Below are 72089 nucleotides of genomic sequence, written 5' to 3'. Positions count from 1 at the left end.
GGAGGAAAGGCATGTGGAGATGGATTGTGATATGATCCAGGGCAGATGGAGGAGGTTCAAGGGTGACAAAGGGAAGAGAAATGGTGATGTTGGATGGGTCTATGGTGATGGAGAGAAGTTGGTGGGTGATGGGGGGAGGGTAGAAGGTGGTGGAGTGAGTTTGAAAGGTGACGTGCACCATTTTTCCAAACTGACCTTGACCATTAGTCAGTCAGTGAGATCCCTCAAAGTGGGAGGAGGGTCTTTTTGGGTGGGTGGAGTTCAAGTTCAGCACGTGGCCAACTAAAGGGACACCCTAATAATTATGAGGTAACTGGGTGTCAAATATCCTCACCTGTGTTCTCCTGTGTGGGTGAAGCCCACACGGCTGCAGGTTTGTTCCTGACTCATGGGTCTCAGAACATCGAGATCCCAGCCAGGTGTGGATCTGCTGTTCATTCTGTGCCATTAGCCATTGGCTGCAGCCAGAGGTGGGGATGAAGGGAGGGAGGGAGGCGGATGCCTCAACGGGGTGGCTGGTGCTGAACTCGTGTCTCCAAACCTCCATCCTCCTGGGTAATGGTCATGGCTGACAAGCGATCGTGTGGTTAGTCTTTCTATGCTGCCAAGGCAATGGTCTCTTTATAGAGTTTCGAGGGTAGTGGAGTCAAGTGAGGCTCCTTGCACATGGCTCTCATCACCCTGCTCAAAGAACAATTGTCGGCGCAATTGTCTCCAATTTTTCGTGGCCCGTTCAACCTTACGGTTGGCAGATGGTCAAATCGGCCAGACGGCCTTTACATTTTTCATCAAACCTCATCCAAGGATGGGATGACATCTCTGTTATGAAATAAAATAAAAATAAATATCGGTGGACAGCATTTTTATGAGATATATTTTCAGGTGCTTAATTGTGATGCATGGACATTTTTTTATCGTTTTTTAAACCTTCATTTGAAGGTCTCCAGCTCCCTGAGGCAGCTGTCTGCCTTCAGGGAGCTCGCTCGCAGCGCTCACCCGCTCCCACGGTGACGCCATCGCCCGCCCTCTTCCCGCCCCCACCCCTGCAGTGCTGAGCTTTTTGGCGCATGTTAATTGACCAGCCGGTGTGAAATCGTGGCTGGGGGCGATCGTGGCTGCTCCTGGGCTCACCGATCGCCTGCGTCCGCCAAAGGTAAAATTCAGACCAATGTCTCCAAATGCATTCATGTATGAATGGGAGGAACACCCGTGTCCGGTCCTCCAGGATGTCCTTTACTTGGAAGGGGCGGAGTGGCGATGCCATGTCTAGACGAATGCCAAGTGAAAGGCTTAGCCCTTGCCTGCATGCTTTGAGATGGACAGAAACCTGTAAAGGATGTGCTCACTTAATATATCATTTCATTAATTTATCCACTGAGGCATCGATGATGCAAGCTGCCTTGGTAATGGCTCTCATCCAGATGAGGAGAAGGAAGGCCCAGTGGTGGTTGGCACAGGAGCATGAGAAGAAAGGCCCTGGGCAACAAGAGGCAATGGGGCCTCTAGAATGCCAAGAGGCTGGTGAACATGGACTACTGCAACTGCGAGCATTGGCCTGCCCATTGGTATATCGCCGGCAGTGCTCTTATCTAGAGATGTGTGAAAGACAATGCCAGAGGCGCCCTCGTATATCTCAGGATATGGTTGCTCACATCTGCCAGCTTCTCCAGTATGAGCTGTGGCTGCAAGGACTCTGGAGGAGTAATGCGGAGCTCCTGGCCTGCAATGAGTGAATGTCTGGGTTCCCTTTAGAAATGGCACCAGGACCTTTGACCCCATGAAGTAACAGCAGGGTGGGTGCCTTCCTGCCCACTCTGCCACCAGATTTACTGAGCTCCTCACTATGTATAATTAATGAGCTCAAAAGTGTAAGATTGCGTGTGTCCACTGCCCAGTGGGAATCACGCCAAATTTGCTGCCTGCAACAGGGCATCGTCTCTAGAATGGAAAATTTTGCCCATTACTTCCATCTTCAAACATGAATAATGGAACAATAATCACCCAGTACCTTTTTTTTAATGCCTCGTTGCCCTAATTCCAGCATTTCCACAAGGTGCTGCTCTCAGTGGCTTCAGAACAGGGAATAGAAGGCTGCCAATGCACAGCAGAAGGCTCTCGAGATGGTGGCAACTGTACACTGCAGGAACTCAGCTGCTGCCATGGAGGTGACACCCAGACACTTCCTCGCGTCATGGTGGGAATTGGCTGAGGTGATGGTGGGGGATCAGTCATGTTGTCACTATAAGAGAAAGGACTCCCACTGCGCCACTGCCACTCCAATGAGGCTGCGGCTTATTACTCCCACAGAGCTTCAGGAGTGCAGAATGTGGGAGATATGTGATGTGATTGAAGCTCCCATCAATGCATTTCCACAGCCTTTTTGGTGGAGGCAGAGGAGCCTAGAGCCTGAATGGCACTAGTTTCAGGTTTGATCACAGATGATAGGCAGGTGCAACAGACCCTTGGACAAAGGACCCAGCTGCAGCATCTATAGAGTGAACACGTACTGGATGATAGGCTGCAGAGTTTAGGTGCATCGCACCAGCACCCCACACAAGCTGGAAGTGGACTCCTCCATCCTCTACATACAACATTTTGTGGCAGCTTTTATATAGACAGAACATTGCCTCAGGCAAATGATATACATGGTAGACATTTAAAGGCCGAACCACTGAAGTTTGTATCTGTGCTGTGCAAGGTTTCAGGCAGAGAGAAAGAGATAACAGGTCGCCATTTCTGTCTTTGACATCCAGATAAAATTGTTGAACTTCTTGCAGCATCACTGAAAAAGCCAATACCTTGGAAGTGTTGTCTCAGCAGCAATCCCCAAGTGTCTGTAGTTATTCCTTTTCTGATTTTTAATTTATTTAACAGGCTTTCAGTTAGCTTTTGTCTGATGCTAACAAGCAGATAAACTCTTGTAATTCCTGCAAGGATTCAGTGTGTCATTGAAATGATTATTTGGTTTTGCTTCCATTCCCCTGCCGCAGTCACTTTATAACACACTGACACTTTACCGTTACGTGGATAAAGCATTTATCGTTCATTTGGTAAATGTATTCCACTGTGCGGAACTGAGCCATTCAGAACTATGCTGTGCTCACTGATCTTGCTTAAGGTAGCGATGGGGGCACAAGAACTGGCTGCAGAGTCTGCAGGTTAGGGGAAATTCAATCAATGTTCTTGCTCCTGGACTACATCCCGTGATGCTAATTGGACGTGTGCATGTGGATGATGAGAGGCAACAGCATTAGACTCAGCTGTGATGCCTAACATAGCTGAATAACCTGCTGCCTCTAATTATCAGGACTTGCACCTAAATACCAGCTAATGAAATGAGGTACAGTCCCCAATGGTGTGCGTGCGTGCATGCGAACACAATATGCTTGCTGAACGTAGTGGATGGTCAAAGCATAATAGGTTGTAGCAGTTAAATAATTAAAAGGTGGGGTACTTTATATTGAATGAATGTCCGCGCTTATATTGAACATACTTTTAAAATCAGGATTGTCTTAACGCTTTTTCTTTCCTGTATAGCCCCATCCAGCTGTTTTATAGGCCTTTCTCTGCTGGAAGGATGATTGCTCCTGCTTCCTGATCTCACTCAGATCTCTGCCAAGGTTGCTGCTTTTCTTTATTCATTCATGGGATGTGGGCGTCACTGTCGAGGCCAGCATTTATTGCCCATCCCTCATTGCCCTTGAGAAGGTGGTGGTGAGCCACCTTCTTGAACCGCTCCTGTCCCTGTGGTGTAGGTACACCCACAGTGCTGTTAGGGAACAAGTGCCATGATTTTGGCCCTGTGACAGTGAAGGAACGGCGATATATTTCCAAGTCAGGATGGTGAGTGGCTTGGAGGGGAACTTGCTGGTGGTGGTGTTCCCATCTATCTGCTGCCCTTGCTCCTCTAGGTGGTAGAGGTCACAGGTTTGGAAGGTGCTGTCAAAGGAGCCTTGGTGAATTGCTGCAGTGCATCTTGTAAATGGTACACACTGCTGCTACTGTGTGTTGGTGGTGGAGGGAGTGAATATTTATTGTGATGGATGGAGTGCTAATTAAGCTGGCTGCTTTGTCCTGGATAGTGTCAAGCTTCTTGGGTGATTGTGCCGCTGCACTCAACTAGGCAAGTGGAGAGTATTCCATCACACTCCTGACTTGGGCCTTGTAGATGGTGAACAGGTTTTGGGGAGACAGGAGGTGAGTTACTTGCTGCAGAATTCTCAGTCTCTGGCCTGCTGTTGTAGTTAGAGTATTTATATAGCTGGTCCAGTTCAGTTTCTGGTCAATGGTAACCTCCAGGATGTTGATAGGGGGGGATTCAGTGATGGTAATGCCAATGAAAGTCAAGGGGCGATGGTTGAATTCTCTCTTGTTGGAGATGGGCATTGCCTGCCACTTGTGTGGCGCGAATGTTACTTGCCACTTGTCAGCCACCTCAGAAGGAAAAACCAGTTCAAAATTTTCAAATCCCAGTAAAAATCAGTAATACAGTCACCAGTAATACTGGACTTCTACTTTAAAGTATACAAGACTAGTTCAGACAAGTTTTCTTGGTATCCTTCATTTCCAAGTTTTACTGTTTTTTCCTTTGCTCCATGGACAGGGACTGCTTCAGTATCTGAATAGTTTGAATGATGTTGATTGTGCAATCATCAGCAAACATCCCCACTTCAACCCTACGATGGAGGGAAGGTCATTGATGAAGCAGCTGAAGATAGTTGGGATGAGGACACTGCCCTGAGGAACTCCTGCAGCGATGTCCCGGGACTGAGATGATTGACTTGCATTAATCACAACCTTCTTCCTTTGTGCTAGGTATGAGTGAAGAACTCCCCCACTGATTCCCATTGACTCCAGTTTTGCCAGGGCTCCTTGATGCCACATTCGGCCAAATGCTGCCTTGATGTCAAGGGCAGTCACTCTCACCTCATTTCTTGAGTTCAGCTCTTTTGTTCATCTTTGGACAAAGGCTGTAATGAGGTCAGGGGCTGAGTGGCCCTGCCAGTGAGGAGGTTATTACTGAGTAAGTGATAGCACTGTCAACCACTCCCTCCATCACTCTTCTGATGACTGAGAGTTGACTGACGGGGCTGTAATTGGTTTGGTTGGATTTATCCTGCTTCTTGTGTACAGGGCATATCTGGACAATTTTCCAAATAGCCGGGTAGATGCCAGTGTTGTAGCTGTACTGGAACAGCTTGGCTGAGGGCTCAGTTAGTTCTGGAGCACACGTCGTCAATACTATTGCCGGAGTGTTGTCAGGGCCCATAGCGTTTGCACTATTCAGATCTTTCAGTCATTTCTTGATATCACCTGGAGTGAATCGAATTGGCTGAAGACTGGCATCTGTGATGCTGGGGACCTCCAGAAGAGACCGAGATGGATCATCGACCGGACACTTCTGCCTGAAGATGGTTGACTGACTAGCAGTGTGACTGCTTTAGATCGAACTGAGCTGAAGTCTCTCATTCATAACCCTCAAGGTAGAAGACTGTACTCCCTCAAGGCACTCCACTGCTGGGCTGTGAGCTGGCACATCTCAGACAAATGCAAGTGTCAGACAAACTCTGCAGCTGTACTGACAGTATATTACCACTTGACCATCAGACTGTTTGATACCCTTTAAAAATAATTGGTCACTAACTTCAGAAACAACAGTGGACTGCACTATGGGTGTACCTACGCCACACAGATTGCAGTGGTTTAAGGAGGTGGCTCACCGTCGCCACAACCTTCTAAAGGATAGTTAGGAATGGGGAATAAATGCTGTCCTTACCAGTGATGTCCATAGCCCATCAACGAATATAAAGGAATCTGATGTGGCTGACACTTATCTCTAGAGCTGACAACTCTCGGTCAATGTGTTTCATGAGGTTTCATCACCTTGATGGGGGTTTTGGCAAAAGATCCAATGGCAACATGAGGAAGGATGTATTTACGTAGTGAGTGGTTAGGGTCTGGGATGTACTTTCTGAGCGTGTTGAGGCAGATTCAAAAGAGAATTAGATTAGCACCTGCAGAGAAATTGCAGAGCTTTTCTTATTTTTTAAGATGCCCACATGATTTCCCTCCTGGGTAGCTGGCGGTAGAGTCCTGGAGGCTCTGGAGCCTCCCAGGATAATCCATGGGTTTGAGGACCTGTGACCTATCTCTGTGACGCTAGGCTGGCCTATAGTGTGTCAGGAAGCTGGGTACACAAAGTCAGGCTTCAGAGTTAGAAAATTTCTGGGAAAGAAATAAGTCTTAGGATACAAGCATTTCAAACTAATATTCACAAACATTTCTGTTTACAGAAAATCCCTTTGTCATTTGTTGCAATTTGTATTTTTGTGTGATGTACTATTTCCAGTTTCTGACCTAGTACACAAATATTAATCGTGTGATTCTGCTAACGTGCCTATAGTTTAGCTGGACACTCAATCAAATTCCATACTGTTAGTGACCTTCATAGGGTCAGATTCGCATTGGGCCAATTAGTCCCTTCATTGCTTCAGGCTTGTAAACGATTCCAGGTTTTGCACCTCCACTGTTTTAGCTGAAAGTGCTTTCCTTACGCTGGAAAGAGGAAGAGTTTTATGGTATCAGTCCTAAATGTGTATTTTACAATTTTGAACTTGCATTACCTTGTCCTAGTCTCATGGCTTAGACTAAAAAGTAAAGCCCAATCCCAGATTCTAAGTGGGAAACACGGCTGCTCATAGCCAGCACATCATCAGAAATTGAGGAAATGCAGCCAGTGATTATTTTGTCCACACGTGCAGCATTTCCTGCCTTGAGCTCCCACAAGTGCTGCTTTTCCCTGCAAGAACAAGGTCATGGAATTAGTCAGGGCGCTCTGTATTTACCTTTACACTCCACAAAACTCTAGGCAGCCATAAATTGTCATGAGGCTCTTCTTAACACAAAGGAAAACAGCATATTGTAAGAATAATAGAGTTAAATGCATCACATAGAATGTAAGAGAGCCTTTTGTAAAGTACAAAAAGCATTGAGGTGAAAATTGCTCACATTTTTATTTCCTTAAAAATGTTTGTAATTTTCTGCCTGTATCATAAACAGAGTACAGGGGGTGATGGTGAGGTCATGTCCCCAAAGCTATTTTTTAAAGCATGTTTTATGCACCCCCCCCAACCCCAGCCCCATTCCCTCACTCCAAATGTTGGAGTTTCCCGGAGATCTCTCATCTAATTTGCTATATTTGGTTGCAGCATTTGTTTGAATGTTTGCATATCCCATGCATATAGCAAGATGGGATAGTCATCAAAACAGTATTATAATCTCCGGGTAGGGTTTGCAAGTTGGCACTTTGAGTGCTGAGCTTCATGGAACGGGAATACACATTTGGAATTTTGATAAGGAGATCAGCATCCCCTATTCATGTGATGCTGATGCTTATCAGAAATTCAGGGAGGAAAGCCAGCACAGCCAACGGAATTCAGGAATGCAGAACAGCTCAGCTGATTCACAGCCTGGCTGCTTTTAGTCAGTTCTCTGCAGGACTGACATGTGGACCACCACGCAGATGCAGGATGACTCACAGTCAAATAAGCGCTCCTATGTCTCACAGAAGCGTACCTTTTGCCAGTTGTTAAAGGACTGTGAGGCTTTTTAAACAAAGCTTAAAACTTCAAATGCTGACCTGTGTGCTTCAGGGCTAACTCACCATATGGCTCGGGCAAGGGTTCACTTGCGTGCTTTGCTCAGCCTGAGACATGAACGCCACAGGGTGAGGTTGGGTGAAGGTTATGTGGTGCTGTTCTGCAGGTTGAATGGAAAACTGAAGCAGGTGGTTTTGCAGAGCATTTTCTTTATAACCATGTGTTTCAATTGCTGGCCAAAGGCTGTTTCAGCTGAGATCTGGAAGCAAGCACTGCCTTATCCCCTCAGCAGCAGAGACGCAGACAAAATGGGAGAAATCTGAATTCGCATCACAGAAGGGAAAATATATTCAATAAAGCATTAAAGTCTATGTGGTTAAAACTGTCTAATTGAAAAAAGTTGGTTTGGCAAACTGCTAATTTTTCTCTCTCCCTCTGCCCTTTTCAAGTGTAGCAGAAGATCAGGGCCCAGGTGGAGCAGAAGAAAAGGAAGAAATCCCTCCAGAGCCTCCACCATCTCACTTCTGGCAGCTGGCTTAGTTTGGTGGGCCAGCTAGAGGGGTCTGCACTAGGAGTAGGAGGAAAGTCAGGGAAATAGAGAAGCATAGGAAGGAGCTCCTGAAAGGGAAAGCTCACATCCTAATTCTGTGCAGAGGGCACAGTAGCTGACTTCAAAGAGCGCAGTCTATAGAAGACTGATTGCTGTGCATCAGCAGCTTCTGAGTATGCTGGGCTACCTGAGCCCATACATCATGTCAGAGAGCATGCTGTCAGCTCCAACTTGGGTGGGACATTCAATGAAATCAGCTGTGCAGTGTACAGTCACCTTTATGAGCAATGCAGCTTAACCACAGTGGAGGTCCCTACCATTCTGACAGCTTCGATGGAAGATCAGGCTGCTGCCATGTCTCTGGGATCCAGCCTCCCCTCTGGCTTCCAGCACATGAAAAGAAGTACGAATGGAGGCTTCAGAAGGCTCATGTCACTTATGCAATTTGTCCTCACACACAGCACTGGGAGAAGGGAGAGACAAAACCCCATGAGAATGACATTGGCTTTCTCAGGATGGCCGCATGCCTGCTGCCCTGCCAGCTTCTCAAGTACTGCCCACATTGGTGGTGGTCAGCCATTTGGACCAGACTCCCAATCCACTGGCAAAATGCTGCAGTCTACAGCTAAGGACAGAGTACTTTGAAATTTGCCACCCCACCCTCTCAATGGAAGTTCAGCAGCCTTCACCTTGAAGCTGTAGTTACTGGGGAAGTGCCTCATAGGAACACCCAAATTGGCAAACAAGCGCAAAAGATAGGCGGCCAGATTTTGCCACCCTGACTCATGGAAAACCCGTATCAGGTGATGCAAATGGAGGCAGGGACCAGAAATTGTGAGCTCATTTTCACCAGCTGTCATTTTAACCGGCACAGGAAACTTGGCAGGTCACAACCGGATGTACATGCAAACTGATATCGAGACTGCCATATTGCTGCCTATCTCAATTTTGTGTTTCATTAAATTTGAAATTTTCAGTGAGGCAGGTGGGTTTCTGAAGCTTGTGTAAACCACGTCAGGTCAGTGAGGGCATGAACCCATGGGGAAAGTCTGTTCTGGCGTCAGGAACCTTTTGACAGATAGGTTTAATAGTTGTTGCTAACTTCACATGTCATACTTATCATCATAAAGCATCTATATTATCATACAGTATCTAAATGACATACAGTATCTAAATATGTTTTAAAAGCAGTGGTTGATGATAGGGCTTTGTTCCTAAAAGATAAATGACCATTAAACTGGCCAGCATTGTGAAAATGTTCAGATGCATTAGTATACTTTCTCAAATGGACAAGGTGCACTTTTGTATTCAATAGTATTGAGATTCATATTTTAATGTGTCAATTGGACCCTATATCTTCACCTTTACATTGATTGACACCCCAGCCATTTTTGAGCCTTTGAAATAGCTGAATAGATGGCTGACTTCTTTGACAGCTTAGCCATCGGTTTAGCCTTTGAAGCAGTGCAACAGATGGGTGACTTACTTGATTGACAGTCCAGCCATCAGTTCAACCTTTTAAACAGTGCAACAGATGGTCATCTGCTCCACTACATCAAAGATTTTAATGAATTGAACTCTGGAGGCTTTGTTGGCACAGTTTTGAAATGGAATTTCATTATGAATCCTTGACTGAGCTTCAAACCCCACTAATGGATTCAAATCATCAGGGGTTATTAGTTTAGCTGTCAAAGGAACTGTGAGCTTTGTTTATACTGACAGTTTTATGAGCTGCGACGAGGATTATGTTCTTCTGAAGAGGTTTTTGAATGGCTGTTTGTTTATTTTGACAGTTTCATGAGCACCTCAGATACTTCCAAATGTTATTGTAGGGCTCATGAATTCTGTCCATAATGGATACTAGGCAAGTCAGCTATGGGGGCTATGGAGAAGGCATGGCCATATGGAGGGCACATGGAAGTACGGGGAAGGCAGGGAGTTATTGGGGGGGGATGTATGAGGTTACAGGGGTGAGTGGGAGATGAGAGGGTGAGGGATGAGGGCTAGGGTGCCTAACATTCACGTACAGAACTGGGTTGATGTCCCAGCAAATGAAAGTGGGCCTTCTATCCTGCCTACCTCAACATCCACCCGCCTCTGTTCTTTTTTTATTATTCTTTCATGGGATGAAAATGTCATTGGCTAGGCCAGCATTTTTACTGGCCATCCCTAGTTTCCCTCGAGAAGGTGGTGGTGAGCTTCCCTCTTGAACCGCTGCAGCCCATGTGGTGTAGGTACACCCACAGTCAGAGACCCTACGATGCATGTTTTGATGTGTCTTCATTTTATATCGACCCCTGTTTTTAAGATGTGTACTTGCATGCTTTGTTTTTTTTTATAAATTGCGTAGGAGGGAGTTCCAGGATTTTGACCCAGTAACTGTGAAAGAATGGCAGCAGTACATTTCCACATCAAGATTGTGTGTGTCTAGGAGGGGAACTTGCAGGTGGTGCTAATCCCATGCATCTGCTGCCCATGTCCATTCAGATGGTAAATGTCGTAGGTTTGGAAGGTGCTGTCTAAGGAGCCTTGGTGAGTTGCTGCAGTGTATCTTGTAGATGGTAAACTCAGATGTTGCTGTGCATCAGTGGCAGAGGGAATGTTTGTTTATTGTGGTGGACGGGGTACCAATCAAGTGAGCTGTTTTGTCCTGGATGGTGTTGAATTTCTTGAGTGTTGTTGGAGCTGCACTCATCCAGGCAAGTAGAGAGTATTCCATCACACTCCTGACTTGTGCCTTGTAGTTGGAGGACAGGCTTTGGGGAGTCAGGAGGTGAGTTAATCTCCACAGAATTCCCTCTGACCTGCTCTTGCAGCCACAGTATTTATATAACTAGCTCAGTTCAGTTCCTGGTCAATGGAAATCCCCAGGATGTTGATAGTGAGAGATTCAGTGATGGTAATGTCATTGAATGTTAAATGGAAATGGTTAGATTCTCTCTTGTTGGAGACGGTAGGATAGACTGACCACTAAGATAAAAGCAAAATATGATGGAATGATGGAAATCTGAAATAAAAGCAAAAAAATGCTGAAAAAACTCAGCAGGTCTGGCAGAATCCGTGGAGAGAGAAACAGAGTTAACATTTCGAGTCCATATGACTCTTCTCCAGAGCAGGCTCTGGCAGGCCCTGAAGGAGAGTCATACGCACTCGAAACGTTAACACTGTTTCTTTCTCCACAGATGCTGCCAGACCTGCTGAATTTTTCCAGCATTATCTGTTTTGTACTGGATAGTCCAAATTTCAGGGTATCTGGCTTTGTTCTGGTACCAGACGCCCTTAAGTCTGGTATTTTGAATTTCACACACTGTTCGCAATGCTAAGCCTAGTTCGAGGGTAAGGGCTTCATCAGTCAATGAGGGGAAAGGCACTCACCGACCAATGTAGAGATGTTTTAAAATAATTGATATCAAAATCAACCAATGATTGAGGATTAGAAGCTGGGGTTTTCAAATGGCCATCTTTCAAGTTTCATCAGTTAAATATTGGTCATGAAATGATTTCCAGGAGGGGAGTCCCCACAAATAAAGCTCCTCGTGTTGGCCTTAAACTAATTCAGTTCACAAATGCAATTGGAGTGCTTGTTTTGATTAAATATGTAGGCAGGCCTTAAGCACGTAGCCATTTTTGCATGTGCACATGCATGAGGGTTGGTGGCCTGGGGGAGGGGCCGGGTCTGTGTCTAGTATTCCCAGCCTCCGTCAGTGGGTACCCTAGGGTAGGGGGGTACTGAAATTGGCTTTTCTCTGCCTGGTATAGATTTGCATTGCTGCTGCAACATGCTACTTTGCAACTTCATGTTTAAATCTCTTGGACCAGGAGTGATATGCTGGACAGATGTATCAAACACTCCTATGGTCTTCAAGACTTTAAAGAGTTAATAATGGTTGTAGGCTTGTCCGTAGTCTCCAGTGAAATTAGTTCTGTCTCATGCAGCCTGAAGTTTCTCCAACACAAATATGTGTTGCAGGGCAATTTAAGATGAAGTTCTGTGGAATTTTTTCCTTAAGGTTGACTGATGGCGTCTGTCATAATGATTCGTGACCTTTCTTGATCAGAGTCTTCTGGAAACCTTCATTAGCAGCTGTCAGTCTCAGCAGCATATTGTTGTGGCCGACTTGCAGGGCCTGGCTTTAGATAAAGTGGTCATGGTAACATAAAGTCTGGCACTCGCAGGAGTGGGGGTGGCTGGTAGGGAGGTTAAATGCTATGCAGGGCCCTATAGTAAAGAATGAAGATGAAGGGTGAGTAGCTACATGCCATTCATTTATAAGGAGACTTAGAAAATCAATATAGATGTTTAATATTGTTTGTGTCTCACAGTTCCAGTAAGTTCTGAAAGTCTGCCGTCTGGTCTGCGTTGTCATAACTGAAACTGCATTTATCTGAATGAGCAGATGTGATAAGGTTACAGAACATGAGGGGTTCTTGTTTGAACATGTAATGTTTCAGATATAACAAATTGGCAGAACAACCCAGGTTTATTTGGAAATACAAAATTCCTTTTCAGAACTGCACTTTGGACAAGAACAGACCAGAAGGAAGGCGAGGCCTCTGTTGCTTTAAAGGAGAACAATGTTTATTTATTGCAATTAGTATTTTATGATTCCTATCCCTCTACGGTCTTGCTTAGCACACACCTGTCACAGAAATCTGGGTCAGCGAGGGGTCACTGGGATGTGTGGAGCCCTTATTCTGCAGAGGCGATGCCAGGGTTCCAACAGAGTGCAAAATCTCAGCCTTTACTTCTGACTCATCAGCGGGTTTAATATTTTAACTGTGACTGGTATCTATCTGATAACGTCAGGTAGACAATGCTCAGTTATGTTCTGTCCACAAAAAGCAGGCCAAATCCAATCCAGCCAATTACCACCCCAGCATTCTACTCTCAATTGTCCACAAAGTGATGAAAGTGTTCATGGACAGTGCTATCAAGCAACACTTACTCAACAATAACCAGCTCACTGATGCTCAATTTGACTAGTGCCAGGGCCGCTTGGCTCCTGATTACATTACAGCCTTGATCCAAACATGGACCAAGGAACTGAACTCCAGAGGTGAGATGAGAGTGACTGCTGTTGACATCAAGGCAGCATTTGACCGATTGTGGCATCAAGAAGCCCCAGCAAAACTGAAGTCAATGAGAGTCAGAGGGAAAAGTCTCCAGTGGTTGGATTCATATCTAGCTCAAAGGAAGATGGATGTGGTTGTTGGAGGTCAATTATCTCAGCCCCATGACATTGCAGCAGGAAATCCTTGGGGTAGTGTCTTAGGCCCAAACATCTTCAACTGCTTCATTAATGACCTTTCCTCCATCATAAGGTCAGAAGGGGGGATGTTTGCTGATGATTGTACATTGTTCAGAACCATTCGCAACTCCTCACTGAAGCAGTCCATAGTCCATGTGCAGCAAGAACCAGACAATATTCAGGCTTGGGCTAATATGTGGCAAGTAACATTTGTGCTACACAAGTGCCAGTCAATGATCATCTCCAACAAGAGAGAATCTAACCATCTCCCCCTGACATTGAACAGCATTACCATCGCTGAATCCCCAACCATCAATATCTAGGGGGCTACCATTGACCAGAAATTTATCTGGACCAGTCACATAGGGCTGAATTTTATTTTTGCAGTGAGGGCCCCACTGACAATCTTGAAAGAGGAGGGAGCGGGTGGGGGGAGTGGGGTGTGAATCCCACTTTGGTGGTCTACATGATTCTAAACCAGGGATGTCCTTTTGGACTGCTTAAATAGACCCCATGAAGATTCAGGGATCAAAATGCAAATGTGCGCACCCATTAATTTGCATCTGTTTTCAGTTGCTGGTAATAAAGGACTCAGTGTGCTGAGTTGGCATTTAAGTAATGAGGCAAATAGTGCTAAGATCAGCCTTGCAAACCACAAAGTCCTAAAATATCAAAACAGTATAAGGCAGCGTATGAGAAATCTAAGTAGAAAAATGATTGAGTTACATTGGCTTTGCGTGCTAGATTGCCAGGGGTCACAGGCTCATAGTTTGAACTCCCTTGGTTTACGAATCATTGCCCTCTGGAGCCCAAATCCCAATACTTTTGAAACTCCTGTGCTCTATTAAATTTAGTTTTGCAAAACCCCTTTGCCTTCTTACATCTTTGAATTGTGAGAAAAATTGTTCATTTGTAAGAGGGGCAAGAAATATTTTTTACGCAATGAATTGTGATCTGCTGAATGGTTGTGGGAGCAGATCCAATTGATAAGTACTGGAAGGGAAAAAAAAATTGCAGGGCCTTAGGGAAAGGACAAGGAGTGAGTCAGACTAATTGGATAGCTCTTTCAAATAACCAGCACAGGCATTATGGGCTGTATGGTCTCTGTACAGATATATGATTCTGTGAGATGCAGTAAATTGGATATAGTGAATGACTTTTCCCCACTTCTATGGCCTTACCTTGTGCTATAAAACGACTATGCAAAAAAAAAAATCTTCCAGATGGATCTTCCTACACCACAATCTTACATTGCAATGATGCCAGCTTCCGATCAGGCCAAGCTATGAGGCCATGAGGTTACTTGCTGACTACATGATATAAGCAGGATTCTCCAATTTGTATATTTGATATCTGTGCACTCATGTTATGGATAATATAATTAAAAGCTCTTGCCATTTGCTCTAGCATTTCCAGAATGTTCCAGAGGAGGCGACTAAATGACACTAGCGTTTTAGGAACATCTTGACATTTATTTTATTTCCGCATTACTTTGGAAATCAAAACCGACATCTGTGCACTGACACTAGACCTGAACTGGGAAAGTCAATGGATGGATCAAAGGCAACAAGCCATCAATATTTTTCAAAGGAAAATCATCAAAATGCATGATGGACTTGTTTTTTGGTTCCTGGCAAAAATATTCCTTTGGCTTTAAAATAAAGGTCGAAGAGTGGCTTAGATGTGCTTGTTACTGAGCACTGGAAGTCAATTTAAAAAAAAAAATCAACATGGTAATGAGGTTGAGTTTTTCTTTCAAAGATCAGCTTTTAGCAATCAGCCTCTTCTGCATGACATGGCCTTATAATCTAGTAGAACCCTGAAGTGCAATTGTAGAGAGCTAAAACCTGTTGTTTTTTAAAAAAAAATTGTTCTTGGATGTGAGCATCACTGGCAAAGTTTATTCGGTATAGCAACATTGTTGGAGATTAGGTTGGTTTGAGCAAAGGTGGCCATTGTTGCCATGACAATTTTAAAAATGTGTCACCATCTTATTTTGAAAATTTTAACTGGTGTCTTCCCCAAACAAATAAAATCAAATATCAAAGTGAGTTCAGGTTTAAGAGTTTAGATGCTCTACGGATAAATGCTTACCAAGTGAGGTCTGGTGTTAGTGACCTCATCTGGAGATGTTGACTATTTTACTTTTGCCTCATTGGATTGGTAAACTATGAAGAGCTCAAATCAATAACTTCCTTTTAGCAGTCTAAGGGACTGTTCATAGAGCATTATTGATCTTTGAGCATATTTATAATTACGAGTATAGAGGAATAAGTTAGTTTTGTATTTAGTACATTTTCTTTCCATACAAAACCTGGAAAATAATATACTTTGTCCCATGTTTGTACATGCGGTCCTGACATACTGTTTTGTCTAATTTTTGGATGCATAGTGATGCTACTCGTATAAATACTGGACTCAAAGTAACACTAAGTGGCGCCTGTTCCAGCTAAAATCAGCCAAAAAGGAAAAGGGTAATGTCCCCTCATCAGTAATTACTGTATCAGATATGTCTAACTCCCATAGACCTCTAACCCTCAAATGATTTTAACAAGGAAAGGCAGTCAGTAACAAGCATCTGAAAATGTTTGCAACACTGAAGTACTTAGGGTTTAAGTCAGCACTGGAGAGGTCTTCAATAAGTAATGGAGGTTATTCACAGTCACTTTTAATTACTCTGTTTTTGAAATGGTTCTGAAGGTTTGATGTTGCAGGGCACCAATGTTAAAGGTCTCGTTGTTTCTCAGGCTACTGTCAGATTTGTGTTCTTCTGCAGTGTGCATTTTCAGACATGAAAAGTGCTCATACATGCTGAAACCGATACTGGTAGCCCCTGATAGCACTCCAGTTTTCTGGTTTTCCTGCTGAAGCCTCCCAATCTCAGCTGTAATCGCATCAACATTCTTTACCAGGAATGTCTAGGTGACCGTTGACTAGTTTTGCGGAGCTAATGGTATCTTTCTCTTCAAATGAAGAAATGCTCCTTAGATCTTATTGAAGTCCTATTTTTAGGTAAAGGAGACAAAAGCAAAATGAATCTGGGTTACCTTCATCATAGTTCACTCAACCCTTGTGTTATTCTGATTCATCACATCAGTTTGTTGTGCTGTTGTTTCTAGTTCTTGCACGGTTCAAGTTTCTCAATTTAACACTGGTACTTTTTTCAGTGAATTGTGAATATTGTTCTTCCAAAATCAGCAGCTTGCATTTAGGCAGTGCTATTAGTACCAAAAAAAACCTCTCTAGACACTTCAGGGAGGTGTCATCAAAGAAAAATAGTTGCTGAGGGAAAGAAGCTGATATAAGGAGGTAACTCAAAGATTGGTCAAAGAGGTTGGTTTTTAAGGAGGATCTTAAGGGAGGTCATGAGGTGGAGGGTTTTGGGAGGGTATTCCATAGATTGGGGCATAGGTGGGCAAAAGCATAGTCACCAATGGTGGGGTGAAGGGAGGGGACATGCAAAAAAGGCCTAAGTTGGAGGAACTGAAAGGTGTGGTTGGACAACTGGAGGGGGTTACAAAGATAGGGAAGGGTGAGGCCATGAACTGCTTTAAATACAAGGGGTGATGGATGGGAGAGGCATGGTGTGGGATAGGATCTGGACAACAGAGTTTCGGGTGAGGTGATGTTTATGGAGGATAGAAGGTTGAGAAGGAGAACAAAGGAATAGCTGATTCTAGAGATGACAGAGGCATGGATGAGCTCTTCAGCAGCTGATAACCTCAGCTATGTGTGGAGGCAAGAGCTGTAGAGGTGAAAATAGTCAGGTTTTATTGATGGAGTGGATATGGGCTCTGAATCTCAGCTCGGAGTTGATTAGAATTTCTGAATTGCAAAGAGTCTAATTTAGCCTCAGACCCATCAATCCAAAGGTATGGGGCTGGATTTAATGCAGCCTGTCGTGGCGGGAAACATGGTGGCTGGGCCTAGTTAATGGTATGAGAGACCCCCATCAGTCTCCCAATAGTGGCAAAACCTCCCCTGATTAAGTTGAGGGGTGGAAGGGGCAGACGTGGGATTCCTAGCCTCCAGCTTTTAACTGTCAATTAGGCCCATTATGAGCCAATTGTCACCCATTTTCCCTGAGCCCACCACAATTTACTGGAGGCTCAGAGATTAAGTGAGGGCTGCATGGCTTTCCCACAACTTCCAAAGGTCATCCAGAAAACCCTGTTGGATTTTCCGGCAGTACCCTGGAGGGGGTGAGGGGAAGCCCCTCGTTATCTGACACTCTGCCCTCAATGAGGGATCTGGCATTGGGCCATTGAAAGCCACCCCCTGCGCTTGCCTCCAACCTCCCTGACCCCCATTTCTCATAACCCCCACCCTGCAATCCCCATCCTGCCTTCACTTGCCTTTAGTCCGTGCTCCCACAATGATCCTGGACCTCTGGTGGGTGCATTGCCGCCAGTTTCCACTGCTCCCACTGGCAATGGTGGCATGAGGAACTACCAACCCCCAATTGGCCAGCAGCTTTTGGCAGGTGGGACTTCTGCCATCAGGGACCTGAGCCGCAGGGATGGCCCGACGGTGGCTGCTAAAGTGCCTGAAGATTCTCTGATGGAAGGTGATTGCTTCAGTCTTCTTTAATGGGAGAAAATTGTGGCTTATTCATAACTAGGGGCTGGATTTTCATGGTTCCAATTGGGAATTGATTGACAGCTGGAGGTCTTGCCTCTGTTCCCATCTCGGCTATTTTCTTGTGCTATTCAATGGCTTTCAGCTGTTATAACAAGCCTTGTGAGTTCGGTTCAGGAAGTGGATAATGGGTGAGGAGGTGTATAAAATGATCAGAAAGTTCAACTGTTTAGGTGACCACTGATTGGCCTTACTAGGCCCAGGCACTTTGGGAATGTGGGGCCTTTTAAGCTTTCCACTCTGGACTCGGCCCCCCCTCCATTCCTGCCTAGGCTTCCTCCAGGCCACCTAAAGCTTAGACTCCCGGCAGATCCCACCTGCTAGCAGTCTCAAGGCAGAGGTCAGATCACATTGGTGGGATTAGTCTTGTCTCCTGATTCCCGCTTCCAGTCAGCCAAGCAGTGTGGCAGCAGAGAGAATGGAGGATTCAAGTGGGAACTTAGCTGCTCTTCTTTGAAAGAACGCCATGGGAACTTTTATATCCACCTGGGAGCAAATTTTAAAGAAGAGTCATACAGACTTGAAACGTTCACTCTGCTTCTCTCTCCACAGATGCTGCCAGACCAGTGCTCTCTGTTTTTATTCCAGATCCCCAGAATCCACAGTATTTCGCTTTTATTTTAGTTTGAATTCATTGCCAGGCACTTGTGTTACACAAATGTTACTTTCCACTTTTCAGCCCAAGCCTGAATGTCATCCAGGTCTTGTTGCTTGCTGGCACAGACTACCTCAGTATCCGAGGAGTTGTGAATGGTACTGAACATTGTGCAGTCATCAGCGAACATCCTTATTTCTGGCCTTATGATGGAGGGAATGCCATTGATGAAGCAGCTGAAGATGGTTAGGCCTAAGACGCTACGCTGGGGAGCTCCTGCAGAGATGTCCTGTGGCAAAGATGATTGACCTCCAACAACCACAAGAATCTACCCTTGTGCTAGGTATGACTCCAACCAGTAGTGAGTTCTCTCCCTGGCTTGCATTGACTTCAAGGGCTCCTTGATACCACATTTAGTTAAATGTTGCCTTGATGTCAAAGGAATCACTCTCACTTCAACTCTTGTGTTCAGCTCTTTTGCACATAGTTGGGGTGGTAATTGACCTGATTGATTTTTCCTGCCTTTTATTGGAAAGCACACACTTGGGCAATTTTCCACATTGTTGGATAGATGTTGCTGTACTTGACTAGGGGCATGGCTAGTTCTGGAGCCCAAGCATTCAGTACTTTTGCTGGAATGTTGTCAGGGCCCATCCAATGGCTTCAGTCATTTCTTGCTGCCACATGGAGTGAACTGAATTGGCTGAAGACTGGTATGGGTGTTGCTGGGGACCTGAAGAGAGGGTCAAGATGGATGTGATCTGATCCATTGGTTGTGGGGTCGCTTAGCTCTATCTATAGCATGTTGCTTCTGTTGTCTAGGATTCACATAGTCCTGTGTTGTAGCTTCACCAGGTTGGCACCTCACCATTAGATATGCCTGGTGCTGCTCCTGGCTTGCTCTCCTGCACTCGTGATTGAACCAGGGTTTCCCCCTGGCTTGATGGTAATGGTAGAGTGCAGGATATGCTGGACCATGAGGTTACAGATTGTGTTTGAGTACAATTCTGCTGCTGCTGATGGCCCACAGCACCTCAGGGTCCCCAGTTTTGAACTGCTAGATCTGTTCTGAAACTATTCCATTTAGCACAGTGGTAGCGCCACCGCAATGGAGCATGTCCTCAGTGTGAAGACAGCATTTTGTCTCCACAAGGACTGTGTGGTGCTCACTCCTACAAACACAGTCATGGACAGATGCATCTGTAACAGGTAGATTGGTGAGTAAATGGTCAAATAGGGTTTTCCATCTTGTTGGTTTTCGCACCACCTACTGCAGTCTTAGAGTGGCAGATATATCCTTTAGGACTTGTACACTTATGGTGCTGCTGAGCCACTCTTGGTGATGGGCATTGAAGTTCCCCTATCCCGAGTACATTCTGTACCCTTGCTGCCCTCTGTGAATCATTCAAGTGGTGTTCGACATGGCGGAGTACTGATTCATCAGCTGCTGGAGGAGTACTGACTCATAGGCTGCTTGAAATGTTTGACCTGAAGCCATGAAACTTCATGGGGTCCAAAGTCGATGTTGAGGACTCCCAGGGCCCTTCCCTCCTGACTGTATAGTGCTGTGTCACTGCCTCTACTGGGTCTGTCCTGCTGGTGGGACAGATCATACCCAGGGATGGTGATGCAGGTGTCTGGAACATGGTTGTATGGTATGATTTGGTGAGTGTAACTACGTTAGGCTGTTTCTTGACTATCTGTGGGACAGCTCCCCCAATTTCGGCAGAAGACTTGAGGTTCGTGGCAAGCACTTCGAATAGTCAACTGGACAGGCTGTGCCTTTGTCATTTCTGGTGCCTAGGTCAGTGCCAGATGGTCCTTCTGGTTTTCTCTTTCTTTGACCTTTTGGCAGTGATTTGATACAACTGAGTGGCTTGCTAGGCCTTTGGCCTGGAATCATTCGTCGAGATTTCTTCCCCTGAAGAGCACTAGATGGGTTTTCACAACAATTTGGTCATTTCATGATCAACATTTCTGAGGCTAGCTTTTCATTCCAAATGTATTCTTTAATTCTTAAGTATTCTTATGTATTCTTTATTCTTAAACAAGTTTAAATTCGCCCACCTGCCCTGGTGGGATTTGGACTCATGTTTGTTGAGCATTAGCCTAGGCCTCTGGATTACTAGCCCAGTAACATTACTACATTTCCATTTCTGCAGGCTCTGATGGGATGTTGCAGCTAAGCCTGAGCCTGACCTTATCTTTGCGTTTTCAGCAGGCAGGAAAGAGTAGCAATTAGAAGGGCCGCTATCGCTGCTCTGGCTGAACTCAGTTAATTTAGTATAGACCAGAGTGGAACTTGGACCTTGGAGTGGATACCTCAGTACCACAGCAGGTGAAGCATTTAACCACTGAGCAATATAGGGTAGTGCTGTTCCGATCTCCTTAAAGCTTTTCTTCATGTGATGGACATTCCTTGTATCCATTTATACACAATCCCAGCAGCATTGAGAAAAGCCAACATTACAAGGATCAGATAATCTTACAATGTGAAATAAAAGAAGAGAATTACAATATGTATATGGGTACCGTACCTGCATCTTTTCCTATATCTTTTCTCCAGCATTGTGGTAAGTGCTGATATAGAATGTAATATCTCTTTTAACACCGTAATGCTAGATTTTCATTTTCCTTTCCTTTATTCCCAGTGAGCTAGACTGCAAATGACCCTCGAGTGTTGGGATTAAATGAAAAGTTCCCCGTCCAACATTGTTGTGTATTAATCATCCAGAAGGTGTCATTCCTTGGTGACTCTTTGAACTGAAAGGCTAAGGGTGGGATTTTCCGGCCGCGCCTGCGGCCGGGATTGTCCAGTCGCTGAAAGCCAATGGACTTTTGGCTGGGCTGTCACATTCCCTGCGACGGGTCCTGCCCTGACGGGCTGGAAAATCCCGGCCTAAGGAATGCTTCTCCAATTGATCAAGGTGTTATACAAAATGATTTAGGTCAGAATTTTACAGCCCCGGAGCCATAAAATGTGGCGAGCCTTTCAAAACTCCATTGACTTCGGTGGGAACGTAAAATTCCGCTGCCATAAAATTCCGCCCTTAAAATAATAGCAGCTACTAGCTCAGGACAAAACATGGACCAATGATCTGAATTCCTGAGGTGAGGTGAGAGTGACAGCCCTTGGCATCAAGGCCGCATTTGACCAAATGTGGCATCAAGGAGCCCTAGTAAAACTGGAGTCAATGGGAATCAGGGGGAAAACTCTCCGCTGGTTGGAGTCATACCTAGCACAAAGGAAGATGGTTATGGTTATTGGAGGTCAATCATCTCAGCTCCAGGACATCACTGCAGGAGTTTCTCAGGGTAGTGTCCTAGGCCCAACCATCTTCAGCTGCTTCATCAATGACCTTCCTTCCATTATAAGATCAGAAGTGGGAATGTTCGCTGATAATTGCACAATGTTCAGCATCATTACTCAGATCCTGAAGCAGTCCATGTCCAAATGCAGCAAGACCTGAACAATATCGAGGCTTTGGGTGACAAGTGGCAAGTTACATTCGTGCCACACAAGTGCCAGGCAATGACCATCTCCAACAAGAGAGAATCTAACCGTCTCCCCTTTACATTCAATGGCATTACCATCGCTAAATCCCCCACTATCAACATCCTGCGGGGGTTATTATTGACCAGAAATTGAACTGGACTATCCATATAAATACTGTGGCTAGTACTGTGTGTACCATCCACAAGGCACAAGTCAGGCGTGTGATGGAATACTCTCCACTTGCCTGGATGAGTGCAGCTCCAACAACACTCAAGAAGCTTGACACAATCCAGGACAAAGCAGCTTGCTTGAATGGTACCCTTTCCATAAACATTCACTCCCTCCACCACCAACACAGAGTGACAGCAGTGTGTACCACCTACAAGATGCACTGGAGAAACTCACCAAGGCTCCTTAGGCAGCACCTTCTAAACCCATGACCGATACCATCTAAATTGGACAAGGGCAGCAGACACATGTGAATACCCTGATCTGAAAGTTACCCTCCAAGCCACTCACCATCCTGACTTGGAAATATATCACCGTTCCTTCACTGTCACTGGGTCAAAATCCTGGAACTCCCTTCCTAACAGCACTGTGGGTGTACCTACACCACATGGACTGCAGTGGTTCAAGAAGGCAGCTCACCACCACCTTCTCAAGGGCAATTAGGGATGTACAATAAATGCTGACCTAGCCAGTGACGCCCACATCCCATGAATGAATAAAAGAAAGTACTGTTTAATTTTGCCCAACCAGGTACTGGTTAACGCATCGATGGAGGAATGTAAACCTTTGAGAGATGTGACTGTCACAGAAGGAATGGTTCATGGCATTTCCCAGGATATTTTGCACTGGCATGCACGATAACATTTCAGGGGTCACAAACTGGCTGAACATTGAAGGAATGAAATATTGAAGGGCACCTTTGTTGGCACATGGGTGCACTCAATGACTCCCTATACCTGGGAAACCATTACTGCAGCAACTGGAAAGCCCTCAGGATCTAACTGGCTTCATCGGTATCAAGGTGGATGAGTGGTGACTGGGAAACAAGGCATTGGTCACCTTGAAGATATACTTGTGGGCAGCAGGGTGTGAGATCCTGGAAATGTTGCCAGTTGGATCTGATGGTGAAGAAAGTCAGGGCTGTGGTGACCTTGATGGACACAGGTAATGAGTGTCCACCTTGCCTACTGGGAAGAAGGTCTTGTGCCAGGAGGCTGCAAATATCTGCAATGACCTGCTTTGGAAGGCTTATTCTCCTGAGGCACTGTTGCTCTGTCATGTTGAGGAAGCTGATCCTTTATCTATTTATGTTGTGCTAGGGGGTTGTCTGCTTCTAGCTGGAGCTTTGCACTGTGGATCAGCATGTGGTTGTGGAGACTGCAGCTGTTGCTGTTGCTCATCAAGAGGTCCATACTATAGCTGCATAGGCTGCTCCCTTGCTGTAGTGAAGGCTGACAGCAGGGAAAATCAGGTCAAGTAAAGTCCAAGGTCGGTGAAATGGCTTCCAAAAAGATGGAAATCACCTGTGAAGCAGTGAAAGCACATTCCCAGAAAAATCCTGTGAGCACAAGCCTTTCCCATAGGCTGGCCAGCAGTTCTGCACTTTCACTGATAAAGGGATTTCCAGCCTGTCAGTCTCCATTGGTCAAGAACCCCATTGTGCTCTCACCTTGTTCACTCTAGAGAGTTCCATAAAGCTCGGGATTCCCACTTGCTGACTATTAAAGCCAGAATCCTGGGTTCAAACCACCATCAATTGGATATTCAACTACTTCAATGTCTGACTTGACAGCTCCTGCTCACCACAGAATGCATCCCGGTAAATGTTGGAAATAGGTGGGATCATGTCAGGTTGCCAACATGCTGACACTTTTCTGGGATTTAAACCCATGGCTCCACTTGTCCTCCTTCATTGGCAGGTAAAATTCTGCTCTAAGACTGCTTAAAATTGCTCTCTAACCAAGCATTTAGTCACCCGTTCTAATAACTCCTTCTTTGGCTCAGTGTCTATTTTTGTTTGATTACATGCCTGTGAATCACATTTTGAGTACATTAAAGGTGCTAACTAAATGCAGGCTGTTTGTCATTTTAAAGCAGCTGTTAACTCACGGTTAAGGTCGTTTACAAAAGAAATTTCATGTGCACAGTCTTTGACTAATGTCTCATGTATTGCACAGTGAGGGAAGTAGACTAGGAAAACTGTAAACATAGGAAGTACAGAAGTAATCTGACTCTAGCACATACCACTTACCAATCTAAACAAAAACAGAAAATGCTGGAAACATTCAGCAGGTCAGGCAGCATCTGCAGAGAAAGTAAACGAATTAACATTACAAGTTTGTAACTATCAGAACCAGAAGAAATTACAGAACAATGGTATTTACATATAACAAGGAAAAGGGAAAAGGGAAAAGGGAGGGGGATACACAAATATAGGAAAACAAATAGAATTGCCTGTAAAGTGCTTAATTGTCATAAATGAGACAAGCATGAGACTATTTTCTTCTTGTGTTGGAATACTGTGTGCTTAGGACTTTGGAAAAACATTAAAGGTTCCACAATATAGGAATATTCTGGATGAAATGGGTCTTTTAAATTTGGGAGGTTTGGACAGCTAATTAATCTTCTTCAGTGCAGGTCTCAGCTAAGTAGTATTTGCGCAGCTGAATCGTGTTTCAGGCAAAGGCAGACTAGTGGGGCTAAAAAAATTTTTTTAAAAATAAAAGCGAACAACATTTTGTGGTTAGATTATAAATCACAGTTCCAATGAATGTAGTGCAGGGTTTGGTGCAATGCGATTAGGCTTCAGCTGATGTATTGGCCATCTGTGGGATGAGCAGGTTCATGGGCAGATAGTATTTATTCAAGAGGAACAGCACCTCATCTTCCGACTAGGCACTTTACAGCCTTCCGGACTGAATAATTTTAGATCATGAACTCTCTCCTCCATCCCCACCCCCTTTCCGATCCCCCTTTTTTCCAATAATTCATATAGATATTTCTTTTCCCACCTATTTCCATTATTTTTAAATGTATTTCCATCCATTGTTTTATCTCTACCTTTTAGCCTATTTTGATCCCTTCACCCCCACCCCACCCCAACTAGAGATATCTGTACCTTGCTCGTCCTGCTTTCTACCCTTTATGTCACCTATTAGCACATTCCTTAGATAATATCACCTTCTTCAACACCTCCTTGTCCTTTTGTCTATGACATCTTTTGGCTATCTCCACCTATCACTGGCCCTCTATCCAGCTCTCCTTGTCCCACCCCCCTCCCCCTTAAACCAGCTTATATTTCACCTCTCTTCTATTTTTCCTTAATTCTGTTGAAGAGTCATACGGACTTGAAATGTTAACTGTGTTCCTCTCCGCAGATGCTGCTGAGTTTTTCCAGGTATTTTTATTTTTGTTTTAGTATTTATTCAACATGTGCTTTCTTAAATGTTTATTGTGAGCTTGTCTAGTTCTGGAGTTTTAAAGACGAGGTAAAGTGGTGGAAGACTTTAGGCAGCTGAAGACAGAAATGCCAGTGGTGGGTCACATGGAAGTGACAATGCACAGGAGTCAAAGGAACTGAGAATTTGGGGTAGGGGATTTGTTAGGCTGGAGGAGTTTATAGAGGGTGTTATGAACAGGGGAGAGAGGAAAACTGAACTTCATTAGTCTTCTCAACATCTGTCCATAAGCAGAGGTGTTTTAATTTTTGAAATAGGCTGTGGCATGTTTCCCTAATCCCTCCGTTTGTGAAGTCAATTTTAAAGTGACTCGTAGCAAACTCTCCTTAGGGTGAAATCAGGAGTATAGTTTATTCATATACTCAAACCCGGGGGATGGTTGCAACTTCTCACACAGACACAGACACACACACACACACACACAGATAGGAAAGAGAGTTTGTACAACCATGAATAACTTGAAAGAAAAAGAACCACAGATATGGATACAGTTCATGTGATTGTCAAAGTCCAATGAGGGTTCCTTCATGTAAGAGTTACAATTCAGGTAGGTTCAGTTAGCAGGAAGCAGGAGTTGCAGAATTCCGTTAAAGTTGATGGTGACCCAGCAAGGTGTGGTTGGCTATAGAGGCTTGGTCCACTCAGCAGGTGATGGCAGGAATCTGGTTTTGAGGAGGCTGAGACTTGCTGCAGGCTGTTGATCAGCCTGGGTCCTACTTTGGTGTTTGCAGGCTAGAGGTTAAACAGCAGACTGAGTTATAAGTCTAGAAATGTAACAACAACTTTCCAAAATGGCCAGAAGCTTAGGTCGTGTGATGTTGCCCACTAATGAGCTAGTGGCAGATTGACAAGCAGTTTCTGTGCCTCTGGTCAAAACCCATTATTCACCTTAAGAGATAGATAGTGGATGTTAGTGCCTCTGCAGGTATAACGTGTTTGGATGGCTCTCTCTTTGTTATAGTCCAGACTGGGGAGACAGGTCGTCTGCTGGTCCCTGATTTCGTTGATTGTAATGTATCCTGACAATGAGAGGTGTGAGATTCCACAAGGATGAGGTTTGAGCTTTTGTCCTGTAACTGCTGTTGGAAGTTTCCAGAAACTGTAACCAACTTGTTAATCTGTAGCAGCCATTGTTTGGTTCAGCAAAGTCCATTTTTTTAAATGGGTCAAAAGTAAGATTTGTTTTAATCATTTTAGGATCTCTTTCATGTGTTATGGACATGACAAGGGACAAGCCAGTGGAGGAATTTAAAGGATGAAAATTTTAAATTTCAGCAAACTCTACTGTAGCTGAGTTCAGTGGATGTGGGCATCGATGGTTAGGCCAGCATTTATTATCCATTTTTAACTGCTATTGAGAAGGCGGTGGGGAGCCGCTTTCTTGAACTGTTGCAGTTCGTATAGTGTAGCTACAACCACAGTACTGTTTGGAAAGGAGCTCCAGGATTTTGACCCAGTGACAGTGAAGAAATGGCGATATAGTTCCAAAATCAGGATGGTGAGTGGCTTGGAGGGGAGCTTGCAAGTGGCCGTGTTCCCATGTATCTGTTGCCCTTGTCCTAGTTGGTAGAGGTTGTGGGTTTGGAAGGTGCTGTCGAAGGAGCCTTGGTGAGTTGTTGCAGTGCGTCTTGTAGATGGTACACACTGCTGCCACTGTGCGTTACTGGTGGAGGGAATGAATGTTTAAGGTGGTGAATAGGGCACTAATCAAGGGAGCTGCTTTGTCCTGGATGGCGTCGAGCTTCTTGAGTGATGTTGGAGCTGAACTCAACCAGGCAAGTGTTCCATCACATCCCTGGCTTGTGCCTTGTAGATAATGGACAGGCTTTGGGGAGTCAGGAGGTGAGTTACTTGCTACAGAATTCCCAGCCACTGACCTGCTCTTGTAGCCACAGTATCTATATGGTTGGTCCAGGTAAGTTTCTCCATAATGATAACACCCCTGATGTTGATAGTCGGGGATTCAGTAATGGTGTTGAATATCGAGGGGAGATTGTTAGATTCTCCCTTGTTGGAGATGGTCATAGCCTGGCACTTATGTGGTGTGAATGCAACTTGCCACTTATCAGCGCAAAGCTGATTGTTGTCCAGGTCTTGCTGCATATGGGCACAAACTGCTTCAGGATCGGAGGAGTCACAAATGATGCTGAACATTTTGCAATCATCAGCGAAAATCCGCACCTCTGACCTCTGATGGGGAGAAGGTCAATGATGAAGTGGCTGAAGTTGGTTGGGGCTAGGACACTACCTTGAGGAATTCCTGCAGCAATGTCCTGAGACTGAGATGATTGGCCTCCAATAATCACAGCCATCTTCCTTTGTCCTTGGTATGACTCCAACCAGCGGAGAGTTTTCCCCTAATTGACATTGACTCAGTTTTGCAAGGGCTCCTTGATACCATACTTGGTCAAATGTTGCATTGATGTCAAGGGCAATCATTGTCACCTCACCTCTGATATTCAGCTCTTTTGTCTATGTTTGGACCAAGGCAGGAATAAGGCCAGGAGCTAAGTGTCCTGGCGGAAACAAAACTGAATGTCTGTGAGCATGTTACTGCAGTGTAAGTGCTGCTTGATAGCACTGCTGATGACCTCTTCCATCACTTTACTGATGATTGAGAGTAGACTGATGAGGCGGTAATTAGCCGGGTTGGAGTGCCAATGTTGTAGCTATATTGGAACAGTTTGGCTAGGGGAGCAGCTAGTTCTGGAGCACAAGTCTTCAGTACTTTTGCCGGAATCCTGTCAGGCCCCATAGCCTTTGCAGTATCCAGTGCCTTCAGCGATTTCTTGAACTCACGTAGAGCAAATTGAATTGGCTGAAGACTGGTATCTGTGATGCTGGGGACCTCCGGAGGAGGACGAGATAGATCATCCACTTGGCATTTCTGGCTCAAGATGGCTGCAAAAGCTTCAGTATTGTTTTTTACCCCGTTGTGCTGGGCTCCCCCATCAATGAGGATGGTGGTATTTGTGGAGCCTCCTCCTCCAGTGAGTTGTTTAATTGTCCACTACGACTGTATGTGGCAGAACTGCAGAGCTTAGATCTGATCCATTGGTTGTGGAATCACTTAGCTCTGTCTATCACTTGCTGCTTAGGACTACTTGCATGCCAAACAGCAGGTGTTGTAGCTTCACCAGGTTGACACCTCATTTTTAGGTATGCCTGGTGCTGCTCCTGGCATCCCTCCTGCACTTTTCATTGAACCAGGGTTGATCCCTGGCTTGATGGTAATGGTAGAGTGAGGCTATGCCAGGCCATGAGGTTACAGATTGTGTTAGAATACAATTCTGCTGTTGCTGATGGCCCACGGCACCACATAGATGCACAGTTTTGAATTGCTAGACCTGTTTGAAATTATCCCATTTAGTACGGTTGGTAATGCTACACAACAAGATGGAGGGTACCCTCAATTGAAGACAGAACTTGGTCTCCACAAGGACTGTGCGATGGCCATTCCTACCAATACTGTCATGGACAGATGCATCTGCGACATGTAGATTGGTGAGGATGCAGTCAAGTAGCTTTTTCTCTCATGTTGGTTCCATCACTATCTGCAGCAGACCCAGTCTAACAGTTATATCCTTTGGGACTTGGCCACATTGGTCTGTACTGGTGCTACCGAGCCACTTCTTGGTGATGGAAGTCCCCTACCCAGAGCACATTTTGTGCCCTTGCCACCCTCAATGCTTCTTCCAATTCATGTTCAACATGGAGGAGTACTGATTCATCATCTGTGGTGGGGGGTGGGGCGGTAGGTGTTTATCAGCAGGAGGTTTCCTTGCCCATGCTTGACTTGATGCCATGAGACTTCATGGGGTCTGAAATCAATCCTGAGGACTCCCAGGCCATCTCCCTCCTCTGATTGGTCTGTCCTGTCGGTGGGACAGGACATATCCAGGGATGGTGATGCTGGTGTCCGGGGCATTGTCTGTAAGGTATGATTCAGTGAGTATGTTGCTTGACTACTCTGTGGGGTGGCTCTTCCAATTTTGCACAAACCCCCAGCTGTTAGTAAGGAGAACTTTGCAGGGTCAACACGGCTTAGTGTGCCATTGTCGTTTCCAATACCTAGGGTGGTGCTGGGTGGTCCATCCGGTTGCATTCCTTTTTGACTTTGTAGCAATTTGATAAAACTGAGTGGCTTGCTAGGCCATTTAAGACTCAGTCATATTGCTGTTGCTCTGGAGTCACATGTAGGCCACACCAGGTAATGACAGCAGGTTTCCTTCCCTAAAGGACACTGGTGAACCAGGTGGGTTTTTACAACACTCAACAATGGTTTCATGATTACCACGACTGAGATTGGTTTTTCAAGCTTAGATATTTTTTAATTAATTGAATTTAAATTCCACCAGTTGCCATGGTGGAATTTGAACCTGTATTCCCAGAGTATTAGCCCGGGTCCCTGGATTACTAATCCAGTGACATTATTACTGTGTCACTGCCTCCCCCAGAGAGAAAAAACCTAAGAATACATCAACAGTCAAGACTAGGTGTTACAAAGGCAACAAAAAGACAAAATTGAAGGCTCTATCTGAATGCACATAGCATTCATAACAAAGTAAATGAATTGATGGCCCACACTGAAGTAAATAAATATGATCTGATAGCAATTACAGAGATGTGGCTGCAGGACAACAATGATTGGGTCCTTAATATTGAAGGGTACATGACATTCAAGAAGAATAGGAAGCGAGGTAAAGGTGGCGAGGTAGCATTGTTAATCAAAGAGGGCATTGGTGCAATAGTTAGAGATGACCTTGATTCAGGAGATCAGGATGTAGAATCAATTTGGATGGAGATGAGGAATAGTAGGGGAAAAAGTCATTAGTGGGAGTGGTCTACAGGCCCCCTAACAGTAGCTACAGTGTAGGACAAAGTATTCAAGAGAAAATATTGTGTGCTTCTGCTAAAGAGACGGCAATGATCCTGGGTGATTTTAATCTACAAAAACTGGAAAAATCAGATTGGCAGTAATAGCCTGGATGAGGAGTTCTTAGAATGATTTCAAGGCAGTTTCTTAGAGCAGCATGTTCTGGAACCAACCAGACAGCAGGTTATATTAGACTTGGTATTGTGTAAAATGACAGGATTAATTAATGACCTCAGAGTAAAGGCACCCCAAGGTATCAGTGACCACAATGTGATTGTAAAATTCAATCCGTTTGAAAGGGGGAAGAGTGGGTCTAAGATTAGTATCTTAAACTTAAATAAGGGCAGCTATGTGGGGATGAAAGCTGAGCTAGCTGAAGTGAACTGGGAAACTAGGCTAGAGGATAGGTTAATAGAGAAGCAGTGGCAGACATTTAAGGGGATATTTGAGAATATTCAGAAAAAGTACATTCCTACTATAATGAAAACTTCTAAGGGGAAGACCCACCATCTGTGGTTAGCTAAAGATGTTAAGGAAAGCATCAAACTTAAGGAAAAAGCATACAACCCCACAAAGATGAGTGGCAGGACAGATGATTGGACAGAATATAAAGAACGGCAGAGAATGACCAAATGGTTAATCAGGAGAAAGAAATTAGAGTACGAGAGGAAGCTCGCTAGGAATGTAAAAATGGATAGCAAGAGTTCCTACAGATATTTAAAAAGGAAAAGAGTAAGTAAAGTGAGTGTTGGCCCTCTAGAGTGACAGTGGGGAGTTAATAGTAGATAATAAGGAAATTATGGAAGAAATTAACAAATACTTTGCTTCTGTGTTCTCTACAGTGGATACAAAAGACTTTCCAGGAGTAGCTGCAAATCAGGAAGTGAACGGGAGAAAGGAACTTGGTGAAATTGAAATCACTAGGGAAATGGTACCAAGCAAATTGATGGAGCTGTGGGCTGGCAAGTCTCCGGGTCCCCATGGACTACATCCTAGGGTCTTAAAAGAGGTAGCTGATGAGGCAGCTGATGTGCTGGTGTTAATTTTCCAAAATTCACGAGATTCCAGAAAGGTTCCATTAGATTGGAAAGTAGCAAATATAACTCTTTATTCAAGAAGGGCGGGAGGCAGAAAATACGAAACTATAGGCCAGTTAGCTTGACGTCTATTGTGGGGAAGTTATTAGAATCAATCATTAAGGAGGTTATAGCTGGGCACTTAGAAGAGCTCAAGGCAATAGGGAAGAGTCAGCATGGTTTTGTGGAAGGAAAATCATGTTTAACCAATTTATTGGAGTTTTCTGAAGGAGTAACATGCGCAGTGGATAAAAGGGAACTTGTAGATGTACTGTACTTGGATTTCCAGAAGGCATTTTATAAGGTGACACATCAAAGATAATTACGGAAAATAAAAGCATATGGTGTAATGGGTAACATGTTAGCATGGATAGAAGATTGGCTGGCTAGCAGAAAGCAGAGTGTAAGCATAAATGGGTCTTTTTTGGATTGGCAGGATGTGATGAGTGGAGTCCCATAGGGGTCTGTACTGGGGCCTCAACTTTTTACAATTTACATCAATGACTTAGATGAGGGGAGTGAAGACATGGTAGGTAAATTTGCAGATGATACAAAGATAGGTAGGAAAGTATGTTGTGAAGAGGACATGAGGAGGTTGCAGATGGGTATAGATAGGTGAGTGAGTGGGCAAAGATCTGGCAAATGGAGTTTAATGTGGGAAAATGTGAAGTTGTTCACTTTGGCAAGAAGAACAAAAAAGCAGAGTATTATTTAAATGGAGAACGTCTGCACAATTCTAAGGTGCAGAGGGATCTAAGCGTTCAAGGACATGAGTCAAAAAAAGTTAGTATGCAGGTACAGCAAGTAATTAAGAAGGCTAATGGAATGCTATCCTGTATTATGAGAGGGATTGAACATAAAAGTAAGGATGTTATGCTTCAGTTATACAGGGCATTGTTGAGGCCTCACCTTGAATACTGTGTGCAGTTTTGGTCTCCTTATTTAAGGAAGGATATAAATGCATTGGAGGCGGTTCAAAGGAGGTTTACTAGATTGATACCTGGAATAAGTGGGTTGTCTTATGAGGAAAGGTTGGACAGACCGGGCTTGTTTCCACTGGAGTTTAGAAGGGTGAGGAGTGATTTGATTGAAGTATATAAGATCCTGAACAGCCTTGATAAGGTGGATTCTGAAAGGATGTTTCCTCTTGTGGGTGAGTCCAGAACTAGGGGGCACTGTTTTAAAATTAGGGGTCGCCCTTTTAGGACAGAGATGAGGAGAAATTTTTTCACTTAAAGGGTTGTGCGACTTTGGAATTCTCTGCCTCAGAAGGTGGTGGAGGCGGGGTCATTGAATATTTTTAAGGCAGAGGTAGATACAATTCATGTTAGACAAGGGAATCAGAGGTTATCGGGGGTAGATTGGAATGTGGAAATCAAAACACAAGAAGATCAGCCATGATCTTGTTGAATGGCAGAGCAGGTTCGAGGGACCGAATCGTCTACTCCTGTTTCCGTTTCTTATGTTCTTATTCTCCTGTAGAAGTTTAGAATATGGATTAAGTATGAACACTAAAAAGACAGAAACAATGGTCGTTGGAAGGAATACATTAGAAGAAACTAGAGTGAAGATTGAAGTGGATGATGTCACACTGGAACAAATAGATAAGTTTATCTATTTAGGACAAATGATAACAGAAGATGGTAGATGTGATGCTGAATTTAGAAGGATAGAAATAGCCAGAAGAAATTTTGTGAAGATGAAGTATGTATTAACAAGAAAACTCAAGCTTGTATCAAGGGAAAAACTCATAGGGGAGAATTTTCCCCCCACCAGGGGGGTTTTGTGAGGGGATGGGCATGGACCTGTTGGTGCCCCGGAACGGGTCTGCACCGCCATTTTACGTGGGCGGGCCACTTAAGGCCTGCCCAGCATGACATGTGCCTGGAAGTGCTGAGCGCTCCCTATGCGGGGGTGGGGGGGCACGCGCACATGCGGGGGGGGGGGGTTCACTGGATCAGGGCCTGCGCTCTTTCACAGAGGTGCCTCAGGGAGATTAGTTTATGTTTTAAAAATCTAAATAAAGAAAAGAAAAACTTTTAAGACATGTCCCCTCATGTGACAGTGTCACATGAGCTGGGATATCACAGAGTCACACAGTACAGAAGAGGCCCTTCAGCTCATCGAGTCTGCACCGACACGTGAGAAACACCTGGCCTACCTACATAATCCCATTTACCAGCACTTGGCCCATAGCCTTGAATGTTATGACGTGCCAAGTGCTCATCCAGGTACTTTTTAAAGGATGTGAGGCAACCCGCCTCCACCACCCTCCCAGGCAGTGCATTCCAGACTGTCACCACCCTCTGGGTAAAAAAGATTTTCCTCACATCCCCCCTAAACCTCCTGCTCCTCACCTTGAACTTATGTCCCCTTGTGACTGACCCTTCAACTAAGGTGAACAGCTGCTCCTTATCCACCCTGTCCATGCCCCTCATAATCTTGTACACCTCAATCAGGTCGCCCCTCAGTCTTTTCTGCTCCAACGAAAACAACCCAAGCCTATCCAACCTCTCTTCATAATTTAAATGTTTCATCCCAGGCAACATCCTGGTGAATCTCCTCTGCACCCCCTCCAGTGCAATCACATCCTTCCTATAATGTGGCGACCAGAACTGCACACAGTACTCCAGCTCACCAACGTACTATACAACTCCAACGTGACCTCCCTACTTTTGTAATCTATGCCTCAATTGATAAAGGCAAGTGTCCCATATGCCTTTTTCACCACCCCACTAACATGCCCCTCCGCCTTCAGAGATCTATGGACACACATGCCAAGGTCCCTTTGTTCCTTAGAACTTCCTAGTGTCATGCCATTCATTGAATACTTCCTTGTCAAATTACTCCTTCCAAAGTGTATCACCTCACATTTTTCAGGGTTAAATTCCATCTGCCACTTATCTGCCCATTTGACCATCCCGTCTATATCTTCCTGTAGCCCAAGACATTCAACCTCACTGTTAACCACCCGGCCAATCTTTGTGTCATCTGCACACTTACTAATCATACCCCCCACATAGTCATCTATGTCGTTTATATAAATGACGAATAATAGGGGACCCAGCACAGATCCCTGTGGTACACCACTGGACACTGGCTTCCAGTCACTAAAGCATCCTTCTGTCATCACCCTCTGTTTCCTACAACTAAGCCAATTTTGAATCCACCTTATAACATTACTCTGTATCCCATGTGCATTTGCCTTCTTTATAAGTCTCCCATGTGGGACCTTGTCAAAGGCTTTGCTGAAATTCATTTAACTACATCGACTGCACTATCCTCATCTACACACCTGGTCACCTGCTCAAAAAATTCAATCAAATTTGTTAGGCATGACCTCCCTCTGACAAAGCCATGCTGACTATCCCTGATCAAACCTTGCCTCTCCAAGTGGAGCTAGATTCTCTCCTTCAGAATTTTCTCCAATAGTTTCCCTACCACTGACGTGAGACTCACTGGCCTGTAGTTCCCTGGCTTCTCTCTATAACCCTTCTTAAATAGTGGAACCACATTAGCTGTTCTCCAGTCCTCTGGCACCTCCCCCGTGGCCAGAGAGGAATTAAAAATTTGGGTCAGAGCCCCTGCGATCTCCTCCCTTGCCTCCCTCAGCAGTCTGGGACACAAATCACCTGGACCTGGAGATTCATCCACTTTTAAGCCTGACAATGCCTCTAATACCTTGTCACTCCCTAATATCAATTTGCTTAAGAACCTCGCAGTCTCTCTCCCCGATTTCGATACCTTCATCCTCATTCTCTTGGGTGAAGATGGATGTGAAGTATTCATTGAACACTCTAGCGATGTACTCTGGCTCCACCCATAGATTTCCCCCTTGGTCCCTAATGGGCCCTACTCTTTCCCTGGTTATACTCTTCCCATTGATATACTTATAGAATATCTTGGAATTTCCCTTACTTTTACCAGCCAGAGCTTTCTCATATTCCCTCTTTGCTCTCCTAATTACTTTCTTAAGCTTCACCCTGCACTATCTGTACTCCACGAATGCCTCCACTGATTTGCTTCCCATGTCCCTGCTGAAAGCCTCTCTTTTCCTTTTCATCGTAACCTAAATATCTCTGGTCATCCATGGTTCTCTGGGCTTGTTACTCCTTCTTATCACCCTAGAGGGAATATGTTGAGCCTGTACCCTCCCCATTTCCTTTTTGAACGCCATGTCAGTGAACTTTAAAAAATTTTTAAATTCAATTTATAAACACCATGAAACCTCATCCGGCCTGTGGATGAAGTTCCATGAAAAATGCAAAGGCTGCTTGGGCTCTTCGTCTGCCCACCAACCTTAAGGTTGGACAGGCAGCTCAGTTTATTAGTTTAACTAGTTTTTAAATGGCCTTAATAGGCCTTTGACAGTTTGGCAGGTGCACAGCCGACTCAGCTGCACGCCCGCCGAACCGAAAATCTAAATGGCGCGCGGTGATGTCGGGATGCACCCCCGACATCTCCCTGTGTCATTTTACGCCTCGGTGAGCAGGCCCTGTTCCTGCTCACCGAGCCGAAAATTCTGGCCATAAGCTGCTACATTCTACCCACTTTCCTGTATGCCTCAGAAACCTGGATAATAACTCAAGATCTGTGGAAGAAAATAGGGGCCTTTGAAATGTGGATGCTAAGGTGTCTGTTAAAAATTCCATATACAGACCATAAGACCAATGAAGAGGTGCTTGAAATTGTAAAGAACAAAAAGACTCTAAACAGTGACATCCAGAAAAGATGACGTCAGTATTTCAGCCATTTGAACAGAGCTGAATAGCCCCAGAGATCTCTTCCACAGGAGAAAGTGGATGGCAGCAGAAAGAGAGGTTGACCTAGGCGTAGTTAGATGGTGAACATCACAGAGTGATTGAAGACGAGCTACAGTGGATGATTTCGATGAGCATGGTATACCACGATAGCAGATCTCCTGGTAGGAATATCTACAAGCAACAACAGCAGAATCGAAAGATTTGCCATATAATCACAACTTCCAAAGGCTTCGGATGTCAAATCGCTGTAATACCAGCACTGGCGCTTAATGACACCCTGGATGAGCTTCAGTTTGGGCATATGGCATTCTCAGTGAGCCTTTGTATATTTGAAAATAGAGCAGTGTTATGATGTTGGGCAGCAATGTCCTGCTTTCTGGTGGGAAAAGTGATTAAAGTATTGGCCTAACCCATTAGTTACCTATTTATCACAGGTATTAATAGCACATTAGCTGATTGTTCAGTGATGGTTAAGAATGACGCACAGGCATAGTAGTTGAAGTCACTTATCTTGCCAGCCACTGGCAGTGCCAGCCTACTTTGCAAATGTTCTGCAGATGGTAAGGCTTTGCAATTGGTTCTCTGCTGACTGAAGAAATAGTCCTGCATCACAGACAAGTAGGTATATTAAGGTTTGCTGAGGTCCCTCACATGTAATTGCTCATTTGTTGCTACTTCAGCCAGAACATACTGTATTAATATTTCATTGAAAAACTTACTGTAAAGAGGAAACAGAATTTGCTGCCAAAATAATACAATAATTTTAAAAACACTGGCAACATTAGAAGAACTTGAAGCTAGTTCCCACTGTTAGGTTTTCAGAGTTTCACAACAGGGAAGACCCCTCCTGTGAGAAAGTCATTATTTCCTATGAACTGGAATGTGACTTTAACATAATCTTCCCTCCCCTCCCATTATTTGAAGGGGCTGCTCCTCAGTTTTCTGGCTGCACTTCAGTCACATGTTCCTGATCTTCGGCCACCTGGTGCGGAGTGGGGGGTGGGTGGGGCGGGTAGGCAGATGGTGGCAGGGAGACAGATCTGGTGACTTCTTCCTCATGGAACTGCTCCTGTGCCTGGTCAAGGTGGCCATCAACAGGTCCAGGCAGTGGGCAATTGAAGGTGTCATTCGGCCTGGCTGTCTGTCCCTCTTCTGTGCCTATGTCCACAGCTGGGGGTCGCTGTTGTGGGAGTACCTGATGTCTACTGGTACGTTTGAGGCTTTCTGTGATCATTAGGCATCAGAGTGGGTACTGGAATGCATCATCAACTCCAGAAATGATATTTATATTTGAAATATGTTTTCTTTAATGTTTTTAGTTTGTTTTGTTACAGTACATTATTAGTGCCCCTTTCAAATTGGTTACAGGCTCCTCAAAACAGGTATGAGCATTAGTTGTGGTAAAGTAAAGAAGAGGGAAAGGTTGGTGAACCATTAGCCCAGGAATCCTCCAGCTTTGTATTGCCCTGGTACTTCCAAGGTTGTTCTAAGGCTGGGTGCTGGGACCTTGCAGAGGTCCGAGTGGCTAAGGTCCCAAAATGTTTTACAATCCTATGAGGTACTTTTGAAACGTACTTCAATGAGGTGGGGAGGAAATTCCACATCCTCGACCTAAGTTTCCGCTTAGGAGAATTCTGAGCAAAGTGACGCGTGCCATTAGTGTGCTTTGTGCCAGCTTCCCGGGACCTGCCAAGCTGTTCATCAACACTCCCCCCTCAGAAAGCTGTCTCCAGCTAACTAAGGTGACAATCAACCAGGTTCAATATGTAGATCCACATTAGGAATTGCTTCTGGTGAAATCAATACTAATGGCTTTGCAATTAAAAAGTATTAATAAACCAAGGCCAACTAGTGTCCTGGCAGCTATCTCTGGACTTGATGTTCTTTTGAAAGCAATTACAGAATATGCCTCCAACCCATAGACACTAACCTGCCGGTAACATAGATTTAAAGTGCAGCCTTATGTTGTAAATAGACATTAAAAATCTATAAGCTCCTGATTTGAATTGTGACAGAACTTCTATTTGGTCTGTGGCAATGTCTGGGAACATTGTTTTTGGCATAAAAGGCAAGCCTCAATGCTCAGGGCAGGGTTGAGTCAGTTCACCATAGGGAAGGATCTCTGAAGAAGGATCCAAGAAACTGTACTATTTAAAGTAAACACTAAGCCGAGGATTTTTTAGGTTAAATGATGCAAGTTTCCTCATTGTTGATTTAACAATTTAAAAACATGTCCTCTTCCCACTGCATCTCCATCGTCTCCTTTCATGCTATGATTGAATCCTAAACCTTGACCTAACCATGCTGTTGGCTTGCCATTTGGTCACAGCAGTGGGGAAGGGCGTGGCTACAAAAGAGATGGAGATACTTGAGTGGGCCTTTTTTCCTCCTGTTTCCTAAGGCTCCCAACTAGTGGGAATGGTGGGGGTGGGAGTGGGGCAGAGCTGGCAGTAGGGAAATTCTAATGCATTCCCACCCCACCCCCTACCATATTAACTGAGCTGAGATCGGACATAGGAGGCTAGCCTGCTCCAGGCAAGGAGGGGCCAGTCTGATTTGCAGCTGAATGGTAGCATATGCAGATGGTGTATAAATGTCAGTAGCAGAACTGTAAAGAACTTTGCTATAAGACTTTCATTTATGTAGCACCGAATCATACCAAAACATCTCAAAGTGTTTCACAAAATCATTCCTTGATAAAAAGGTAGTGAGGGCTATGTTGGCAGCCTTTGCTGACCACAACCTGGATGCAAAATATCATTTGTGATATGAATCACCTCCTGACTCCCCAAAGCATTCCCGCCATCTACAAGGTGCAAATCAGGAATGTGATGGAGTACTCTTCACTTGCCTGGAATAGTGCAGCTCCATCATATTCAAGGAGTTCGACACCATTTTGGACAAAGCTGCCTGGCTTGACTGGTGTGCGCCCGACTCGAACGGCAGAAAAACAGTGCATGGTGACGTCGGGCAAGTGTCCCGAAATCATCGCGTACTCTCGCGATATTTTGCTCGGTGGGAGCGCGCGCGAGAGGCGGCAGTGCACCCGCCAACAATTAAGAGGCCTATTAAGGCCCTCAAATCAATTAATTAAATGGAATTTTTCGCTGCCCATCCAACAGTTCAGTTGGCGGGCGGGCAAATAGGCCAAGCAGCCTTTGCTTTTTTTTGCGAAACCTCATTCGCGGGCGGGGTGAGGTTTCGGCCAGTGGTTAAAAAACATTTTTAAAATTTATTTTGAACATGTCCCTGCTCATGTGACAGAGTCACATGCGAGGACAAATTTTCCTTATTTTTCAATTGTTTATTTTTAATGTTAAAAATTTTCAGCTCCCTGAGGCAGCTCTGTGCCTTCAGGGGGCTTTCACTGAGCGCACCCCCACACATGTGCTGACTTCTGCGCTTGCCCTCCAACCCTCCCCCCCACCCCCCACATAGGCAGCACTGAGCGTTGCAGCGCGCGATTTACGCTGGCTGGCTGTTCATTGGCCAACCTGTGTGAAATCGCAGTCGGGGCCCGATCGCGGGCGCCGGTCGGTTGCGCGGCTGCTCCCAGGCCCGCTCGCCGTGCCCACCCGACGAGGTAAAAATCCTGCCTGTGGGTGGAACCTTCACCACGTGGGCTGCAGTGGTTTAACAAGGCGGCTTACCACCACCTTCTCGAGAGCAATTAGGGATGGGCAATAAATATTTGCCTTGTCATTGACGCTCACATCCTTCAAGTCAGTAAAAGCAATGATCTAATATTTAAATGTACGTATATATACAATTTCTGAAAGATATTCTTTTATCTCAGCATTTGTAGTTTTTCTGTTTTTGAGGTTTAAATTGCTCTGTGTTCTATAAGTATCATAGTTTGACAGATTTGTATGAAATTACTCTCTCCACTATTCTCACAAAGGTTTGAAAAGGTTAAAATAAAATGGTGGACAAAGGACTTTCACATGAAGGCATTGAAACATTTCTTGTGAGTCTTGGGCAATGCGATTTCAACCCCTTGGTCTTTTTCTCTAGATTCTTTTCATGTCATCAATTATTTATACAAAAATATATAGTGCTATTATTGTCTGTTATCTTATATTGCTCTAACCTAACTTTCAGAAAACTATTTCACCTGTCATATGGTCATCTGTGACATATCTCATTACATCATTGTTCATTCAAATTGGTGAATAACAGACACACACAGATTATCTGGCTAATAGCTGGGAATCTTCAGCCTTCAAAGCTTTTAAAATGATCCTGCCATTTAAGTATATTATAAAGCTATCAACAAAAGGCCCCTGGAGAGTCAAGAACATTACTTATGTCTCCGACTGGACTGGCTTATCTGCAAACTAATGCTAATTTTTCCCAGAGAGTTTTCTGAGTCCCTGCTGAAGTTTTTTGTTGTTGAGAATTTTAGACTATTTATTTAATTAAATTCCATTTAAGCACGCGATTACCATTTGGCAGACACTGCTCTGTGCCATTTTCCCCCCATGTTGTTATCAACAACAGCATCACAGTGAATGCTTTCCTCATTCCTACTGTACTAAGTTGTGAGCCTCTCACAAATAACTCACGCTGGCTTGCCTAATGCAGTGTTTAGAGTTGGCAAACTGTCAAAAGAATGCAGATTGTATCGTAACAAACTGACATGGGACCCGTATTTAAGCACTACTCATCGAAATCTTCAGTGTACATCACGCAATAAAATTTAATATTGTTCTGTATTGTAGGCACAAAGGCATTCCATGTATACAATCTTACAGCAAAGAAGGCCATTCTGCCTGTTATGCTTGCACATGAAAGAGTTATTCAATTATCCCATTCCCCTGCTCTTTTACCCCATGGTCCTGTTCAAACACATATCCAATTACCCTTTGAAACTTGCTATTGAATCTGTTTTCACCACCTTTTCTGGCACTGCATTCCAGATCAAAACAGCTTGCTGTGTAAAAACAATCCTCCTTATCTTTCCTCTGGTTCTTTTGCCTATTATCTTAAATCCATGTCCTCTGGTTGCCAGCTCAGCATTCCCCCATCACCTGCCCTGCCTTGCCAGCAGAAGCAGTATCTTCTTATACACTTCGAAAACCCTCTGTTAAATGTTCCCTCAACCTTCTGTGGTTTAAGTGAAAAATCCCAACTTCTTTAGTCTCTCCACATAACTGGAGTACCTAATGGTCGATTTGGAGGTACATATGCTTCCCTAGTAGTTAATAGAGTAATATTCCTGTGAAATAATGTACATTTGCTTATTTCATTGTCCACTTTTTTACATGGAATTCCGTGTTGGTTGGTTGCAGTGTTGCATTTAACCAGATAAACTATCACATCATCATATAAGTTGAGCTGTGTAAATAGTTCCCCTGATGACTCAATTGACAAATGCCTTTTGTGGTCATTTGATGTGTAATATACCTTTAAGAAGAATGTTATAATGGAAGATCACAAGATCTTAGTATCCAATAGCAGAGCAGTGCGGGCTATCTTAGTAGTCAGTAGTCAGTTATGAGTAGCCTAGAGTTAGAGTCTGTGATGTAGAGACAGAGTTTGAGTTACAAGCACACAAGTGTAGCTGCTGAGTTCCTTTGTAAATAAATAGAATGTGTTCTACATAAGAACTGTCTGCTGATGTACTCTGTCTATGGTACCAACTCGGCCATCCTGAAACAAGCGTGCAACCTGGATCCATTAGTCCAACTAAACTAGTGACCAGGATCCAACAACTTGTATACATGGTCATGAGCTGAATGGACCAGTAAAATCCCAGATTCCACCCCAATTGAAGTGCTGGAAATGTTCAGCAGGTCAGACAGCATCTGTGGAGAGGGAAACAGGCTAAATGTTTTGGGTGGATGATGATTCAGCTGGAGTGGGAGCGCTACAGTTATTTATAGTGTTCCCGAGCTAAGGGGAAAGGAAAAATTTGAGAAGACAAGCATGGGCCTAGGCTTGTCACATTTTCATCAATGCTGGTGAAGACCATAAGACGTAGGAGCAGAAGTAGGCCATTTGGCCCATCAAGTCTGCTCCACCATTCAATGAGATCATGGCTGATCTGATAATCCTCAGTTCCACTTTCCTGCTTTTTCCCCATAACCCTTGATTCCCTTACTGATTAATCTGTCTATTTCAGCCTTGAATATACTTAACGACCCAGCCTCTACAGACCTCTGTGGTAAAGAATTCCACAGATTGACTACCCTCTGAGAGAAGAAATTCCTCCTCACCTCTGTCTTAGATGGACAACCCCTTACTCTGAGATTATGCCCTCTGGTTCTAGGCTCTCCCACAAAGGGAAACAATCTCTCAGTATCTACCCTGTCAAGCCCCCTAAGAACCTTGTATGTTTCAATAGGTAGCCTCTTATTCTTCTAAATGCCCATGAGTACAGGCCCAACCTACTCAACCTCTCCTCATAAGAAAATCCCTCCATCCCCAGCTTCAACCTAATGAACCTTCTCTGGACTGCCTCCAATGCCAGTATATCTTTCCATAGATAAGGGGACCAAAACTGTTCACAGTATTCTAGGTGTGGTCTAACTAGTGCCTTGTATAATTTTCGCAAGACTTCCCTATTTTATACTCCATTCCCTTTGAAATAAAGGCCAACATTCCATTTGCCTTCCTTATTACCTGCTGAACTTGTGTGCTAGGTTTTGTGATTCATGCATGAGGTCCCCCAAAACCCTCTGTGCTGCAGCTTTTTGCAGTCTTTCTCCATTTAAGTAATACTCAGCTCCTCTATTCTTCCTGCCAAAGTGCATAACTTCACATTTTCCCACATCATTTTCCATCTACAAAGCTTTTGCTCACTCATTTAACCTCTGTAGACTCGTGTCATCCTCACCACTCGCCTTCCCACCTATTTTTGTGTCATCCACAAACTTGGCGATAGTGCATTCACTTCCCTCATCCAAATCATTAATATATATTGTAAATAATTGTGGCCCCAGCACTGATCCCTAAGGCACTCCACTAATTACAGGTTACCATCCTGAAAATGTCTCCCTTATCCTAACTCCCTGTCTTCTATTGGTTAGCCAGTCCTCAATCGATGCTAATATATTGCCCCCAACATCATGGACTCTTACCTATATTAAGTAGTCTTATGTGCGGTACCTTATCGAACGCCTTTTGGAAATCCAAATATATTACATGTATTGGTTCCCTTATTTCTATCCTGTTTGTTATCTCCTCAAAGAATTCTAATAAATTTGTCAGGCATGATTTGCCCTTCGTGAAGACATGCTGACTCTACTTGATTATATTATTCATTTCTAAATGCTCTGCTATTATATCCTTTATAATAGACTCTAACAATTTCCCAATGACAGATGTTAAGCTAACGGGCCTATAGTTACCTGTTTTTTTGTCTCCCTCCCTTTTTGCATAAGGGTGTTACATTGGCAGTTTTCTAATCCTCCTGGACTTTTCCAGAATCATAGGATTCTTGGAAGATTACTACCAGTGCATCCACTATTTGTGTAGCTACTTCCTTTAATATCTTAGGATCCATCAGGTCCAGGGAACTTATTGGCCTTTATCCCTATTAATTTCCCTAGAACTTTTTCTCTAGTGATAGTTATTGTATTTATTTCCTCTCCCTCTTTTTCCCCTTGATTATTTAATATTTTTGGAATGCTATTAGTGTCTCCTACCATGAAGATTGATGCAAATATTTATTCAACTCCACTGCCATTTCCTGGTCTGCAAAATTATTTCCCCAGCCTCATTCTCTCAGGGGCCTATGTTCACTCTGGCTTTTCTCTTCCTTTTTATATATTTAAAGAAGCTCTTACTGTCTGTTTTTATATTACTTGCTAGTTTAGCCTCAAAGTTTATTTTCTCCCTTTTTTTTGGTCACCTTTTGTTGGTTTTTAAAACTTTCCCAATCCCCTGGCTTACCATTAATCTTTGCCACATTGTATGTTTCTTCTTTCAATTTGATACTGTCCTTAACTTAGAGATAAAAACAAAAAGCTAAAAGCTACTGCGGATGCTGGAAATCCAAAACAAAAACAGAATTACCTGGAAAAACTCAGCAAGTCTGGCAGCATCGGCGGAGAAGAAATCAGTTAACGTTTCGAGCCTTCATGGCCCTTCGGCAGAACTGAAGCATAGTTAGGAGAAGAGAGAAATATAAACTGGTTTAAGGTGGGGGGTGGGGGGGGCGGGGGGGGAAGAGAGACGTTGAGGGTGTGGTGATTGTGGAGATAAGCAGTGATAGAAGCAGATAATCAAAAGATGTCACAGACAAAAGGGTCAAAGAGGTGTTGAAGGTGGTGATATTTGTCTAAGAAAAGTGTTAATTAAGAATGGAAGACAGGATATTCAAAGTACAGCTCTAGTGGGAGTGGGGTGGACAGACTAAAACCTTGTTAGTCTGTCCACCCCACCCCCACTAGAGCTGTACATTGAATATCCTGTCTTCCATTCTTAATTAGCACTTTTCTTAGACAAATATCACCACCTTCAACACCTCTTTGACCCTTTTGTCTGTGACATCTTTTGATTATCTGCTTCTATCACTGCTTATCTCCACAATCACCACACCCTCAACATCTCTCTTCCCCCCCGCCCCCCCACCCCCCCTCCACCCCCCCCCACCTTAAACCAGTTTATATTTCTCCCTTCTCCTAACTATGCTTCAGTTCTGCCGAAGGGCCATGAAGGCTCGAAACGTTAACTGATTTCTTCTCCGCCGATGCTGCCAGACCTGCTGAGTTTTTCCAGGTAATTCTGTTTTTGTTACTGTCCTTAACTTCCTTGGTTAACCATGGTTGATTTATCCCCTTCCTAAAACCCTTCTTCCTCACTGGGATATACCTTTGTTGTGAGTTATGAACTATTTTCTTAAATGTCTTCCATTGTTCATCAACCGTCTTTTCTGCTAAACTCATTTCCCGGTCCACTCCAGCCAATTCTACCCTCATTCCTTTGTAATTACCCTTATTTAAGTTTAGCACAGTTGTTTCTGACCCAAGTTTCTCACTCTTAAACTGAATGCTAAATTCTACCATGTTATGGTCACTGTTTCCTAGGGGATCTTTTACTCTGAGATCATTTATTAAACCTGCCTCATTACACATTACCAGTTCCAAAATAGCCTGATCCCTGGTTGGATCCACAACATATTGTTCTAGGAAACTCTCCCCCAAGTACTCTATGAATTCTTGCTCATGGTTACCTCCGCCAATTTGATTTTCCCAATCTACTTGAAGATTAAAGTCACCCATGATTAATGTACTGCCTTTTTTACATGTCCTCATTATCTCCTGATTTGTTTTCTGTCCTGCAGTATAGTTACTGTTGGGAGGCTTGTAGACTACTTCTACCAGTGTTTTCTTCCCGTTGCTATTTCTTGCCTCCATCATATGGATTCTCCATCTTCCGATCCAAGATCGTGCAGTAAGGCATTGGAAAGCTGCCAGTGGCTATGCAATTGTAACCATTCATTACCTACAGAAAAGAGGGAGTACACGGGAGATTATTAGGGATAAAAAGCATAGAATAGAAACATTGGAAGGCGGGATTGGAAATTCCTGCCGAAAGTCAGTGGATGTTTTGCCGGCTCACCAGATTTTCCTGCGACAGGTCCCACCACGGGCAGGACCTGAAAATCCCAGCCACTGTTTGAATCAATTAAAAATATGTTTACGAATGGCTGAATAGATTATCGGAGGGTGTACAGTCCAATGACTAAATGCATTGCACCTCCAATAGGCAAAATAGGAAGTAATGGAATGTCAGAGAGTGAATGACCTCAGATTGAGGGTCTCCTGTTGATTCTTCATGGCAGATTTACTAAAGGCAACAAATAGCTGAAGTCTGTAGACCAGAATCATCCTGGTTTGGTTACTGGTATGTGCTGATTGAAGTGATCTTAGGTGGGGTGATGGATAGGGACACAACAATTAGCTGGAGCACCTTGGCTAAGGAAGAAACATGCCCACTCCTAATTATTATTCAATAACATTATACTGAAAAGTGTATTTTGGCCAAGGACAGGTTTTCCTTCTTCATTGTAAAATGAGACAAATACATTGCAAAGGGTACAGTGGTGTAGTGGCTATGTTTCTAGACAAATCATCCAGAAGCCTGGACTATTGTTCTCGAGAACATAATAAATTCAAATTTGAGAATTTAATTTCACTTTTAAAAATCTGGAAATAAAATGCTTGTAGAAGTAAAGATGACCATGAAGCTAATGGATTTTCATAGAAACCAAACTGGTTTATAAATGACCTTGAAGGAAAAGTATTGTCCTTACCTGGTCTGGCCTACATGTGCCTTCAGGCCAACACCAATGTGGCGTATTGTTAACTACTCTCTGCAGTGACCTAGTAAGCTGTGTCAGTGATGCTGACATCCTGAGAATAGTTTTCAGGTGGAGTCTGATGAGTGTACTATGAAGTTTGATCCTGACATCTGGCTTGTGTTCTATTGTCTTCTGTGATTTTTTTAAATGGACATCTTACTGGTTTTGTTAATTGTTGCTCAATTGCTTTGCTAAATTCAACTTCAAGTTTACTGAGATTCTTAGGTCTTTTTCAACTTCATCTTTAACTATTTCAACACCTGATGTCACTGAGTGCTGGCACATGGATTGTCATGACCATGGATCAAAGCCCCGAATTACTAACAGACATATTGAACATTTAAATAAGACATGTGTTTTTAAAAAAGAGACCTACAAGCAAAAGCTGGCTGGGACTGTAAGGTATCCACTTGCTGGAAAATTCCTATGTGGATTACACTTGACCAAGTATTCCAGACAAAGTGGAATGTCAGACCTAAAAAATATCAAGGTCTCCTTTAGACAGAGACCCTTCAAAGGAAGAAATGCAATGCAAAAACAACTGTAATCTCCTGTGGTTGCAAAAAATACTTGTTACATCTGGTAAAGAGAACCGTTAAAAGTGGCAAAAAAAAATGTTTCCTTTTTGTGACCCAATGATTTTTCTCCAAGGTTGCACAGAGCAGCATCCTGGCGATTGATCTGTGCTTGCTGGAGGCCGGTTACTATCTCACCCAAAACCATCTCCTGTTGAGTTATATCCCAGTCTGTGGACATGATCTGAGTTGAAAGAGAGCAGTTTCTGGATGAAAAGCATGTTTCTTTTTTCCTTCCAGGAATACACAAGAAAAGGGGTTAAAAGCCAACTGCAACCCTGGTCTCTGTGTGCTAGTTTTGGTGTTCCAGGCCTGTTGTCTGAGGGTGTGCTGTGAAGGCCACAGCTGAAGAACGTCAACTGGGTATCCCTGCGCTTGCAGGTTAAAAAGTCCTCTCTCTCTGATTACTGGAAGTGAGTCACAAGTCAGCAAAGCCATAGCCAAAAAGGAAAGAGGACATCTCCTTTCAGCTAACCTGCAGAACCAAGAATCTTCAAACCAACTGCTCAACGGCCAAAGTCAGCGCTACCGGAATCACCCATATCGTTTCACCACCTACTCCCTATGGACAAGCCAAAGGATTGATTCATATATCTTTTTAACTATTGTTTCTGGGCTACCTCCTTATTTCTAATCTCTGTGTATGTGTGCTGCACTTTTATTATTTTTCTCAGGTTTTAGTAACTAATAAACTCATTCTTTTTTTGACTCAAGAAAGCCTGGTTAAATTGGCTTCTTCTAAAACATAAATACATTTGGACTGGGAAAAGGTATCCATGGGGGAAGGAATCCTTTTTAAATTAACCTTGTTGCGACCAACCAAGGGGATTGAATAAAGACAGGGAGCCAGCTCATTCCTCCTCATCCAGGAGCATAACAATTTGAGGTATTTCGTTTGGGCTCGTAACAAATTGGGGGACCTCGCCAGGGGACTGGTCGTAACAGGATGAAAAATTGGAGTGGGAAGAATAGACCCTTAGGGGGTTCCAGAGTAATGTTGCGGTCTGTAAAGCCAGGTCCATTGGTCCAGAACATACAACCTGGTGTTGAACCTGGAGATTTTGTCCAGTCATGAATTCATCAAATGTGATTGGTAGAATGGAAAATGTCAGAGGTATATTCACCCTCACAAGTTTCTTAGCTGCAACTTGTAATACAGCAGCAATTGGCAAGACACAAGAAAGTCTGCGAGTATATTAGCATGCATATCCATTTAGGTAGTATATTCTTATTCCCTAAACAATTCACTTGTGCACAATCTATATTTGCCCAACATATGGTGCAAATCATAGAACACTGATTAATGTGGTACATATTAAATACATCTATATACCTGTTTAAGCACATCAGGCCCTGCACCTTTGAGACCTCGCTCCCTATTAATTGAACCAGTCTGTTTTGCATTCAGTTCCTAGGTTCTCCTGGGAGGGTCGACCATCTGCTACTCTCCTTACCCTTCTATTATAAACCACTTCTGCATTTAAAAATAAGATAATGGATTAGTTGTCTCTAGTTGTCTATTGTCTATAGTTGCCATAGTAAAATAGCAAAATACTTGCTTTAAATGTCAAAACCATGCTTTTCATATCAGAGGGAAGTTTACATGTTCTCATTTCCTAAATTTTCTAAATATCTGAAAAAAGAGGAATGTGCAGGGATGTGGGAGAGGTTGGGGGCGTGGTAGTACATAAATTGTTCCTTAGGAGAGCCAGCATGAACATGATGGGCTGAAAGAACTTCTGCACTGTAACGATTCTATGATTCTAATATACTGTGAGTGAGAAGTATTAATCTATTAATCCAAAGATATGACCTGATGGTCTTTATCTCTGCTGTTACTTTGCAGTAATATTGAAGGCTGATCTTGGTTCTCTTTCCATACAGATAGAGGTGAGAGTTTCTGCTTTGGGTGCAAATGGCAAATCTGGTGTAAATTGTGCCCAAAATTGTGGCATTTTGAAAGTGATTTTTATTCCAGGGTTTCTGCTCCGTCTCATTTGCAAATCTTCAAATGCAACATCTGCCATGAACCAGTACAATACATCAGTGTTTTAAAAAGTAATTCTTTCAAAAAAAAATACACAAAAATAATCCTTGATATTTTTATCATGGTAACTAGGTGGAGTTTGATTAATACAGCTGAAAATGGATTTTCCACAAAAAATAAGGGATTCTTTTTGGGATGTGGCAGGATCGCGGAGGTGGAATTGGAAACCCACCAACTCTGACCTCTGTTCATGGAATGATCCTGTGTCTGCCGGCCAACTAACAGCCAGTAGGTGGGCTCATCAAGTGACCACATCAGCAACTGAGGCAAAAGTGCTGGTGGCTCAAGGTCAGCCAGAACCTGAACCCTGATTTAAAGGGAGGCCTGCAACAATCCAGCAACCAGAGGCCGCCCCCCCGTCCGCGCCCCCAACCCAACAACAACCAGCCTGTGACCCCCACGACAACCAGCCTGTGACCCCCACAACAACCAGCCTGTGACCATCATGACAACAAGCCTGTGACCGTCATGACAACCAGCCTGTGACCCCCCCAATAAGAACAAGCCTGTGACCCCCAAAACAACAAGCCTGTGACCCCCATAACAGCAACAAGCCTGTGACCCCCACAACAACCAGCCTGTGACCCTCACAACAACCAGCCTGTGACCCCCCCAACAAGAACAAGCCTGTGACCCTCACAACAACCAGCCTGTGACCCCCCCCCCAACAAGAACAAGCCTGTGACCTTCACAACAACAAAAAGCCTGTGACCCCCCCCACAACAAAACCAGCCTGTGACCACCCCCCAACAGCAACCAGCCTGTGACCCCCCTCCAACAACAACAACCAGCCTGTGACCGCCCCCCCAACAGCAACCAGCCTGTGACCCATACAACAACAACAAGCCTGTGACCCCCACAACAACCAGCCTGTGACCCCCCCAACAAGAACAAGCCTATGACCCCCACATCACCAACAAGCCTGTGACCCCCCCCTACAACAACCAGCCTGTGACCAACCCCCCAACAACAAGCCTGTGACCCCCCCAACAAGAACAAGCCTGTGACCCCCCAACAACAACCAGCCTATGACCCCCCCCAACAACAACCAGCCTGTGAACCCCCAACAACAACCAGCTTGTGAACCCCCAACAACAACCAGCCTGTGACCCCCCAACAACAACCAGCCTGTGAACCCCCAACAACAACCAGCCTGTGAACCCCCAACAACAACCAGCCTGTGAACCCCCAACAACAACCAGCTTGTGACCCCCCAACAACAACCAGCCTGTGAACCCCCCACCAACAACAACCAGCCTGTGACCCCCCCAACAACAACCAGCCTGTGAACCCCCAACAACAACCAGCCTGTGACCCCCCCAACAACAACCAGCCTGTGAACCCCCAACAACAACAACCAGCCTGTGACCCCCCCAACAACAACCAGCCTGTGAACCCCCAACAACAACCAGCCTGTGACCCCCCCAACAACAACCAGCCTGTGAACCCCCAACAACAACCAGCCTGTGACCCCCCCAACAACAACCAGCCTGTGAACCCCCAACAACAACCAGCCTGTGACCCCCCCAACAACAACCAGCCTGTGAACCCCCAACAACAACAACCAGCCTGTGACCCCCACCAACAACAACCAGCCTGTGACCCCCCAACAACAACCAGCCTGTGACCCCCCCAACAACAACCAGCTTGTGACCCCCCCAACAACAACCAGCCTGTGACCAACCCCCCCAACAACAACCAGCCTGTGACCAACCCCCCCAACAACAACCAGCCTGTGACCCCTCCTCCTCCAACTACAATCAGCCTGCATCTCGAAACATACAAATTGCAAAAATAGATTATGACAATTGTTTCAAGTTTCCCTTTGGGATTAGAACAACTCAGCCTTTACCATCGGCTACATCATACCCATCACAAACTGGAGGAACAGCACCTCATCTTCCGATTAGGGACTTTACAGTCTTCTGGACTTACTATTGAATTCAATAATCTCAAATCATGAATCCTGTTCTCCATTTTGATATCCTTTCCCCTCCCCCTCCCCCACAAGGGCCAGCCTGTAACTTGTTCTTATGTTTTGCTTTCAGAGAGCATTGACCCTTGTTCTGCTATCTGACCTTAATGCCACTGTTAGCACCTGCCTTAGTCTTTAACACTATCATTACAACTCCCTTTGTCTTGTGTCCATGATATCTTTGCCAAATCTCTCCTGAGCTCCTACCTATCCCTCACCTTCTATTTTCCTCCACCTGCTGCACCCCGTCTCAACAGTGTAAAACCCATCACATTACTACCTCTCTTCAGCTCTGAAAAAGTCATTAGGACTCGAAACATTAACTCCGTTTCTCTTCCCACAGATGCTGCCAGACCTCCTGAGTTTTTCCAGCATTTTCTGTTTTTAATTTCAGATTTCCAGCATCTGCAATATTTAGCTTTTATATTCCTAACGGTATTTCCCTGTGTTCTCACAGGAGAAGAGGGCCCAGAATGCCAGAGAGAGAGCCTGGACTGGGGGCTGGTAGGGGGGTGGGGGGGCAGTGTGAAGTCCTGATCATCGCCATCCTGACACCCATGGAGGAGGCTCCTCTGGAGCTGACAGGGTAACAGGGCAGCAACTCCAATCACGGATGACAAGGCCAGAATTCAGTCATGGGTGGGTGTGTCACCTCATCTGTAGCACATGGGAGGCATTAGGTGAGCATGAGCGATGGTGTTCATGTGCCCTCCAAGGTACAGACATTGATGTGAACTGCAGCCGACTCTGTGAGCTCCAGACTGGAAGAGTGGGAAACATTGATCGTTCTGTCTTCTCTTTGGAATGGAGAGCTATCATCTCTGAGGGACACTTGACCACCTCAGAGGAGGAGGGGTGATCTCAGAGAGTGCATAATCATAGAATTCCCCTGCACCCAGTGCAGATAATTCTACCTCAAATACATTTGTGGTCACAACCTGTGAGAGCATCACACACGTGCCTGACTATCTGTAAGAGGCGGTGACAGCCAAGGCCATTGACGCTTGGAGGAGTGTGGAAAGCCAGGCCCATGCTGAGCCTCATGTTGATGATGTGATTCTGGAGTCGTCCATGAGGTCGCAGATGCTGGAAGTGCAGAGGGAGGTGCAAAGATCTGGCAAAGATCTACCCTCTTCCAAAGGGTATCCGCGGCCTAGCTCAGAAAGTGGAAGAGTCCATTCAGGCAATGAGTGTTGTCATTTCCATCTCGTCTGTCTGTGTGACCTCCTCCTTTGAGAGATTGGTGACTCTCATGAAGACTCAGCTCCAGCAGACCATGCAGTGGGTGCCGGAGATGCTCGCAGACCTGCATACACCGCCTAGTCCATGAGCTCTAAGCAGCAATGTCAAAACGAGAGGGAGATGAGATGCCTGGAATCTCCACCAGGCCCTTGTCCTTCTCAGGCCAGCGGGGAGGTGTAAGCGTGCCTTACAGGGGAGGGGGAGCAGCTGCCTTCCACATCTAGGGACTTCAGGATGCTCCTACAGTGGACAGTGGCTCCTTATCCTCTCTGCCAGTGATATCAGTGGCCCATATTACCACGGTGACAGAGGAGGCTCCTGTACCCATATAGGACCCCCTAAGCATACCGGGCCCCATCAGGTCTCAAGCACCAGAGGACGGTCACCAAGCTCATTCCAGCTGGGAAGCTTAGTCAGCAGCCTGCCTCCATCACACCCGGCAGCGAAGGGAGGACACCACATTGAAGCACTTGTCAAAGAATTAAGAAAACACATTAGATGCACTTGGGCTTCACAGGTGATTAGATGGTTAATACTTCTCTGCTTCTGTGTAGTGATGAATAAAATAAATGTCTAACTTGGTTTACTAAAGCTTGCACCCAGTGTTGCTCGCCCTCCAGCACTACAAAAGTGACTCGTGTCAACCCAAGAGCTGGCTGGGATGACCATGCCGTGTGTGCCTATTGTTTGCATTTACCAAGGCAACAGGTGCTAGTGGAGATGGGTTCTAGGCTCCCAGCAGAGGTGAGTGGCATTTATGTGCTTGGAGTGTGTATCTTTGTCTGTCTGGGTGGCTGCAGTGGTAAGTATCAGCCCAAAGGCATGAGTATAAGTGCCTCCTGAGCCTCCCTTGCACCTAGATCCTGGGATCCTTCAGGCACCCTTCAAATGGCCCCTCATGTCTGACAGGATGCTCTTCAGCTTCCTCATCATACTCCTCATCTGGGGATGCCTCACACTCCAGTATGTCTTCAGCAGGCAGGGCAATGTCACTCTGTAGTGCCAAGTTGTGTAAAGTGCAGCAGATGGTCACTATCCAGAAGACCCATGCAGGGGCATATTGAAGAGCGCCACCCAATTGATCCAGGCATCTGAACCTCATTTTGAAGAGACCGACCGTCTATTTGATGGTCCCTCTGGTCACGGTGTGGCTCGCATTATGGCGTTCCTCTGCTGCAGGCCCTGGGTTCCTCACCAGCGTCATCAGCCAGTTCTTCAATGGGTAAGCCTAGCTGGCAAGTATCCATCCCTGCAGGTACACCAGGGGTTGAAAAGCTGTGGCACCTGACAATGTAAGCATCATGATTGCTCCCAGGTTAACAAGTACACCAACAGGATCCGCTGGCGGTGGTCAGAGTCAGCTTGGACGTCGAGGGAGTGAAATCCTGTGAATTAAGAATGGTCTGCAGAGCCTTGATGGCCACATGTGTGCAGCCTATGACTCCTTGTACCTGTGGGAATCCAACGATGGGCCTGAAGCCTCTAGCACTTTTAGCTTGATTGCATTCGGAAATTGATGTACTGGTTGGCCCCCATGAAGATGGCATCTGTCAATGCCTTCATGCAATCATGTGTGGCTCATTGGGAGATGCCACATATCTATGGTCACGACTGGTCCCGGATGAGGTCCCAATTTGTTAAATTCCCAGACAAGATCCCCAATTTGTTACGACCAGGACTGGACCCCAATATTGTTATGATCCTGAGTGAGGAGAAAAGAACTGGCTCCCCTTCTTTATTCAGCCCCTTCAATTGGTCACAACAAGGTTAGTTTAAAAATCCTTTCCCCATGGATACCTTTCCTCAGTCTAAATGTATTTACTTTTATTAATGAGCCAATTTAACCAGACTTTCTTGAGTCAAAGAAGTTTCTTAGTTACTAAAACCCTAGAAATATAATTAAAACACAACACACATACACACAGATCAGAAATAAGAAGATAAGAGTCCAAATACTAGTTAAAAAATAAATATACAAACCGGTCCTTTGCTTGTCTGTGAGGTGTAGATGGCGGTACATTCTGATCATTAACTTGGGTGATTCTGGTAGAACTGACCTTGGTAGATTTGTAGCTAGTTGGAAAACCTTGGTTCTGCAGGGGAGCTGAAGAAACTGTCCTATTTCCTTTTTGATTGTAGCTTCTGCTGACCCTTGCCTCCAGTAAGGGAGAGAGAGAGAGAGAGAGAGAGAGAGACTTCACCTGCAAACTGCAGGGGTGACTGTTTTTTCTTCTAGTTGATACACTCACTCCGTATTGCTCTGCTCATTTTTCCCTGTGTATTCCAGGAGAGGAAATAGCCATGTATTGCATTCATCTCAGAACTATTAACACATTCTGAGATATTAATCAAGAGGCGATAGATTTTTGGGTGACTGCTGAGATGTGCAAATCAGTCTTTTGCCTCCACAACCACAGGAGATTAAAGTTCAGTCTTTTGCATCTTTCCTGTCTCCCTTTCAAGTGTATCTGCTTGAAGAAGGTGAGACATTCCGTGTTCTCTCAGGACCAGTTGGTCAACTATTATCCACATAAGTATTTTCCAGAAAGTGGTCACTTTACATTATCAGCCATCTTTTGCAGTGTCTTTGCTTATATTTCTTTAAAAAAACACAGGTCTTCCTGAAAAAGTTCAATGTGCCCGTAAATAATTTGTTACTGGAATCTGCTTTTCGTGACGATATCTAGTGGGCCCCCGAAATGGACCTGAGGCTTAGAAATTCAGGACCACAGTGACTTTCAGGGCTACTGGCATCGGATGCTCACCAATACAATCAGAGCTCACCTCCTCCACCATGCTGGTGTGCAGATTGGTCACGGCCTCTTGGGACAGGCCTTTAACTGATTCCTCCAGATGTCAGAGCGGAGGTGTCTTATCCCTTGTCTATAGACCCTGGCCACTGTGTACCCTTGCCTCAGCACTGGCAGTTGCCTGCCAACCTTCTGCCACCGCCATGTCACAAGGCTGCCCCTGCAGCTGGCCCAGAGGCTGCTGCTGTACCAATCCATGTGTCCGCACCTTCCCCCCGCACACTCCACTCAGATTTTCCTCCTTGTTGGAGGAACATCCTCCAGAAGAAATGATGACAATGCCCCCCGGGCACTGCCAGTCTGACTTGTGAACTCTCCCAGTAAGTGATGCAATGCTGCCCAGCACCCCCCTTACCGCCCCCCAACCAAATCTCCCTCCCCTCTCAGGCCCCTCTCCAGTTTCTGCAGATATCCAACAAGTCTGAGGTTCTTTCAGCTTGCCTGGATGAAAGTGGGGGCTGAAGAGTGGATGAGCTGACTGACCATAACACTGTGGTATAGGAAGCCATTCAAGTGCAGGGAGCACGAAGGGATGTAGTGGTAGTAGGGGACAGTGTAGTGAGCACGATTGACACTGTTCCCTGTAGCAAGGATTGAGAGTCCAGACGGTTGAGTTGCCTGCCTGGTGCCAGGGTTCGGGACATCTGCTCAGGGCTGGAGAGGAACTTGCACTGGGAGGCGGGGGGGATCCAGTGGTTGTAGTCCATATAGGTACCAATGACATCGGCAGGATGATGAAGGAGGCTCTGCGGAGTCAGTTATGAGGAGCTAGGCACCAAAGTAAGAAGCAGAACATCAAAGCTAATAATTTTTGGATTATTACCTGAGCCATGGCATAGGGCAAATAAGATTAGAGAAATGGATGCGTGGCTCAAAGACTGGTATGGGAGAAGTGAGTTCCGGTTTGTGGGGCACTGGCACCAGGATTGGGGAAAGTGGGATCTGTACCGTTGGGACGGTCTGCACCTGAACTCGTGCTGGGGCTGGTGTCTTTGCAAGGCACATAATTAGGGAAGTAGAGAGGGTTTTAAACTGAATATTGGGGGTAAGGGATCAAATTTTGGAAGATGTGATAAACCAAAGAGTAGAGACAAGGCAAGAAAGAAAGGTATTAATATGGGAAATGATAAACAGACTGTAACAGGAAGGGACAGAGAGCACAAATCTAAGAGTAAATCAGCAGATAAGGCTAGACACTACAAAAATAATAAAAGGACAAAACTAAAGGCTCTGTATCTGAATGCATGTAGCACTCGAAACGAAACAGATGAACTGATAGTGCAAATAGAAATAAATAAATATGATCTGATAGCCATTACAGAGACATGATTACAGGATGACATAGATTGGGAGCTGAATATTGAAGGGTGTGTGACATTTAGGAAGGACCGGATGTTAGGAAAAGATTGAGGGGTGGCTGTGTTAATTAATGATGGTAGTAGCACATTAGAGAGGGATGACCTAAGTTTAGAAAACCAGGATGTAGAAGTAGTTTGGGTTGAGATGATAAATGATAAAGGCAAGAAGTCACTTGTGGGCATCGTGTACAGGGCCCCTAATTGTAACTACATGGTAGGACAGAGTATAAAAGAAGAGATAATGGGAGCTTGTCAGAAAGGTACAGCAATAATCATGGAGGATTTTAATCTACATATAAACTGGAAAAATCAAATGGGCAAAAGTAGCGTGGATGAAGAGTTCATAGACTGTTTTCAGGATAGTTTCTTAGAACAGCATGTTCTAGAGCCAACCAGAGAGCAGGCGATACTAGACTGGTATTGAGCAATGAGATAGGATTAGTTGATAACCTCCTAGTGAAGGCACCCCTAGGTAGCAGCGATCATAATATGATTGAATTTTACATTCATTTTGAGGGAGAAACGAGTGCATCCATGATTAGTATTTTAAACTTAAACAAAGGCAATTATGAGGGCATGAAAGCAGAGCTAGCTAAATGAGGCAAATGAGCTTAAGGGATAGGTCAATAGAGGTTCAGTGGCAGATATTTAAAGGGATATTTCAGAATACACAGAATATATACATTTCAATGAGAAAGAAAAATTCCAAGGGAAAAGCCCACCATCCATGGTTAACTAAAAAAGTTAAAGACATGTAATTCTGTAAAGATGGGTGGCAGATCAGAAAATTGGAAAGAATATGAAGAACAGCAAAGAATTACAAAAAGATTAATAAGGAGGGAAAAACTAGAGTACGAGTGAAAGCTAGCCAGTAATATAAAGACGGATGGTAAGAGCTTCTATAGATATTTTAAAAAGAGTTAACAAAGTGAGCGCTGGTCCTATTGAAAGTGCATCTGGGGAATTGATAATGGAAAGTAGGGAGATGGAGGATGAATTATACAGATATTTTGCTTAGGTCTTCACGATAGAGGACACAAGTAACATTATGGAAACAGCTGTAAGTCAGGAAATGGAAGGGAGCGAGGAACTCAGGAAAATTACAATCACCAGGTAGGTGGTATTGAGCAAATCCCCAGGTCAGGATGGATTTCACCCTAAGGTCTTGAAAGAAGTGGCTAGTGAGATAGTTGATGCATTGGTTTCAATTTTCCAAAATTCCCTAGATTTGAGAAGGGTTCTATTAGATTGGAAAATAGCAAATACAAATCCTTTAATTGAAAAGGGAGACGGAAAGCAGGAAACTAGAGGCCAGTTAACCTAACATCTGTCATTTAGAAAATGTTAGAAGCTATAATTAAAGCTGTTATAGTAGTACACTTAGAAAAATTCAAGGCAATCAAGCAGCATCAACATGGTTTTGTGAAAGGAAAATCATGTTTAACCAATTTATTGGAGTTCTTTGAGGGAGTCTGTGGATAAAGGGGAACCGGTGGATGTACTGTACTTAGATTTCCAGAAGGCATTTGTTACAGTGCCACATCAAAGGTTATTGTGGAAAATAAAAGCTCATGGTGTAGGGGGTAACATATTGGCATGTATAGAAGATTGGCTCGCTAACAGGAAACAGAGTTGGCATAAATGGGTCTTTTTCTTGTTGGCAGGATGTGACTAGTGGTGTGCCACAGGGATCAGTGCTGAGGCCTCAACTTTTTACAATTTATATAAATGACTTGGATGAAGGGACCAAAGGAATGCTTGCTAAATTTGCTGACGAGACAAAGATAGGTAAGAAAGTAAATCGCGAAGGGGACATAAGGAGGCTACAAAGTGACATAGATAGGTTAAGTGAGTGGGCAAAGTTCTAACAGCTGGACAATAATGTGGGCAAATGTAAAATTGTTCATTTTGGCAGGAAGAATAAAAAAGAAGCTCATTATCTAAATGGTGAGAGATGGCAGAGCTCTGAGATTCAGAGTGTTCTGGGTGTCTGAGTGCATGAATCACGAAAGGTTAGTATACAGGTACAGAAGTAATTAGGAAAGCTAATAGAATGTTATCATTTATTGTGAGGGGAGTTGATTACAAAAGTAGGGAGGTTATGCTTCCGTTATACAGGGCACTGGTGAGACCATATCTGGAGTATTGTGTACAATATTGGTCTCCTTATTTAAGGAAAGATGTAAATGTGATAGAAGCAGTTCAGAGAAGGTTTACTAGACTAGTACCAGGAATGTGTGGGTTGTCTTATGAGGAAAGGCTGGACAGGTTAGGCTTGTATCCATTGGAATTTAGAAGAGTAAAAGGTGACTTGGTTGAAACCGTTAAGATCCTGAGGGGTCTTGACAGGGTGGATGTGGAGAGGATGTTTCCTCTTGTGGGAGAATCTAGAACTAGAGGTCACTGTTTAAAAATAAGGGGTCACTAATTTAAGGTTATCCACTTTGGTAGCAAAAATGGGAAGGCAGGTTATTATCTGAATGGCTATAAATTGAGAGAGCGGAATGTGCGACAAGACCTGGGTGTCCTTGTACACCAGCCGCTGAAGGTAAGCATGCAGGTGCAGCAGGCGGTAAAGAAGACAAATAGTATGTTGGCCTTCAAAGCGAAATGATTCGAGTATAGGCGCAGGGATGTCTTGCTGCGATTGTACAGGGCCTTGATGAGACCACACCTGGAATATTGTGTGCAGTTTTGGTCTCCTTATCTGAGGAAGGATGTTCTTGCTATAGAGGGATTGCAGCAAAGGTTTACCAGACTGATTCCTGGGATGGCGGGACTAACATATAAAGCGAGATTGAGTCGGTTAGGATTGTATTCGCTGGAGTTCAGAAGAATGAAGGGGGATCTCATAGAAACCTATAAAATTCTAACAGGACTAGCCGGGTAGATGCAGGAAGGATGTTCCCAAAGGTTGGGGAGTCCAGAACCAGGGGTCACAGTCTGAGGATATGGGGTAGGCCATTTAGGACTGAGATAAGAAGAAATTTCTTCATCCAGAGAATGGTGAGCCTGTGGAATTCACTACCACAGAAAGTAGTTAAGGCCAAAACATTGCATGTTTTCAAGAAGGAGTTAGATATAGCTCTTGGGGCGAAAGGGATCAAAGGTATGGGGAGAAAGTGGGAGCAGGCTATTGAGTTGGATGATCAGCCATGATCATAATGAATGGCGGAGCAGGCTCGAAGGGCCGAATGGCCTACTCCTGCTCCTAGTTTTTATTTATGTTTCTATGTAAGACAGAGATGAGGAGAAATTTTTTCTCAGAGGGTTGAGTGTCTTTGGAACTCTCTTTCTCAAAAGGCGGTGGAAGCTGAGTCTTGGAACGTTTTTGAGGCAGAGCTGGATAGAGTCTTGATTAACAAGGGGGTGAAAGGTTATGGGGGGTAGGCAGGAATGTGGGGTTGAGGTTATAATCAGATCAGCCATGATCTTATTGAATGGTGGAGCAGGTCGAGGGGCCGAGTGGCCTCCTCCCGCTCCTAATCTGTATGTTTGTCTGCTCATTTCTGCACATAAAAGCCTACCTGTCATGTTTAAACAGAATGGGCAGGATTTTACATCTCACGGGCGGGCGCGTGCCTGATCCAATCGGGCTTAAAATAGCCTGTGACGATGTCGGATGAGAGTCCTGATGTCATCGCGCACTCACGCGATATTTCGGTCGGTGGGCACGCAGCATGAGAGTCGGCAGTGCGCCTACCGACAATTAAGAGGCCTATTAAGGCCATTAATCAATAAACGTAAAGCTACTTTGCGCTGCTGTGAATTGGTCCGGCGGCCTTTGGAATTTTTAGGAAATCTCATCCACGGGCGGGGTGAGGTTTCCAATCTTTTTTGACACAATTTTTATTACATTTGTGTACCTGTGAGTGAGTCCAATGTGGGGACATGTTTTTCACATTTTCAGACTCTTTATTTTTGTTTTTGCAATTCTTCAGCTCCCTGCCTTCAGGGAGCTTTCAGCGCGCACTCCCCCCGTGCATGCGCAGATGTTTGCGCTCACACTCCTCCCGCCCCACCCCAGCGGTGCTGAGCTTCTCAGCATGCCCTTCATGCTGGCAGGCTGTTAATTTGCCAGGCAGCGTGGAATCGCGGTCGGGAGCCAATCGCGGGTGATGGACCGTTTCCCAGTCGCTCAGGGAAGGTTTACTGGATGACTCGGCCACTGCGCCCACCCAATGACCCGGACATCCTGCCCAATTACATCGGCTAAGGGCCGGGATTTTCTGTGCCCGCTGGCCCCGGGCGTGTTTGGTGGCGTAAGCGGGCAATATGGCGAGAAGGCCAAAAATCGGTTTCACAACCGATAGCTGTTGAGCCAATTTGAGTACATCCGCTTAGCCCGTCGATGGCGGGCCACATTCCCCGTCAGGGACCTCATCGTAATACATCAGCATATTATTATAAGGCCAGCCCGCCGGACTCATCTCTCCCGCTGGATCGTCTGCCCACGTCGGCGGGAAAACATGTCGGTGCAGAACACATCTTGACAACTGTGATGTGCAGAAGTCGGTACTTACCGCAGGGCCTTGCTCACATCGCGGACATCTGAGGAGCAGAAGATGCTGGAGCCCGACAGCAACGGGATCCTGGAGGAATGCCCATGGCATGCTGGGTGGATTCTCATGGACATGGCTCTGCTGCGAAGCAGCTCAAGGAAGTTGGAAAGTCACCATTGATGCTTACAACGGACGACGGTCGAGGGGGTGGGAGAGAAAGATCTAGGATCAACTGGGAGAAGAAGAGTTGTTGGGCGGGGGGCGTGGTTGGGAGGGGGTGCATGATTGTGTCAGAGGGGTGAAGTTGGGAGGGAGTAGTGAAGATATTGGGGGAGTGAGGTTTTGGGGGAATGAAGATGTCGGGGGCTGACATTGGGGGGAGAATGAAGGTGTCATGGGGGTGAGGTTGTGGAGGGAGAGGGAGTACAGGGGGAGGAGCGGGTAATGGGGAGAGGGTGACAACTGGAGAGGTAGGTGTAAATGAAGGAGTTTGGAGGTGGGAGGGAGGGCAGACAGCTGAGGGAGTCCAGGAGGATGAAGGAGTGTGAAGAGGGGAGGGAGTAAGGGTGGATGAAGAAGTAAAGGTGGAGGAAGGAGTTGGGAAGGAGAAAAGCTGGATGAAGAAGTGAGGATGGGGGAAGAGATAAGGCTTGGAGGAAGGAGTCGGGAAGGGGGAGGGACTAAGTCGTGAAGGAGTCTGAGGATGTGGGAGGACTAAGCGGGTGCAAAGGGGTTCCAGGGTGGGGGTAGGGGGGGAAAGGGGTTCCGAGTTTGGGGGGGGAAGGGGTCCAGAGTGGGGGATTCCATATAAATGCGCAAGGGAGGGGTCTGATGGATCCATAACTGCCTCCCGGGGAGTGAACTAAGAGTGGGCCTGGTATGAGGGAATGGTGAGAATGATCGAGGGCAGAGTGAGGCGGAAGGGTGGGAGAGTGAGGGTTCAACAGTAGCGGTAGAAGGGACGGCGAGGGTAGTTGGTGGGACTCAAACAGACACGGACCCTGGGGCTGGGAAGGAGGAGGCTGGGGAGGTGAATGTGGATGGGGGTAGGATTTTCGGGAAGGAAGGGAATGTGCATGTTCACCTGGATGTCCCTGAAAGAAAAAGGTTGTGGCTGGTAGGTGATGGTGGGGAGGTGGAAGGTGATGAGAGGAGTCAACAGTGATGGGGGAAAGGAAAAGGGTGACTGGTGGAGAGGAAAAGACGGGGTAGCACACAAAAAACTGAATCCAGACCATACTGTCCAAATCGAAAGTGAAATGACAGTTGCGATGGGTGAGATCAGGTGCTACATGGGAGTGTGATCATTGGGTGGGCGGAGATGCAGGTCAGCTCAATGGACAACTGAAAGTAAACCCCAGCAGGCAGCATTGAAAATGCTCAGGATATTAAGGTGAGTGTAATACGTGAAGGATCTGTGTGTGTGGGAGAGTGCTTGCACGAGGCTCCGAAAGGCCCTGTCACACACACACACACTTCTCCCTCCAGAATCACTCATTGGCCAGCTGCTCCCTCTATGGTGACAGAGGTTGAGGGGCTCACAGGCAAAGGGAACTCAGAGGGAGAGGACAGCCTCTGAGATTCCTGAGTGGATGACCCAGGGGTGTCCAGCTGCTGCTCCTCCTCCCTTCGGGTGCCGAGAGCCCCGACCAGACTCCTTGAGGGGAAGGAGCATCTGGAGGGATGTCGAGGTGTGCCGCTTCCCCCTCGTGTTGCCATTGCAGGAATTCAACCACGGCTACCATGATGGAGTGCCGGTCTGCACACGTTTCCTTGCTCTGCTGGACCAGGGTGTCCATGGCATCCTCCATCCTCTCCATGGAGACTTCCATACACGCACATTGTGGGAAACACTTCATCAGAGAGCAGGCAGACGCACTCTTCCGATTCGCGTGCCACTCTGCTGAGGGCTTCCAACAGCTCTGCCTGATGTTCCCACGCCTTCTGCTGACTCTCCAGGGTGAGTTGGAAAGCCAAATCCAAAGGCTTATCATCTGACTCGGACCTCACAGATGCCTGATCCCCAGCCGTCTTCCAAGTGCTGGGGAGCTCGCATGAATCTGCCTCATGCTGGTATGGACATGTGTCTGTGCGGGGACCACTAGATTGTGAGCCTGAGCCTGCTCTAGATCTAGGTCCCACTGAGGTGTGTGTCTCTGCGCTAGTGGAGGGTGTGGGTAAGCACGGTGATGGGTCCTCCAGGCTGCTTATTTCCAGCTCTTCAATGGAGGATGAGTCCTCTTGGCTGGAGATGAGGATCTGGATGGAGTTGAGGGACTGGCTGGCTGAGGGTGTTGGTCGCTTGGCAGAGCTCCCTGTGAACCAAAGTAGAGATAATTAGTGCATGGCAGCAGAGTCAAAAGCAGGAGAGAGAGCGCTCACATTTGCATTGAGAGAGGGATGATGCGGTGCAGGATCCTTACGAGGGTGTTAGCCACAGGCACGGTCCACATCCTCACCAGTCAGTGCGATGGCACACTCCTCAAAGTGAGTGAGGGGCCTAATGTGAGCCACTCCACCCTGGTCTGGGATCTCTCCCTGCTGATGTGAACCAGCTTCTCCTGCATGGAAACAGATGGAGAGAGTGTGAGCAGGACACTTGGCACTGCATGGAATGTTTGTGTGCTGAGCAGAGTCGTGGACAGAAGTGAGGATATGAGCTCCAGAGTATATGAGCCTGATGGAGTTGTGAAGGTGTGTGTCAGAGTTAATGGTTATCCCTTGAGGTGTGAGATCCCTGTGGATGTGTGATGGGTTTGTGAGTGTGAGTTGAGAGTGATGAGAAGATGGCAGAACGGATGAGACCATTCATCCTGTAGCGGCACTGGGTGGCTGTCCTCTTTTGCAGGGCGTTGGCACGCAGTACCGCTGCCACTACCTCCCAAGACAGATTAGTGAGGTTGCTGCCCATCTTGTGGCCAGGGCCGGGGTAAAGGACATCATGGCGAACCTCCACTGCATCCAAAAGGTGCTCGAGGGATGGGTCATTGAACCTGGAGGCTGCAGTCTTTTTGCCTTTCAGGGCCATGTCTTCTTTGCAGCAGCCGTGGACTGGAAGCACTGAGATGCATGTACGCAGCTGGACTTAAAATATGGTGCCGGTGTGATGAAGCGGAGAGGTGATGGCGTGGTGGGCAAATGAGCGCCTGCCCACCATGGAAACGGTGTCTTTTCTGGGAATGCATAATTAATGCAGCAGGTTTGGGACAACATAGTGTGAAAAGCTGCTGTTGCGGCCGGCAGGTAAAATGTCGTTTCCCCGTCTGCTACCGCACTTAGTGCGAATCTGGGATGTTCCTGCCCTAGGTATTGGTTTGCACCAGCCTGGTGTGCTGGGGTTCTGCACTGGAATGGGTAGGCCTGAGGGACACCTGATATTGGGCCTTGGGCCTTAATTCACACGAAACGCGTGGATGCTCTGCTGGGCAGAGAAAAGGATTTTGGGTTGTTGCATTGACACCAGTGGCCCTCATGTCAGTTCTGGGGGGAACCGCTGCAGTCTGTATATTCAAGTAAGCATTTAAAACCTTTTCTTTCTGGTGCTGGCCTCCAGCACTCCTTTTCAAGCCCAGGCTGCACGTGGACTATGCATTGACTGAATGCAGCTGGCTTGCGTGCAGAACTGATCAAAAGTGGGCCCCAATCATTCATTAGGCCCCCTACTTACATATGCAAAGGGTCAGAAGTCTCAGGCGCTGGCCCTGGATGCCTCTAATTCTGCCTCAATAGCTATGACAGTGAGCAGCGCACTTGTGGTGATTAAAGAGAGCGCTTGCATAGGGAACGCAAGGGCATTCATTTTGTGCTGGAAAATGTGAGCGGCACCATTGAATTTCTAGGCCATGTTGGGTTCAATTTCTCATATCGTTTTATACAAATCCCTTGTTGGTTGGAAGTACAATGTCTGAGGTTCTGAATTTCACTTAAAAACACAAATTAGACTATTATAAAGTTTTGCTGAAACAGTTAGAGAATCAGCTTCTGTCTTGTGTTCTATCTGGGAAACTGGAATTTCAGTTCTTCAAGAAATCTGGTGACTCAGTGACCACGAGGCCTACAATAGCAGCCCAGGAGATGGCTATCAATCAGACAGGCTCATTAAATATGGAGAAGGCAGTGTTTGTTATGATATTTAATAACAGAGGAAAGGGAAACCTGCCAAGTATCATGAACATCAACTCCCCTTTTTTTCCCATGAATTTTATATTGGGCTGCTCTCAAGCAATCTGCACTGAAAAGCTGAAGTGAACACTGTGGAATTGACTTACATTTTGTCTACTTTTCAGCAACTTAAACCACTTTCGTCAAGTTGGCACAGGACGGTGCAAATTGTATAAACTCACTCAGCTTTGAATTTGTCTGTGTTGGGCATAATTTTTGAACTCAATTCATGCCAACTCTTTACCAAAGCCTCTCGCTGCTGTAATGAGTTTGTATTTCAATCTTGTGTACAAGATGTGAATATCTATCAATAGTGGTGATGATTTTAGCAAAAATAAATTCACCGATTTTTTCCACGTTTTCACCCTTCTTCCCTCGAGGTAATAATGACTCATGTAATGGTCCAATTCCACGGGCACTGACTCCTCTGTGGAACTTTGCCCAAACAGCTAGTGTTACGTACAAGGCTAGACAGTCACTGCTGGCAGGTTAGTTGACCGTGATAGACATGGGTCTCCAAGTGTCTATTTTCCCCAAGTACAAATTATCAGACACTTAAACTTCCTGTGCTATTCACTGCCTCCACCAGCTACTACATCAACAACTTGCATTTATAAAGCACCTTCAACATAGTAAAATGTCCCCAGTTACTTCACAGCAGTGCTATCTCACAAAACTTGGCACTGAGCCACATTAAGGCAAGTCACCAAAGTTTTAATGAGCATCTTTAAGGAGGAGAAAGAGGGAGAGAGGTGGAGTGATTTAGGGAGGGGATTCCAGAGGTTACAGCCCAGGCAGGGCCACCAAATGGTGGACTGATGAAAGTTGGAAGTGTGCAAGAATCGAAGGAGCATAGATATCTAGGAGGGTTGTTAGGCTGGAGGAGGTTACAGAGATAGAGAAAGGTGAGGCAAAGGGGGCGGGGGGGGCGGGGTTTAAAAATGAAAAACAACATTTTAAAATCGAGATGTTGCTGGGCAGGGAGACAATGTAGGTCAATGAGTGCAAGGATGATAGGTGAACAGAACATTGGGCTGGATTGTCGCGGGGTTGGGGGAACTCCAAGGACCTCCGAAAATGATGCCTGGATCCCGATTCTGGGATGCCGGGTCCTATTCCTGGTGCTCCCAATTTTCACCAGCATGGGATAGGCATCTCCAAGCTCTCCATATTTTTCATGGAGTCAGGCCAACTTGTGGTTCATGGCCCCCCCCCCCCAGAGAGGTTGTGAACCATAGTCTGTATGAGGGAACCTTTTGAAATATAAGTTCAAAAGGTCTTATCCATGCCCCCTTGCCAACCTATGCCTCCCCCACCCACCATTGTGCCTCATATCCTCCATGCCAACTTATGCCTCTCCACCCACCCCTCTCCAGGGCCTCTCATATCCTCCATGCCAACTTATGCCTCTCCACTCACCTCTCTCCAGGGCCTCTCATATCCTCCATGCCAACCAGTGCCCCTCCACCAACCCCCCATGGCACCTCATGCCAACCTATAGTGCTTCCATGTCCATACTCTGAAACTTTGGATAAGTTTCACTTTGAGTTTCTGCCTCTATAATAAGCAGGTCACATGGGCCTATCTTCAGGCAGATTTAGTATGAAGTCACATGGGGCAGATTTACTAGGAGATCCCATCCCCTAAACAAAAACAGAATTACCTGGAAAAACTCAGCAGGTCTGGCAGCATCGGGGGAGAAGAAAAGAGTTGATGTTTCGAGTCCTCATGACCCTTCAACAGAACTGAGCAATATTAAGAGAGGGGTGAAATAAAAACTATTCCATTTTACCTTGAATCAAAGTAGCCAGTTTAAAATATAACCGTCTTATAAAGTCCAGTGGTCATAACATCTCATATGCTTTGTAGGAGTCAACAAAGACCTAGAGATCAGTTTCTAAGTGAGTGCATATACAAAAGTCATCTGCGTACTGAAGCTCAATGACTGAAGTTGGAGTGATTTTGGTTTTGGATTAAAGGCGGCATAGGTTGAACAGTTTTACTGTCTCTTCAGTAGATTATCTCTATGCCTGAGGGCAATTTGCTGAAGGTGAGGTGCAGTATTACTGACATAGCCTTTTTTGACCCCAGTCTTCACTGAGATGGGGTCTGTGATGGTTCTGTTGGTCAGGATCACAGCTTGCATGTTATCATGGAGTAGGCAAAGGATGGTGACGAATTTCTGTAGGCAGCCAAATTTGAGGAGAATACTCTACAAATCTTTATGGCTGACAGAGTCAAAGGCTTTTGTGAGGTGAAGGGCCATGTACAGCTGCTCCGTGCATTTTTCTTGAACTTGCCATGCCGTGAAGATTATGTCCGTGGCACCTCTCAATCGGCGAAAACCACACTGCAGCTCTGGAAGGAGCTATTTGGCCACTGGGAGGAGGATATTGAGGGGAATCTTTGCAGTGACCCTCCCTGTGGCAGACAGCAGGGAGACTTCTCTGTAGTTACTGCAATCAGATTTGAATATATTCACAATCACAGCATCCCCGAGAGCCTCTGGCATTTACCCCGCTTCCCAGATGAAGGAGATGAGCTTGTGCAGCCATGTCAGGAATGTATCTCTGCTGTAGGGATTCCATTTGCTCAAGGGGCTTAGTTGTTTTGTAGCTGTTGAATTCTTTTCCAACTTCATCCTGCATCAGGGTGGCGCCGAGACTGAGCTGGATGGGGTATTGAGGGATGGAGTTGTGGGCATTCAAGTCAAAGACAGAGGCTGGAATTTTCCAGCCTCATTGGCATCAGGTGTCATGGTAGGCAGGGGTGGGGGGGAGGGGGAACAATATGGCGAGAAGGCCAAAAATTGGTTTCATGCCAGCGTGAAAGCACAGCGGGATCATCCGATGGTGTCCGTCTTGGAGGAACGTCAATCCCGCTGGAGGCTGGCGTGAACCCGCTTTGCGTCCGGCTAATGGGATACAAGGTAAGGTCCAACCGGAATTGACCCCCAACGCCAGACTTACCATTTTGCCGGTGGGAAAACATGTTGGCCCAGAAAAAGCCTGGAGAAGTGTGACGTGCAGAATTTGGGACTCATGGTTAGGGCCTTGCTCAGATCGTGGACACCCAAGGAGCAGAAGATGCTGTAGCACTACAGCTACCGGACCCTGGAGGAACACGTGAATCGTATGCTGGGTGGATTCTCATGGACGTGGCTCTGCCATGAAGCAGCTCATGGAAGGTCAAGGCCTCGGTTTAACCAGGAGAGGGAGGTGTACCGGAGTGGGCGGGGCCGGTGGTGCGGTTGGGAGGGGGGAACAAAGGTGTCGGGAGTGGGGTGATGTTGGGTGGGGGGAAGGAGAGAATACTGTGGGGGTGGGGGGCAGATTTTGCTGGGGTTTTTAACTGCTGATTATTATTATTCTTTTTTTATATAATGGGGAGAATGCGGCACGTGGGGCAGTAGCTATTGGAACAACCCAGAATCTCAAAGAAGCTGGAGAAGGATTTTAAAACCTAGAATGTTAAAAAAGCAGCATTCGAATCTGGGGAAAATCACCAGAAGCAAAGACGCAGAAGGCGATCGCCAGAGAAAAACTTCAAAGCAGGATGGGAAGCAGAAGGCAGGAATAAAACTCCACACAGTAGCAGAAGACTCTATTGGATCCCGGGGAAGTCCAGCTTCAATACCCAAAGAGTGCAGAGTCAGAGGGACCTGCCAGGGGTGAGCTGAAAAAACAACATAGGTTCTTGGCCAGAATGAATGTGAAAAGCTCTTAAGTCAGCAGCAGTCAGAATTTCCATTCGAAAATGCAGCACGAGCAGATCGAGTCCCAAGCCTGAACCTGACCACATGGCAGCCGAGCTCTCTCCAAATTGAAAAACATAATAAAAAAAAGAATAATAATAATCAGCAGTTAAAAACCCCAGCAAAATCTGGGAATCAATGGTTTCATGACAATGAAAATATTTAGATACTGTGGAAGAAAAGTCGATCCAGAGAGTCGCTGCTGAAAATTTTACAAACACAGAAATCGCGAAACCCATCGCTGCGCGGGCCTGTCAAAACTGACAAGCCCGGGAAACTTATCTGAGAAGAAGTGCACTGCAGCGCCACCTTGGATCTCCTAACAACGTGTAAAGCTATGCACACTTTTGGGCCTGGAGTTTTCAGTTGTCGGGCGCGCGTGATCGGTGGGTCCGGAAACGGCCGGGAAACGGACCCCTGACCGCAATCGGCCCCGACCGCGATTTCACGCTGGCCGGCCCATTAACGGCCAACCAGCATGAAACGCGTGCGGTAAAGCTCCGCACTGCCGGGGTGGGGGTGGGAAGAGTGCGGGCAATGGTGTCACCGCGGGTGTGGGTGAACGCAGTGAGAGAGCTCCCTGATGGCGGACAGCTGCCTCAGGGAGCTGCAGACCTACAAACAAATGTGATGAGGCTGTAAAAAGCTGCAAAAACAGTGTCCATGCAGCACAATCAACCGCCCGAAAGCATACCTCATAAAAATGCTGTCCCCAGATACTTGTTTTTATTTCCTGGAGGAGATTTCATCCTGCCCTTGGATGGGGTTTCATGAAAAATGTAATTGCCAGTTGGCCCGTCCGCCCGCAGGATGTAAAATTCTGTCCTTAATTTTAAGTGACCATGGATCAAAAATCTACCTTACCAATATAAAAGCCAAATACTGCGGATGCTGGAAACCTGAAACAAAAACAAAAAATGCTGGAAAAGCTCAGCGGGTCTGACAGCATCTGTGGAGAGACCATTAACTCTCTCCTCCATCTCCACCCCCTTTTTGATACCCCCTTTTATTTTATTCATTTTTATATTTAAATTTTTATTCATTTATTTTTTTCCCCCCCACTTATTTTCATTATTATTTTTAAAATTTATTTCCATTTTATTCATCATTTTATCCCCAGCTTTTAGCCTATTTTCAATCTTTTTTCCCACCACCGCCCCGTCCCCCATCCCACCCCCACTGGGGCCGTCTGTCATTTTCCTGAGTGCTTACCCTGGTCCTGCCATTATCGCGTTCTGCTTTCCACTCTTAATGTCACCATTAGCACCTCCTTTAGCCAGTATCACCACTATTAACAACCCTTTCACCTTTTATGACGTCTTTGTCAATCTCTCCTTTGCTTCCATCTATCACTGGCCTTCTATCCAGCTTCACCTGCTCCACCCCCCACTTAATCAGTTTATATTTCACCACATTTCTACTTCCCTTTAGCTCTGAAGAAGAGTCATATGGACTCGAAACGTTAACTCAGTCTTTCGCTCCACAGATGCTGTCTGACCTGCTGAGTTTTTCCAGCATTTTTTGTTTTTGTATCTACCTTACCAAACCATTTTGAATTTATCCAAGTCCCAGACCAGTCACAAAATTGGGGATGTTGGAGAAAGATTCCAGAGATACATGATTGCTTCAGGTCTAGACAAAAAGACAGAAGCTGCACAGGTTAATGCATTGCTTTATTTGGTAGGTTTAATAGCTGACATTATAATAGAAATCAATGAATCCTCAGGAAAATATGGAGTTTTAAAATTATTTGACACATATTTTAATCTGAGCGGTAACAAGATCCTTCAAAGACCAAAGTTTAACAAACAACCAGGAGACTCTGTTGACTCCTTCATTAATGAGCTGTACATAATGGCTGAAGGCTGTAACTATGGTGACCTGAAATCAGAACTAATCAGGGACAGCATTGTTGTTGGAGTGGCAGACGATGTACTAAGAACATAGGAACAGGAGAAGGCCATTCAGTGCATCGAGCCTGCTCCGCCATTCAATACAATCATGGCTGATTGAACACTTCAATGCCTTTTACCCACACAACCACCATAACCCTTAACATTATTGTTAACCAGAAATCGATCAATCTCTACCTTAAACATACTTAATGACTGAGCTTCCATGGCCCTCTGGGGTAGAGAATTCCAAAGATTCATTATCCTTCGAGTAAAGAAATTTCTCCTCATCTTGGTCCTAAGTGGCTTCCGCCTTATCTTGAAATTGTGCCCCCTGGTTCTAGACTCACCAACCAGGGGAAACATCTTACCTGCATCTACCCTGTCTATTCCTTTAAATATTTTGTAGGTTTCAATGAGATCACCTCTCATTCTTCAAAACTCTAGAGAATACAGGCCCAGTTTCCCAATCTCTCCTCATAAGACAGTCCAACCACCCCTGGAACAAGTCTGGTGAACCTTTGTTGCATTCCCCTTATGGAAATAATATCCTTTCTGAGGTAAGGGGACCAAAACTGCACACTGTACTCCAGGTGCGGTCTAACCAAGCTTCTACACAATTGAAGTAAGACTTCACTACTCCTGTACTCAAATCCTCTTGCGATAATGGCTAACATTCCATTAGCCTTTCTAATAGCTTGCTGCATCTGCATGTTAGCTTTCAGTGACTTATGGACAAGAATACCCAGGTCCCTTTGTACATCTACACTTTCTAATCTCTTACCATTTAGGAAATACACGTCTGTTCCTTCTACCAAAGTGGATAACCTCACATTTTTCCCCATTATATTCCATCTGCCATGTTCTTGCCCATTCATTAAGTTTGTCCAAATCCTCCTGTAGCCGCTTTACATCTTCCTCACAACACACATTCCCGCTTAGCTTTGTATCATTCGCAAACTTCAAAATACAACGTTTGGTCCCCACATCCAAATCATTGATATATATAGTGAACAGCTGGGGCCCAAGTACTGGTCCTTGCTGTACCCCACTAGTCACAGCCTGCCAATGTGAGAATGACCCATTTATTCCTACTCTCTGTTTTCTCCTGGTTAGCCAATCCTTAAATACATATCAATATATTGCCTCCTACCCC

Source organism: Cetorhinus maximus, chromosome 3, assembly GCF_964194155.1.
Source record: "Cetorhinus maximus chromosome 3, sCetMax3.hap1.1, whole genome shotgun sequence".
In the NCBI taxonomy this organism is placed as follows: Eukaryota; Metazoa; Chordata; class Chondrichthyes; order Lamniformes; family Cetorhinidae; genus Cetorhinus; species Cetorhinus maximus.
Note: the sequence above shows the minus strand (reverse complement) of the source record.